The sequence below is a fragment of the Cheilinus undulatus genome, linkage group 9, assembly GCF_018320785.1.
Source record: "Cheilinus undulatus linkage group 9, ASM1832078v1, whole genome shotgun sequence".
Taxonomy (NCBI): domain Eukaryota; kingdom Metazoa; phylum Chordata; class Actinopteri; order Labriformes; family Labridae; genus Cheilinus; species Cheilinus undulatus.
Window position 1 is genome coordinate 21552487 of NC_054873.1, and position 72089 is coordinate 21624575.

General features: G+C 37.8%; 2 protein-coding genes across 4 annotated transcripts; one reads left to right on the top strand and one right to left on the bottom strand.

Moving 5' to 3' along the window:
* Nucleotides 1-12464: 12464 nt before the first annotated feature.
* saal1 (serum amyloid A-like 1) lies at nucleotides 12465-24811 on the bottom strand. Of its 3 annotated transcripts, XM_041796736.1 has the most exons (14): nucleotides 24753-24782; nucleotides 23297-23418; nucleotides 22589-22764; nucleotides 22304-22405; nucleotides 20680-20763; nucleotides 20197-20276; nucleotides 20046-20105; nucleotides 19852-19967; nucleotides 18937-19105; nucleotides 17630-17712; nucleotides 17342-17527; nucleotides 15359-15516; nucleotides 15148-15240; nucleotides 12465-12775 (listed from the first exon to the last, which is right to left on the bottom strand). In XM_041796736.1, the coding sequence occupies exons 2-14, from the start codon at nucleotides 23394-23396 to the stop codon at nucleotides 12698-12700; spliced, it is 1485 nt and encodes a 494-aa protein (XP_041652670.1). In that variant the 5' UTR covers nucleotides 23397-23418; nucleotides 24753-24782; the 3' UTR covers nucleotides 12465-12697. The 3 variants fall into 3 exon arrangements, with proteins under 3 accessions (XP_041652670.1, XP_041652672.1, XP_041652671.1); XM_041796738.1 differs by lacking the exon at nucleotides 23297-23418 and having other exon boundaries at nucleotides 24753-24811; XM_041796737.1 differs by lacking the exon at nucleotides 24753-24782 and having other exon boundaries at nucleotides 23200-23390.
* Nucleotides 24812-34928: 10117 nt separating this feature from the next.
* On the top strand, nucleotides 34929-66009 carry LOC121514491 (mucin-2-like). The gene is made up of 43 exons (XM_041794620.1): nucleotides 34929-35116; nucleotides 35210-35324; nucleotides 37269-37356; nucleotides 37452-37585; nucleotides 37680-37896; nucleotides 39112-39237; nucleotides 40474-40588; nucleotides 40691-40841; nucleotides 40930-41043; nucleotides 41136-41205; nucleotides 41304-41441; nucleotides 43511-43675; nucleotides 43809-43903; nucleotides 43988-44114; nucleotides 44233-44488; nucleotides 44623-44675; nucleotides 44792-44901; nucleotides 45100-45251; nucleotides 50210-50348; nucleotides 52750-52860; nucleotides 52950-53129; nucleotides 53528-53767; nucleotides 53848-54004; nucleotides 54472-54600; nucleotides 54825-57081; nucleotides 57631-59746; nucleotides 59840-60014; nucleotides 60107-60354; nucleotides 60532-60715; nucleotides 60808-61018; nucleotides 61121-61296; nucleotides 61421-61490; nucleotides 62146-62246; nucleotides 62328-62359; nucleotides 62450-62627; nucleotides 63125-63229; nucleotides 63321-63361; nucleotides 63482-63604; nucleotides 63717-63815; nucleotides 63934-64065; nucleotides 64146-64185; nucleotides 65402-65525; nucleotides 65650-66009. The coding sequence occupies exons 1-43, from the start codon at nucleotides 34929-34931 to the stop codon at nucleotides 65858-65860; spliced, it is 9993 nt and encodes a 3330-aa protein (XP_041650554.1). The 3' UTR covers nucleotides 65861-66009.
* Nucleotides 66010-72089: the final 6080 nt, after the last annotated feature.

Below are 72089 nucleotides of genomic sequence, written 5' to 3' on the forward strand. Positions count from 1 at the left end.
GTTTAGTGCAATTTTATTTTGAACATTTTAGCATGTATTTCCATTCTGAGATGTGGTGTCTCACAGTAACAGTCTGCAAGAGGCGGCATCTGAGAGCAAGAGTCTGCAACCAGACGCCCTCACTACATAAGGAAATATGAATTGCTACTGGAACGTGCCGTTCTGTCGCTGTATCTCATTCATGTTTTGTGCTGCTTGCTCTCTGCCACCGACTGCACTTTCTTTTGCTCAAGATCCTCCTGAAAGCTCCATTTCTAAATCCCCTGACCAATGCAATGATGTTGCCCCACTATACATTTCCAAGCTGCTTTTCAGAGACAAACAGCCGACCTCCACTTTTGTGTTATTTAGTGTAGTCTATAAGTGTGTATTTACTAAACAGTTAACCACTGTTTCTATTTCATGGATCAGTTTCACATAATGGAGGAGAAAAGCTGTTAAAAAAGTCTTCAATTCAAACAAAAATGCTCACAAGTGGTGAGCGAAGCAGAGCACCACATTTCTATATTTATATAATAAAAACAGCATAAAAACAGATACAATAGAGCATGTTTTGACAAATTTAGCAGTATGAATAATAATATTAAGGGCTAGTTTAAAAAAGAATGACACTCTAATGTCACTGGTAGAGCTTCAACCTGCTATAGTTTTACTTGTGTTTCCCAGGTTTAATGAGCTTAACATAAAAAAAATGACTTCAACTGTGATTGATAACAAAACATGGATCCTTACATTCTGCCTTGACTAATGTTAAATTCAGCTTGAACCCCACATTTACTGCTTGCAGTCACCATTTGATAAGTGTGCTGTGATCAGTTCTTTGCTGCTTCCAAACTGAAGCTTTGCATGACAACCCATCGTACTGTATATACAATTCACAGTTACTCTTTGTAATAAACTGAAAGAGGCTGATTTTATTATTATTATTTTCTAAAGATTTATTTTGGGCATTTTTGTGCCTTTATTTTCATAGAGGAGGACAGTGGATAGAGTTGGAAACAGGGATGAGGGCGGGGGAGAGACATGCGGTGAAGGGCCTCAGTCCGGATTTGAACCCGGGCCGTACGCATACATGGGGCGCACCTTAAACCACTAGGCCACCTGCGCCCCAGGCTGATTTTATTCAAGGGTTATTGATGATTATATTTATGGTTACATTGTGTGGTTGCTGTGCTGTTATGTAAACCTTTACTTAAAGCAGAATTGGAGATACTTCGAATACTGCTTTACATCTCGGAATAACCTCAGTGATAGTTCTTTCAGTCCAGAATACATCAATCAACGTCACACATAATGACTCACCACGTTGCAGCTGCCTGACAGGAATTGTAGACTCTATAGAGCTAATATAAATGTTAAACCTATGACTAATACTAGGAAAATACAAGGGGTGGCTTGTTCTTCCCTGAAATCCTACTTCAGCTGGCTTTTTCATTAAGAGTGAAGAACCAGAAAGAATAAAGTCTGCTGAAAACATGCTACTGTTCATGATTCAGTTACATGCTTTTCAATGAAGCAGCAAATGTTTATGTTGGCAATTTGTAAGCGGTACACAATTTAACTTCTAAATAAATTTCAACAGACACGCTTTTATGCTGCAGAAGCTTGGGCTGTTTCTTTGATCTTCTCACGTCCTGACAGCTCCTGGATCAGATCTCCTTTATGTAATCTCATGACTTGTCCCTGTTTCATGCCTTTCTTCTGTTACTAGATGTCTTATTTGGTAAATATTACTTCTCTTCATCTTCTAACAAGCCTTTATGAAATTAAGGTATGATTAAACAGTTTGTAATGACTGGCATGAATTACAGGATTTGGTGTGTGAAGTCTCTGCTCTGTCATTCAGTGAGTAACTGACACTGGTGCTTTGAGTTGCTTCACTCTGACAATGGTCACAGAGGGCAGCATAATTAAGATGGGCCATTGTGGTTTGCTTTATGACACATACACCTTCTGTGTAGAGCACATGATAATTATGTTCAAGGATGAGATTGAGGGGCAATAATTCAGCCAGTAATGAAGAGTTTCAAAGGTAACTATTGGGCCTAGTTTCATCTTCAGTAATCAGTCCAGCACTCTCATGTTCTCAGTATTAATTTCTCAAGACAGAGCTTCTCATCTGCTTCAGTTTCTTCACACATCTCAACCTTAACCTATTTTAAATGGGCGTGCCATGGAAAGACTGCGGAATGAGTGCCTGGTTATCTTGACAACCAATCCACCATTTTTAAAGTCTGCTGTGAATTTTATTTATTTTACCAAAAATTACATAAGCCCTTATTTCTGATCCCTCTGGAGGTTATTGAAGGGGAGGTGCTGTGTTGTCTGAGCTGCACCCTACCTGGCCAGTCTGTCCCAGTTCTGTTAACTTCAATCAGGGGGGATTTACTGGCAGTGTCTGAGCATCAAGCTGCAAGCCACCTCTCTGGCTTATCTCAACCCCTGGTACTGAGTAAATGCCCAACATGAGCATCAGACTGTATAAGAACATAAGCCATACGTCTCCTGGGGCATTTGGAAGACAAAGAAACCTGAAATACTACAATTATTATTATTTTCAATCTGCATATTTTGTTCTCCAAGAAAGTATTTCTTTTTTTGACCAGGTTCTATTTCAGGAATCCACAAACAAAGCAGGCAACATCTTTCCTACAGATTTAAAAACGATGTGAAACTCCCACCTCTTACAGTAATTCTGGAGTGTTTGATTTTTGTTTTGGGGGAAATTTTTAGGTACTTCAATGAGAATTTGGGAAATCTATTTGTAAAATATTGGGAATTTGACTGGAATTTCTGTGAATTTCATTTGAAATCATTTTTTTAATTTTCACAGGAATTTTAGCAAATTTGTTTGGATGTTTGGAGGAACATGGTTTTCCATTTACTTTTTTAGGGAGTTTACTTGTACATTTTGAAGAATTCAACTGGAAATAAAGTATTAGATTTGTTTTGTTATTTGGTGAAATTGACTTGTTTGTTTCCCCAGTATTTTCATCGATTTTGGGTTGTTTTTTTTTTGTTTTTTTTTAATCCGAATGTTTAGGCTTTTTCAAAAAGAGTCACTGAAATGTTTGGGAAATATATGAGCAAACTTGTGGTGAATATTGTGGCTGTATTAACCCATGAACATAATCCAACATCTCTTGGGGCATTTGAAATTCAAATAATCTTGAAATACTATAATAATTATTCTTAATCTGCATTTTTCCACCAAAGTTATTATTAAAGTTTTTGTAGTCCTTCATCAGAAAATGACACCATACGTCTCTTAATGACTGACATCATTTCTAACAGACTGAATGACCCCCTACCACCTGGGTGACACACACCCAAAACAGCCATCTTCAGCACTTTAAAGCATATTTTTTTGTGAAAATGACTTTCTACAAGTCAAAAATATGTTTTATATGTGTGTGTTGTACAGTAATAGAAGCTTATTGTCCTCATATGCAGGCATTATTTTTTGGTGACTACATCCTGATCAAAGACAAGACTTAGGTTTTATATTCTTCAGGTCCTACTAATACCAAATAAGTGGAAGGAATTAAAAGTGTACTACAAACAAGAGTGTGGGTCTCAGGAGATTAAAGAATTGAAAATAACATTACAGAAAGGGTTTATCTTGTGGCTGATAATCTTGCCTGCTTTTATTGATAATGTTGATCAATCAGAATAAATGCCTGTGCCTTTCATGGCCTGCTCAAAACTCCTTACAGGAGCCACATATATATATTTCACCTTCAAAGCTATTATCTGCTGGTACCAATAAAATGCAGATAATGTGCATATGCAGATAATAGCTTTAAAAGTGAAATATCGGTATTGGCAGATACAAAAATGCATGCCGATATTTATGACCGATATACCAGCTGTACATATAGGTTAAATAAATTAAATATCAGCCTTAAATTCTGCCTCCCCTTGATTTGGCCTCTCTTTTCACTGGAGATGCTATCCTTTTTTTGCAATAAAAAGGTGTGTATTTATCAGTATTGGTTTTGGCTTAAATGAGTCTGGAAATATCAGCATATCAGATAACAACAAGTCAGTAAAGGCAAAAAAAAAAAAAAAAAAAAAAAAAAAAAAAAAACACATATTTTTGGATAATATTCAGAGACAGCAGGTCAAACCATTTATTCTGTGCCCTTTAATTGGTCTTTTTGGTGTACTAGCAACTGACCTGACTCTGACAAAAGCACATGGACACAAAGACATTATCAGGACTGCTTTTTCAGCCCTTCCTGCAAGGCGTCCCATTTATTTTAATTGGAAGAGTGACTACCCACCCTCTTTTGACGGATGGATTTGTGAGGGCATGTATTTTTAAAATACCAAAGATAAGATAAACACTACAGGGTACCACTGTGGAGTTTGACACAGTCTGGTGATTTTTATTCCCCATATAAAAATCGAAATAGGCTATAATATAAATGGTATTGCTGTGCATGCAGTGAACTGGCTTTATTAATTCCCCTTCTCATTTTTTATGTTCCTTAGACATTTTCCTTGTCATTTAGTCTTATATTTGTACCCTGTTGATGATTGATACATTGCATAAAAAAGCCCCCCCCCAAAAGAGGTCCAATAAAAATAAACATCAGTATAATCGTATCTACTTAAGAGTAAATTTTGTCTTTTTTTCCACTCCTGACTATAACACTGATGTTATTTGAATTTCCAGAGAATTCAAGGTCTCCTAATAGCTCCTCATCAGTTGGATTCCAGCCTTTCACCTGATCCTGAGCCTTGTTTGAACAACTGACTAATCAGAGTAGTGAATGGCCTGTTTACGCACACTTCCTCCGGCAGGACTGTGCCTTTTTAATTAGCTCCAATTCTTCATTGCAGAACAAACAGCAGCATATGCCACTTGGTGACAGACGTCAGCGTATACAAGGACAGGAGGGGACAGAACTGCTCCTATAAACACCTGCTGCCTTTAAAATAGAAACACTCACCGTGAGGCAACATGAAAGATATCAATTAAACAAAGAGGTCAATGGGGGTACCATAAAATTAATCTTAGAATAAGTTTGATAGATCATTTAGAGTGCAAAAAAACAAGTCAACTTATTAATCAAGGATAAAAAAAAAACTGTTATTTTGCACGATTTTAAAAGACTGGCATTATATCAGTTCAATCAGAAAAGGCTTAATTTAAGTTCAGCAATTATTAATTCTACATTCATTCATTTATTGATGAAAGAGAAACGTGCAATGGCAGTTAGACTCCATTGTGATGACCCCCTGAGTCTTGAAGGGTTTGTGAGGTAGATGGGAGGAATAGGACATCCCCAGTGGAGTCTATACACTGGTGATTGTGGTGTTGATAAGGCATGCAGGATCTGATTAGGAGTAGACTTCTGAGAAACTGGACCAGGACACCAATGCGGTGGTTTGGAGGTGACTGAGTTATGCAGGATGAGATAAGCAAAGGACCTGTGAGGATCTGGACTAGGTGCTGATGAACTGAATAGAGGTGGCGAGGGTGGCTGTGGAGCAAAAAATAGCAGATTTTAAATATGACAGGTGCATAGTGATTGGTCAAATGAGGTTCTGGCAGAATCTGATTAGTTGAGTACTTAAGAGAGTGAAGGTCCATAATCAGCTGATCACCAGCGTGGGAAGAGAGAATGAAAGGAAGAAGGGAGTGATATGAACGAGTGGTGACTAATGAATGAGTAGAAACAGTCTTTCTGCTTGAACTTCTGCTGAGCTCCATTGGAAGTTGTATCATGGCGCCGATGGCCTATGTCACGCCCCCGGGTTCATGTCCAGCTGTTGCTCCTTTCCTTTCACATGTCGCACCCTCACTCTTTTATTCCTGTTTTCGGCTATACCCACTGTCCTCTGCTCTAAATAAAGGCACTAAAAGCCCAAGAACATAGTTTTTAGGAAAGTTTATTATCATAGAGCAGGTATGACAATTTTAGCAAATATTTAAAACCAACAGATCGCCTGTAAACTTCAGCCTATATCAGCTGTAATTAGATGCTGCATGTATGAATAAATTTGAGGTGTTTTAGGCAGGACAGCTGATCTATTTTCTGTTATGGTCATCCTTATTTTCTTAAAGTTTAAAGTGTGCTTTATGGACTGAGGTTTTAGGTCTGATCAAGATTTGTATATGTAGGCATCATGTCAATATTTGTATCACTGAAATGAATTTGGAAATATCAGTATATCAAATGTGGGCAAAAATCCAATATGGTGCACCCCTTATATACTTAAAAGAAGATGACATCACATCATTGGAGGTAAAACGAAGATAAGAAGATTTAAAAATCAATACGAGATTGAAGAACAAGTAAGAAAACACACAAAATGAAATGATGTAAATAACAGGGCGTCAGAGGGATGAGTCACAGATAAATAGAGTAAGAGCAGCAGAACAAGTAAAGGTAAGAGAGGTAAAAATAAACGAAATAGATAGATAAAGGTGACATCAAAGCAAGGCTGTAAAAGTGAATTACAGAAGTGATTTTAAAGATGATGCCTCATTTTCCCGGGCAGGCTGTTCCAAAGTTGAAGGGCCGTGATAGCAAATGCCTGATCTTTAGATTTGAGCCTTAATTTTGGGATGACCAGGAAGCCCCACACCTGACAATCTAAGGCTGTGTGTTGGCTCATAAGTGGCTAGTATTTCAGAAATGTAACCAAGGGAAGACCCATACAGGCTTAAAAGTGATAAATAAAATCTTAATGCCACGTGGAGGAGGACCCTGGAGGGAACCAGTGGAGGAAAGCGTGGATAAGAGTGATGTGATATCTGTTAAAACCAGTTAAAACCCTAAATTAATTGGCTCATTATCTGGATAAAATGGTTTCAAATAAATGTATGGATGCATATCTGCTTGAGGCTAGTTTAAAGAAAAACTTACATGTTATTAGGCAGACATTAACTCACGTGAGGAATGGCAAGATTATGTTGATTTTGGTGCACCCTCTGGACAAAGCCACAAGAGTTATCTCTCATGACATTATCCTCTACATATGCACATAAAGTTTCCTAAAAAAAAATCGCATTGTGTTTTTTGTTTGTTTTGTTTAATGTGTAACACCTTACGAACTATGAATCTTTGGCCTGGAAATGGGAAAAAAAAAACTCTTTCTGTAGCTCTGTCACCTAGCCCAAAAAGAGAAGAGGCTATAAAATAACTGCATAACAATGATCAGTCTTCTCTCTTGTGGTCTTGTTTGCTTTTTAGGTGATATAAAGGCATCAATATTATTTTTTTCTGTTTTGAGGATGTTAGTATTTCGATTGAAAAAGCCATGGCAGTACATGTAGTTATAGAATCTTGCAATTACTTGTTAACCTCTGCAAACATTTACCAGTGACAGTTTCAGAAAATATTGGTCTGTCTTTGTGAAGGCTGTGTACTGTTAAGCTTCTTCGTTGTCTGGTCAAACAACACAATATCCTATCAGGTAAGCTAGTCTTAAGAGAAGACCAGACAGTAAAGATGAATGCAAACACCACAGTCACTGCGTCACACATCAGAGTCTTTGATATTCAGGGATCTGGAGAGGGGGAAAGTTTCATTGTGATTCTGTTGACAAGAGATAGAAAGCCAAAGAACTCAGGAAATGAGGTGAAAAGGGGCTTTGATTTGCACCCAGTGACATTGTGTGTCTTTATTAACATGCCTTGAACAGGTGGCAGTGAATGGGCTGGGTCCTTGACACAAAGAAGAGGGAACGTGACACTGCACATGTGTTCTTCATCCCCTCATGATCCCTTCTATTTGCTCAGCAACAGTTACTATGCAAGAGCCATACTTGAAAGCTCTTGTTTCCATGAATTTGTTATTTTATATCATACCTGGAAAACAACAGTGGACTTTTGTCCTTCCTAAGAGGGAAGCTTAACTCATTCTCAACTCTTTCCCTGTTATTACACTTTACACTGAAATGACCATCTTGCCTGCATTTTCTTGTACCGGGAGAGTTACTTTCTCTCTGGAAATGTCTTTATCGACCTGAATATGTTCATAATCTAGCTGTTGAAATCCTTGAACATAATGATGGGTAAAGTAATGGTACAGCCAGTCCAAGTTACGTAAGGACATGTATATTTTCACACACAAATGTGAAACAAAAATAGAAAAAATTTAGCTGTGGGGGAAAATGTCAGGTCATTTAAAAGAACAGTGGCTTGTGTGGGCAGAAGTAAACAGAATAACAAGTATCTGACATCAAACATCAGCATCAGACAGGTCTGACATGCCTCAGCCCTGCTGACGTTTACAACGCATCAGACACATGAGGTGCTGCCTGCCGTGTTGTGAGCATGGAGTCAGATCATATCAAGCCGCTGTGAAAACTGGCAGACTTAAAATGAGGTTTGGCAGGGCAGCAGGAAACATGTGGGCTTCATCCTCATCTCTTTGACAGGCCGTGTCTGGGAGCAAGGCCTGAAGATGCACACCCTGCAAGTCAGCAGCCACAAGTAATCTTGAAAGGCCAAGCATGATTACGTCTACATCATTCCAACCATTTACAACACAAACAGGACATGACTCGCAAATCAAGGCACCGGCCACCTATGTTCATCACAAGTCTAGTCAGGGTTCACTCAGTGTGTCTGAAGACAGCAGGGTTAAAAGGGGAGTGTTTTTTCCCATAGGGTGATCTCTGCCTTGCATACACTCGGACCATCTCGGGATTTCCATTAGAAAGAGTGTTCTACATATCAATCCAAGCTTTAATTAAAAAGCTGCTATATTCACAGTGCCTTCGTAAGCTCGCTGGAAATGCGCAGGTTGTCCTGCTCTTGTCCATGAGTGGGCGAAATGGTGCATTTGGAAACCAAATGAGATCATTGTTGCCAGGCTTGAGCCTTTCATCTAATTTCATTGTCGTTACCGGGTGACTGTCACCCTCTGGTAAACACTTGATGTTGTCATCAGCATTTGTACCATTACTCATACGCTTGAAAGGTGACTCAATACACAATAAATCGACATAGAAAGTGAACTTTTATTCATTAAAAAATGTTTTTTATTATGATTAGTGAAATAAATGTAACCACCCACAAGATCTAACAAACCAAAATTTTTATTAAAAAAAAAAATTGGGCATTACTGTCAGCATTACTGCATTAATTGTGATGCGACTAGGCTCAATAATTAGTACATACGTTGCATGCCTTATTCTTCCTTTCAACACACTTTGGTAAAACCATTGCAATGTCCCTCCTGCACTCACAGTGATGTAAAATAAGTCCACCACTGCCCCTTAATGTCTCATTTTAGTTTATAAAACTCACAAACAGCTCATGGGTAAGCCCATGATTAATCAAACATTTCACTGTCTTACTGCTCCCTTATTTCCTTTTCAATCCATTACAAGTTCCTTTTTCTGTGGTTAAATTCATGTCATAATCTTCAATCTACCCAGAGTGCAAATTTTCTTCTAAAATAGAAGCAGGTCAATATACAAACAAGAAGTCAGTTACCCTTAGTTTAAGCCAAGTAAAACAATCCAAAATCAAACAAAACAGTTTTAGGGCAAAATAATGGAATTTCAAAATGTAATGAAAAAAACAGTTTATTGCAACTGTAGAAATTTAGGTTAAAAGTGATTTAAAAATGTTATATTTTTGACAGCCCTAATATGAAATAAGACATACTTTAAAGAATTTAATCAATCAGTCAGACAATCTCAACTAGTTGAGCATCTGTTAGGCAGTGGTTTAACTCACCTGGTAAAGCAGCCACCCATAAACAAAGGGTACAGTTCACAATGCACTGATGTTTGCTGCATGTTTTCCCCCGCTCTCACCCCCCAATACTTCTATTCTCTCTAAAGCTGCTCCATGTAAAACAATTCTGCTAGAGCCCATAAAATAATCTTTTGGAATAATTTTATTGCACCAGTTCATAATATTTTATCTTAAGACACTTTTTGAAGAGGGCAGGTCTATCCAGTACTCTTGGTCATTTATTGCTCCGCTCCTACGCAGCATCAGATCCTCTGGCACTCACAGGTGTTGGTGCTAGTAAGGCAACCTTAAGTTTCGTAGTTGTCTCTAGTTTGTTCTGAACTCATTCCTTTTTCTTTAACATGATCTTGAGTCATCTCTGCCTGTGTCACTGTTTTTTTTCCCACAAGGATCCCTTTGATTTATTTTTGGATTATTAAAACCTTTCAATTTTGGCACCCCCTTCATGAGGTACAATTTGTTGCTTTGCTGAGCAACAAGATGTACCTCAGATAACATACATTTTTTCTTTCTTTCTAAAAATGTAATCTTGCATTCTTTTAACTCCAATGTATCATTGGCCTAGGAAAATGTAAGCACAAGATGTTTGTGTATGGTACAGTTCAGCATCTCAGCTGACAACTAATGCCTGACACTGCAGCATTGTCAGGTGTTAAACTGAGTATAAATACATCTGTCATCACTCTGATGGTCTGGTTTGCTTAAGTAGCTCATAATGAGGCATCAGAATTGATTTCAGTTTCATAACCAGTTAAAAACTCCTCATGGGAACTTGAACTGTTAGCTTATACACCGCTTTCCACATTATTATGCAAATGACATTTTTCTCTTATTTTCCTAAATATTAATGCAAATGACAGAATATTTTTCAAGTCATCAGCCGTTAGAGCATAGTTCAAATGTTTTTGAACAAACTTCATAATGATAACCATTATTTTTTTAAAAATAAAAACCTCAAAATGCACCGTTCCACATTATTATGCAAAACAGAGTTTTAAAAGATTTTATAGGTTGTAAAGAACTGAAAATGGTCATTCAATGAATTTGCAGCGAAATCAAAAGCTATTTCAATCAGAAACATCTTAACAGGCCAACTTCCATGTTAACATAGGAGCCCTTCTTTGATATCACCTTCACTATTCTTGCATCCATTGAACTTGCGAGTTTTTGGAGAGTTTCTGCTTGAATTTCTTTGCGGATGCCAAAATAGCCTCCCAGAGCTGCAGTTTTGATGTGAACTGCCTCCCACCCTCATAGATCTTTAGCTTGAGGATGCGCCACAGGTTCTCAGTAGGGTTGAAGTCAGGGGAGGATGGGGGCCACACCATGAGTTTCTCTCCTTTTATGCCCATAGCAGCCAATGGCAGCATGAGATGGTGCGTTGTCATGCATGAAGAAAATTTTGCTATAGAAGGAACTGCTCTTCTTTTTGTACCATGGAAGAAAGTTGTCAGTCAGGAACTCTATATACTTTGCTGAGGTCATCTTCGTACCTTCAGGAACCCTAAGGGGCTTATCAGCTCTATCCTCATGAATCTGGCCCAGAACATGACTCCGCCTCCTCCTTGCTGACATCACAGCCTTGTTGGGACATGGTGGCCATCCACCATCCACTACTCCTCCATCTGGACCCCACAGGGTTGCATGGCACTCGTGAGTAAAAAAGACAGTTTGAAAATGGTTAGGGGTGGCTGAATAGTAGGTTTATACACGACTGCAAGCCTCTGGAGGATCCTGCACCTTGAGGTTGGTGGGACTCCAGAAGCACCAGCAACTTCAAATACTTGTTTGCTGCTTTGTAATGACATTTTAGCAGCTACTCTCTTAATCCAATGTATTTGTCCATCAGAAACCTTCCTCATTATGCCTTTATCTGCACAACGTGTCTGTGTACCCGATGACTTGAAAAATATTCTTACTGTCATTTGCATTAATATTTAGGAAAATAAGAGAAAAATGTAATTTGCAAAATAATGTGGAAAGCGGTGTAAACCTCTCATGGTTTGGCACCATTGTATTTGTATAAACTGCTTCATGTTCACACTCCAGCCAGAGCTCTGAGGTCTGCTAACCAGCTGCTCCTGGATGTGCCCAAAGAAAGGCTAAAGACAAGGGGGGGTCGGGCTTTTGCAGTAGCTGCCCTGAAACTAGAACAGCTTAAGCTTTCATACAAGATCTTCCCAAACTTCCAAACATTGTAGATCATTACTAAATACTTATTTCTTGTCTTTGGCTTTCAATTCAAGTTGAGATTGTTTTATCCAAACAGATTTTAGATTTTACTTTTACCATTATTTTATGTTCTATTTTGATAGATACTGTTTAATAGTGCTGTATTCTTGTTTCATGTTTTGCTTTTATACTTCTAAGCACTTTGGTCACCCCTGGTTGTTTTAAATGTGCTATATAAATAAAGTTGAATTGAATTGAATTTAAAGAACAGATCTCAAACACTGAATTCATAAAAAGAGCTTTTTCATTCATTATGAAGACTTTAGTAACAAGACAAAACCTTCTAGGATTTTTTTTGGGACTTCTTAATAATTTAAGGTGACAATGAAAATCATTTTATTCTAGTGTAAACTTAATACCTTGATTTCATTTATTCACTTATATTTTTATGGTAAACAAGAAGCTTCATCACTCATTTGCACTTACAAAAAACCTTTGTCACTGGGGATGTCTTTGTGATTGCTTTAAGCTCTGCATCAAGCCAGAATGGTCACTGTACTAATGATGACTTTTCAGAGAAAACACCCATTTAATAAAAGTCATATCATTTTATACAAAAACAGCATTCATATTAAAAATAACAGAATCATACAGTCTTTGTCATACTGTCCACAGCTTGTAATGATGTGACATCTTTGTTAAGTGGAAATCCAAACAGTACAACTTAAAGCAGGATCCTTGGAGAGGAAATAGCAGTGACTATAAAAAGCCGAGGCGAGACTCAGGATGAGTGGCTTCTCACACAGGAAACTGTTCCCTCACAAGGTCTGCCAGTCGGGGATCAGTCTCTGACAGCGTGGACTGCAGGTGCTGAAACTGGACGAGAGGAAGACAGACAGGATGGAAATATAGCGTTTATTTTCCACAGGAGACTGCGCAGCAGCCAATCACACATCTTCACATGCTCTAAAATTAGTCCTAAACACTTAGGAGACAGTAGTGCACACGAGCATGAAGCTTTCAGTGATGAAAAACGTAGACAATTTATCAGCGAGTCAATAAATGTGACACTGAAGTCGCTTTTTGTTCATAAAATACTGTCCAATTTTTAACACTCTGAAAAATGTGTAGAGCTATAATCATCCATTTTAGATCAATACTTTAAACTTTAATTAAATAATTATTTCAATTACCTAATATTTAAGAAAGAGTCATAATATTTAATAGGCCAGGGCAATAAATGGATTTTCTTATCTATTTTTTTTTATTAATAATAGGATGAAATACTGACAAAATTTGGGTCTTGCTAATATGTGAACCATAATTTTTCTCACAGATAATTGAGCTCAAAATGCTCAAATGATTTTACTTTTTCCAACAAAGTAAAAATGTATTTTACTCATATGAAACGTGTACTGTCCAGGGCTTTTACCAGACATAACATAAAATAAAAGGCTGGACAAGTTTCTTGTAGCCATATCCTCTCTTTTCCTTTCTTTTTAAGGACATTTAAGGTGAAAACTTTAAGTGCTATGTAGAACAGTAATACTCAACCCCTGGATCTTTTGTGACTGGTTATGGATTTTGTTCAGTCCAACTTGAAAAAATGAATAAGGGAAAGATTGTCAGCAGAAAGGATTCATTTTAAGTTACATACATTAATTTGTTTCCTGAGACATACACCATACTCAAGCAAGAGGAGACAGACAGATGTGTGGTATGATGGAATCAAAGACAACAATACAGCCTGATTATTGAATGTAAACTCCTGAGACCTGGCATGAACATATGAGGACATTATATTCTGGCTTTCCAACAACCCAGTAATAATTTCTGCCACTAGATTTTTTTAGATAATTGTCAAGAATGCCTGTTGAAGTTTAAGTAATTTCTGTGACATTTTGGGATAATTAACTGTTTGGGTATTTCTGATCATTTGTTTGGAAATTTTCAAGCATTTTCATTGAAAATTGAGGGATATATTTGTAAATTATGAAGAGCTTTGTTGAAAATTTGGGAAAGTTGTTTTCTATTTTTTGGTATTATCATGGGAATTTGGGAAATTTGAAAATTTTTCAGGCGTTTTCATGGAGATTTGGGAAAATTGTATTTTTTGCTAATTTGATTGGGAATTTTTCAAGTATTAGGCTAAATGTAAAATTTGGGTGATGTTTTTATTTTGTTTTGGAGACTTTCATAGGAAGTTTTTTGGGGAAATTTGCTTTGAGTTCAAAGAAATTTAAGGGAAATTCGAGGGCATTTTACGGATGCTTCTATTATTTTATTGGACTTTTGGGAATGTATTTGAAAGTTTTGGGGAATTTGCGAATAAATTTAAGGGAGAATTTGCTTTAAAATTCAGTGAATTTTTTTAAATGTTTTGAGGAATTTCTATGGAATTTAAGGGCGGGGGGTATTTTTATTGTTATGTAAAGGTTTTATGATAAAGTTTTACTGAAATATTTGAGGAACAGTTAAAGAGATTTTGTGGTTCCTTTTTGGGACACTTTAAAAATATGTTTAAAAATTTTCACAGACGTTTTAGGGGATTTCTTTGAACTTTTTGTGGACTTTGTGTGTATTTTGGACAGGAAAATTTCCAAGAAATTCCTGATCAAAGACAAGGTTGGTGTTTTAATTTATCGGGTCCTACTTAAACCATATCAGAGGGAGAAGCTAAAAATGCCTTCCAGATCTCAGAAGGTTAAAGCATGTTTTGCTTCACACCGTGTCACTGGCAAAGCCAAAGGAATTTTTATGAGGCAAACAGGTGAACATGTGAATGCTACTTGTTCTGTAAGCATACAAAATACAAAGTAGTAAATCACTGTCATTTAGAAATAAGACTGCATTAATGTTTGAATCAAGATCATGATTCTTTTGGTGAATTTTTGTGTCATTTGTCTGAGAGGAACTTGCTGCTTTTAAGAGGTTTGGAACTTAACAATCTGTCACCAATCCCACAGTAGCTACAGGCCTTAAAAATTAAAATAGAGAAATAGGCAACCTTAATGCTGATCATCTCCATTACTTTCATGTCTAATAAAGAGGTGTCCATATTAATATCAGTCTATTTTATGAATACAGTCAAAAGAGCTTTAATGCATTTAAGAGCATAAACTTCATTCTGTCTAATGAGGACTTTAAGCCACTCTCCTGATAATTATGGAAAAAATATCTTTAGTTAAATACTTTATAACTGAATTCAACACATATTACATTTAAACTGTTCTGGGGGAAGAACTTACAGAAGTCTTGTAGTTGTGAGCTAAACAGCCTGCTGCTGTTAGACAAGTCTTCTCTGTAAGATAACCTTTCTTCACCAAATCTGCCACAGTTTCCTAAAAAAAAAAAAATTCTTTTGTTAAAAAGACAAAGCTCCTGTCACCTTTTCTTTATGGAGAAAAAAAGCAGCATTTAAGAAACTCAGTAAACAAACCACAAACACACAGCACATACCTTGGGAATCTGAGCGCAGATGTCGGCTAGAAACTCAGCTGTGATCTCTGCTAGAGTTTGGAGCTGTTCGTCTGTTGTGTCTTCTTTACTGGTGTCACCATTTTTAGTATCACTATGGTACTGAAGAACCCGCAAAACTGTCCCAATAAGGGGAATGCCTAAAGGCAAAACATATAATAATTGTACTTTATTTGTATAACACTTTTTACCACAGTGGTAACAAAATGCTTCACAATAGAACAGAGCAAACAGAGAGTAGATGCAATCGTACAAAAGCAAACAACCAATAAAAAAAAAAAAGATAAAACATTAATTATAAAATGAGAGAGCAACAGCTTTCTCATTTAAGAATATCTTGAGTATGGAAATAAGATAAGGGACTAGCTCTGCAAGCTTGATCTCCTCCAAAGTCTGGGGGCTCTGACAGCAAAGCTCTTAGGTTTTAGCCTTGACCTTGAACCAGCCAGCAAAGCTCTACCAGAGGATATCTGGTTCAATGGGGGGTAAAAGCTCAGAAATTTAGGGAGTGCCTTAGAGGTAAGTTAAAGAATTTAAAAATCAGCCCTACAGCCAACCTACAGCCAGTGGAGAAAAGCTACAATTGGGGTAATATGGGCACATTTGTTGATCCTTGTTAAAAGCCAGGCTGTTTCATTTTGAAGTGTCTGGAGGCAGTCGATTGATTTTGGCTGAGACAGGTGTATTGTGAGTTGCTGTAACTGAAGCAGGAGGAAACAAAAGCATGGCAATCATAAGTTTCTAAAAATCCCCATCAAAGCATATACTATGCAGTTCTCTTTTACTTCTTCCTGAATGGAACTGCACTACAAACACTAGTCAATGATAAAATCCCAATGTAAACAGAGTGAAGTCAGAAATCTCCTTAAATGTTTTCTATCATATTTGTAAGATATTTTCCAGCATAAGAAAAAAATACCTTTATAGGCTTTTTTTATGTTGTTGTGTTTTTTTATACTTTAAATTATCCATACACTGTTCCATCTTTGAAGCTTTTTATACATTAACTGACATGACCACTGTTTTGTATTTACAGGTGAGTAGGCCAGCTTATCACTTAATGTGGGCACTGTTGATGAAACTCAGAGTCTGTTTCTCTTTTTAACAATCTCTGACTTTAAAGATAAAGTATTTTGAGTTGAATTTTTGGACTCAAATGTCTACATTAGCTTAAAAATAACAGCTCCTTTGTTAGCTAAGTATTTTAGTCGAGCACTTATGTTACCTCAGATACATTCAACTGCTTTCAAAGTTGGAAATTCTTAAGACAGTCGGGCTACAGGCCGTACATCTGAGATGCTTTCTATCTCAGAATGGCAATAGACACTAAAACTTTAGGAACAAAACTGGATTTAACTTCCATTTAGGGTTAGGGTGCGGGTTAAGGTTAGGATGCCACAAGTTAAAAACCTTTCCTGCAAAACCTTTAATGAAGCAGAGTCAACAGTCTGCTTATAAGAAAAACGTCATCCTCCATGAAAACACTCTACGATAGCAAATGTAGCTTACTTAACTCCTTCAGCTGTGCAAGCTATGTAGATAAATGAGCTATGTAGCAAATGTAGCAACAGCTAAGTTCACAAAGCAGCTACTTTATCTACATGGCTAAGCTAGCTTTAACTGTGTTTGCTAATTTAGGTTTATTGTTTAGTAAAAACACTGGATGGAATGCAATTCTTAATGACCAGAGTCCTCAATTCAAATCAAGAAATTGGCAGTGGATTTTGGTGAAGCTGAGCACCGCTTTGCTACTGGTCATCTTTTGTTATTGTTTTGATTTTAACTCCCTTTGGGGGCCAGAATCAAACTATTTTGACACCTGAGATGGCTAGAGAAATTATGCAGTAAACAACAGAGTAACATTCAGTTGCCTGTTTGGATTGAAAAGGAAAATCCAGGGAGACTGGGGGTAAACCTAGAGTAAATTGTGTAACTAAATAACAATAGAGCTGTTACAAAACATACTTGCATCACTTCTGTTATGCCACTGATCCCGGCATCTGTAAAGTGCCTGCAGGACAGCAAACGCCTGAATCAAAATGCTCTTCTGCTCTTGCAAGACAACTGAGAGATCATCTGACTGGCAGAGGTCCTGACATACAACGTCACACACAAAGTCCCACACCACTTCACCAGGTCCATCAGGGGCAGCTGGAAGATAGAATTACACAACATGTTTGTTGTGAGGTCAATCCAGTCTTGTGCTAAATTTTATGCCAAGAGCTGAACAGTATCTGAGTTTACTGCTCTTACCAAAAGTCTGAATGCCTTCCTCTGTGGTGGTCAGGAGTTGGAAGGCATGAAGATAAATCTCCAATCCATTCAGACTCTGTGATCTGTGAAAAGGTTTAACACATTTTATTTTTAACATCCTAAGTTTTAGTTTCTTAGTTTGAAATCTGCTGTTCAGCCACTCCAGTGAGGGCTATCACAATACCAAAATTTCAAACTTCAATTCAATTCTAGTAAATTACAAATGATATAAATACCTGTCTTGATACCACAACAACAAAACAAGAAGCACTGGACACCCATAATTGAGTAATTTCCTATTGTTAAACATCAAAAATCACAGACAAACTCCTGCACACAGTCTGAATATAACAAAAACATTGAACTTTGTCCACACTTTTGAGCATGTTTGACTGTGTGCAGAATTGTCTTGCGTTTTCCTCTCCTGTGCACCTGTCTTGTGAAAAAGATGCAGTTTTGATACTATAAGCCATTAAAATAACATGAATTATATTATTTTGGCAGTAAAACGTATTAAAAAAAATAGAAAAACCTAACCTATTAAAATTTAACTGGGTTCCCGTATGCTTTTAAAAAACCAAATGTAACACTTTTTAATACCTGAATTGAGAAAAAATAAAACCACTTTTTGCACACTTAAGGGTCAAAAATGAAAGGCATATAAGATTTCTCAGTACACTGGACCAGAGCTGAATTTAGGGTATGTGTTGTTTTTGAAATGTCAAATGGTAAAGAGCAGAACAATTTTATGGTCATAAATGCCCAAATCTGATGATTTCAGGTACATTTAATGCCGAATTATGCTTTTTTTTTGTTGGGGAAAAACTGTCAAAATTTGGGTGGGCTGCACAGATTTTTAAGTGGGCAACCTGGTCACCCAGACATTACAGAACTTAACTAGTGTTTTACAACAGTACAGAGTGTATTTAATCACAGTGAGCCCGATCAAATCAGAGAGGAATCTGGGGGTCCTCCACTAGGAAATTTAGAACATCCAACACTCAACTCCCTAAATTCTTCAGAATATTTATGCAACATCTGTGATGAAAGATGTTAAAAATTATTTAAGGTTTGCTAGAAAAGGAAGATTGGATAAGAGCATATCTTTGCCACAGTGCCTTTCTAAAATTTAAGATCTCTTACGGGTAAAAATCAGACTTTTTAAGGCCTCAAATTTCATGTTCAATTTAAGACTACTTAAGACTTTTCATGGATCTTTTTGAACCCTGGTGAAAACATGGATAATTACTTTAAGTGCCACAAACTCTAAAACATTTTCTAAAACTTCCCCTTTTTAAGATATCCACCTCAGCTGCTTGGCTGCCTCAAGAAGGGATGAAGCCAGATCCTGACGGCTGTCACCATTAGCTCCCTCCTCCTCCTCACTTGGCTTAGCCGTGATCCAACTCTTCATCAGCTCTTCATCAAGGTCAAAGAGTTTGTCAACCAGCTCTCCAACCTTCTCCAGCAGGTCAGCTGTAAAACACAGATTCAGAATTCACCACAGTAACCAATTTTTATGTTTTGATACTAAGGCAACAACAAAACTATGGCTTTTAGAAAACCAATACTGAATGAACATCATTTTAAATCTTCAGAAATTGCAAGCAAGTTTCTGCACACTGTCAAAATTGCACAAATACATGTGAGGGGGTTTGCTTTTAATTTTTGATCATTTTTTTCCTCCTAGATTTGGTACTTATAAAAGAGATTGTATCATTTTTAAATGCATGACATATAAAACTAAGGGAAAGTATTTTAGTAGCATAAATTTTGACAAACTTTATTATTGTAAACTATTAAGTTGTGCTAAAATGTATTGTTACTCATAATGCATAGCCTGTAACCTTGGGTTCACAACAAACTAAACTAAAATTCCTTCAAAAACAATCGTCAAAGCATGTTGTCTAAAGTAATTTACATTGTTCTACCATTGTATCTTAGCTTGCTGCACTACTTCCACTTCTGCCTTAGTAAAATACTGAAACACTGTTTTACAGGGGGGTGCAAATGTGTATGTGTAAATAGAATTATTGAAAACAGGGCACAAAAAGCAGCTCTTTAACTCTTTTAGATTTTAAAACTCCATTGAATAGCCTTCTTCTTGATATTTCAAGGTAATATAAGCCATCTAACTATAACTACAAGATGTTTATGTTTACTTATGACAGATATATATCATTATTATTTAATACTTGGTGGATGAAAGAAAAGCTCCATACTGTTGGTGGAACAGAACATGATAAAACAGAGGTTGAAGAGCACAGATGTCTCCTGTCGTATTCGCTGAAGCCACAGGGAACAGACATCTTTCTGAGACAAACAGGTCAGCAGCAATCTGCAAACACCATCAGAGAGGATTAACACAACCCTTTCAATCTCTGCCTCACATGTCCACTGATAATGCAAATTTTACCTGCTTGTTTCTAGAAGGGTGGGAGGATCTGGTTCACCGAGAAGAAGCAACAGCACAGCACTGTGGACACACAGGGCTACATAAGTCAGAATTACATGCAGCAGTGTAGAAAAGCAGGAAGGGAAGAACACATATGATGTCTTTAACCTACCCCAAGTCTTCATTTTGGCTAAGAGTCAGACAAGTTTCAGGAAAGCAGGCAATGTTCCCAAGTATTCCAACACAAATTTCCTAGAGAAGTAAAACAAAAAAAAAATCTCATAACATTCCCTTTAGACTTGATTTAAACCACAAGCCTTTGTGTTTAATTTTGATCTTCTGCTCTGATCCATTTGTTTGTTTGTCTGTTCACATTATTTTCTTAAATTGTGGCACATATCAAACTCCCCCATTCACTTCAGTGGTTCACATATGAAAGTGGCCCAAATCTGATTTAAACAGATCAGATTTCAATTTAATTTTTGCTGTTCAAACTGTTGTAAAAAATCAGATCTTATTAAAAAAAAAAAATAGATCAGGTCATTTTGGCCTGCAGTGTAAATGCAGGTTTAGATTTTCACAATCAAAAAATGGCATGCCGTGTATAGGATTATATTTAATCACAGAATTTAAATCTTTGAAGGATTTAACTCACTGTGAGACGTGGACAGCGTGATTTAGCTATCACACCTAGAAGGATGTCGGTGGCTTTGAATTCCTGCAGAAAACCTGCAACATCCTGCAAACAGTGGCAAATAAACAATTCTCAGTAATACAGTAATGCATTTTCATCAGCAGATTATCCAACTGCCAGGGAATGAGGAACATCTAAAACTGAGAACAGTCTTGTATATTCCACCTTCTAAATTAATCATTTGAAATGTGTTTTAAACACAGTGATATAAACCTAATAATCATTGCTATGTTTTGTTTGGTATCATTAAAAAAATAACAAATAGGAACATTATATCTTGTGATAATTATGGTGCGATTTATGCAGAACTTTTGTTGTGATCATTATATATTATATAACTTATATTTTATCATCATATACAGTTTGTAAAGACTAACCAATAAATAATGACTAAATAAGACAAAATCAAGTGCTGAACTTTTGGTTCATTTCAGTTGCTCCCCCTGGTTTTACAAAGGCTTCAGTATCTGCTCATACATCATAGTTTGTTGTATGAATGTGTTAGGTAGTCCTCTCTGACTTCATGTAGACTAAAACACTGGCCTATTCTCATCTATAAGGCTATTCTTGGTCTTATTTCTCCACATCTTCTGACCTACATCAGTCAGAGGAACTCGAACCTATCTTCTTTGTTCTGAGGATGTTTTCTTACCGTCTGTCCAGAGGGTCAGAACTGAACTTGGAAAAAAAGGCATTTAAATATTCTGCTTTGTTTGGCCGTTACTAATTACTAAAGGATCTCAAACTCAATGACTTGGTCTCATTGGATGGTAGATGACTTGGAAGAAGATACATCTGGTTGTGGATGTTCTACCTGATATTTGGGGTTTTTATGATTGTTGTTCAATTTGTCCAAAAAGATTTTATTTACTTATTACTTTATAGTTTTCTATTATGCTGGTTGGTATGGCTGCTTATTTTCTGTCAGTAACTTCACATGGACTGCTGCCTATCTTGGCCAGGACACTCTTGAAAAACAGATTTTTGATCTGAATCAGATTTTCCTGGTTAACAAAATAAACTTCAGAAAAGTAAATTTAGCCAATTCAAACATGCTAAAAACTCTTTATAGTTGCTTTTATAAAAAATATAATCTTTACAATTAATTATAATTTCTAATACATCATCAATTCTATCACCCTGCTCCAATCAAAAATATTTTTATTTTTGTTTGAAGTTGAAGATGCTTTTATGAATAGCATTAATCAAGAAGAACTTGTGTTGCTGATAGAAGCAATCTTATTTCCATATGACAACACAGTTCCTATGCTGCAAGTAGTTAATCTATTTACTGTAATTCAAATGCTGTAAGAAGTTTCTCTGTGGTAAAGTGCCTCACCTTATATGCACATTTGCACTAATCAACTATCTTAAAGGGGGCATTTTATGCAAAAATTACTATTCAGACTTCTCTAACAAAAATATGTGCCCCTGGCCAGCCACAATCCCCTCAAATACCAACCCCCCTCCTCCCTCCATTTCTGTGTTGCATAAGCATACTTAGCCAATAAAGCTGATTCTGATTGTTAAAAAGAGGGTACCACCAAACAAGCAAAGTAAACCCTGTAGGGTACGCATAATTTACCTTATCCATTGCCATATCCCAGACTCTACATAGATCCTCCTCATCATCAGCAGCAAGCTGCATCTGACCTTCAGAGTCCACCTCTGAATGTTCAGTGACCATCTAGAATACACAGTGGAACACACATTAATAATATAAGTGCTATATACACGTACAAACCACTTCAAATCATACCTCTGATGCTGTTTTCAGCCAAAATGAAACTAGAAATCTCACTGTCGTTTACTTGTTACTGGTGACGTTCTCATTTTACATATTTTGCATGAGCAATTACAGCCTTCTTACATTGACAAGACGAGTCAGAGTGCTGAAAAGCCAGTTTTTGCTGTAAATGGTGTCTCCAATGGCGTCAACATCTTCCTCTCTATCAGCCTTGTCTCGGGGTGGTGACGGGTTTCGGTCCGTTTCAGGAGACTGTTTTACAGATGGAGACGGGGATCTCTCGGTTTCCCCCACAGAGTCTAGTGAAAAAACATACGACAATGCTACGAGCATTAGACTTGATAGATGCAACAACGCCATGTTTTAAACTGACAATTTCTTATTTTGAAGCAACAAAAGACACTGTCTTTGAAAGGAACTGATATCAGGTGTATTGTGTGAACACGTATTGCATGGCAAACCTTGGTTTGATTTGTAACTTATCATGCTAGACAAAAAGACATTCCAGTCAGCCGTAATCCTTTATGTAACTCGAGGATTACGGCTGACTTTGAAACACCTTTCGATGACCAATTGTAACAGGGCAAAGGGCAAACCGCTAGCCATTGTGCGAAACGCGAATCTTATCAGTCAATTTAACGTGTTTAGCAGTTTAGCTAGTCAGCTTTATACAGTCGTTTCCTTAAAGACTTGTTTTGATATACATAAACAGAACTTAATGCATTCGAACTCACCCATAGTGGCCACTCCTTGTAAGATAACTATTTAGAAACTGGCATATAATGCCATTTTACAATCGTAAACAATATCACAGAAGACATTTCAAACAACCTCCATTTTCACAAAGAATCCCTATGCGCATGCGTGAACAGGTTACGTCGTGCGCAGTCTTCTTCTTGGTTGGCCACGATCTCAATGTGAATGCTGCCATCTTCCGTCAATGATACACCAGGCTGTACAGGTACAGGAATTTGTCAGTGGAGCAATACTCAACCTGTGTCACCTCCTTTTTACAGTTACATTAGAAAGCACACGAGCTGCTGAGCTGGCTGTCGTCATGTTCATCAGTTTAACTGATAGTAGTTAGAACATCCTAGAAAAGTAGCAAGTTAAACAGTAAGCTACTTCTACTTTAGTAAGTTTTAACCAGAGTAACTGAACTGTTACTTAAGTGCAATACTCTTGTACTTTTTTCATTTCTTTCTTTCTTTCTTTCTTTCTTTCTTTCTTTCTTTATTAGGATCCCCATTAGCACTAGGAAAAGCATTGGCTATTCTTCCTGGGGTCCACCCCACATGAGGTCATACACATCAACACACAAGACAACATAAACAAACAAACATAATCCAAAACAAACAAAACACACAGCTCCTATAAAAGTATAATAAAAACATATACATACAGAAGAGAAACAAAATGGCCATCCATTTAACAAACATGATGCAGAACACTAAGTAATAATCATATTTTAACTCATCAAACTTAATGTCTTTCTACCATCAGATATTACATGCATGCACATACATAGATTTACATGCCACATTGTAATAATCACATAGCAGGATGACCTATGGCCTATCACAGATACGGCCCAATTACCCCGTGATTACACACAATAATTCCAAGGGAAAAAAGGGGGGGGATACATTTCATACCATGCCAACATTCAGAAAGCACTTGTTTACTCAATGAAATTCATTACTGTTGATTAAATATTATGAGGTACTGTTTCAACAAAAAAGTAAACATCTTCTTGTTATTTTCTTGAATCTTATACACTGGCAATGAATTCCAGCCTACCAGGGCTCTGTACAGGACTGTTCTTTGTATTATACCTGTTCTCACTGTCATACTTTACAAGAATAAAACAATTACATAATATGAACATATAAATTGCAATTCATAAGTTTATCATAAAGTTAAATAATAGAATATTTAAAAAAAAATACAAGTAATACTATTACTAATACTACTACTAATAATAATATTAATAATAGGAGGGGAGAGAGTCTGAGTTTCTGATGGATGAGGGGAAGGAGTTTGTGGTGTAATGTGTTCCTCTGAGTAACTTACACTTTGACTTCTAAAGAAGTCTCTTATATCCAGTTTTCTGTTTTTCGACATCTTGCCACCTGGCTGCGCCTAATTACCAAACACACATACACACGCACGCACGCGCACACACAGACACACATTCAATGTTAATGTAAACGAAACCTCTGATATTAAAATCCGTCTAGCTGACGTGACCCAGGCAGAACAAATGCCCAACATGTAAACAACTTACAGTTGCAGATGAACGTGGATTCATGGCCAACTAGCTAAACACCGGTGTGTTCATGTGCTATAGTCCAGGCGCTGTTTACAACCAGATGGAGTGACAGCGGGGACGGCCAATCACACGTTAGCAAGAAACGGCGGAGCCAATAGATGGGCTTGTGGGCCAGTGGGCGGTCTAAAGGGAAACAGGCTTCAGCTTGAGCAGCCGTTTTCCGCTTGGTCCTAGTGCTCAATCTGTCTCCATTTAATATAGCGTAACATTGTTTTTGGATGGTAAAAACTGCAGGGGACCAAAACTGCCTTTTTAAAAAGTGCAGGGGACATGCCCCCCCGCCCCCCCATTACGTCCTAGGGACGAATGGTGTATTAGTATGCATTGCCCTGCAAAGAGGTTGACTCTGACTTCTCTTGCCTGACAAGACCCACCTTGTTACTGCAGCTAATACTGTAAAATATTTCACTCATGTAGTGTAGTTGATCACTGTAGGTGATTTTAAAGTTGTAAATGTAACTATGTGAGTTAAATTAACACTGTCAGTTTTGATGTATATTTTACTTTATTATAAAGATGAGACTTTACCTGGTTGAAGATCTATTCTCTTGTTGTTCCTGCCAATAGGGAAATATCATATTTTACAGCACAACTTCTCAGTAAATACTCAGCTCTTAAAGTAAACTTTAAATTAAATAGCCTACTTGCTTTTGCTTGAGTAGATTGATTGACCAGTAATTTTACTTTTACTTAAGTAGATTTCAACCAGAGTAACTGCGCCTTTATTTTAGCACAGCAGTCATGTAGTTTCCTCAAAAATGTCATTATTGAGCCCAATCTCTGGAATTCATACTGTTCTTACAAAACAAAACAAAACGATTCTAGATTCCAATATGCTATGGAAATTTGTAGGCATTGATGTGATGGTTGTTGTAAAGAAAATAACTAATATTTTAGAATAGCACTCATTATGAGTACTGTTGCTGAAACGAAAAGGCAGTTGGTTTGTTTTTAACCAAACCTTCCCACAAAGAAAACACACAAAGATGCACTGACTGTGAAAATTAGGGCGGGTACTGGTGTGTTTTTCTTGAGCTACTTCTTTTGGAGGAAGACTCCCACTATGCCAACATTTTCTCTCACGTTTGACCATGAAACAAGATCAGAATTGTTCATCATGTGACTTCTTCTGCCCTGAAAAAAAAACTCTTATGTGATTCAGAAGTTTAATGCAGCATTGGGTACCATCAGGAAACATTCATGCCATATTAAAAGCAGAGGGCAGATTTTTGTCAACAGCAGGTACTAATGCTAAACCAATGTGGTAGTGCTTCCCTAATTGTTTATTTTATTAACCTCTAACTAACACATGTGGTGTTGTCTTTGCTTACCTGCCTGCAAACAGTTTTGCCCTGTCTGTCTGGCAATAACGTAATAAGAGGCTGTCGTCATTCCCTGTATGACCATCAACCTTTTTTTCCTTTAAGAACTTTTTTAAAATCTTTTTTTTAAAATGCATGATAGTAGAGGGGAAAAACAGCAGTTAGTATTTTGTCTTTCTGTTTGTGAGAACCTAAATCAGATGCCCAAAATCCACTGGGTTTGTTTTTTAAAGTAGACAAAAAGCCTACATTTTAACACTGAATTGAAAGAGGAAACTTCATGAAAAATTTTATCCTTTGTTGGCAACACCTTTCTTTTTATACAGACCTTGGTAAGTGGTCAAATAATAACATTCAGTAACCTAAAATTAAATATAATTTTTAATGTGCCATACCATTTCTTGTGACAAAACTAACAGCTGTACATTAAACTGTATTTTACCTGTTTTAGCATAGATAGAAGTAACATGTACCTTTCTTGAATACGAAGTGAAATATTTAACAGTCTTAATATGAAATGACTGTAATATAAATTCTGAAGTAAATTCCAATATTTCACATAAAGTCACATAAAGTAAACATTTGATTTAACTCTGTATTGTTTTAAGTGACATGGCAGTATGTTTTAAAGGGAAATGATGACAAGGATATTAAATAGTATAAAGTCAACATGGATTACAAATTCTTGCTGGGTCACACCTCTAATGAAAACTGATGGAGGTAGTTTGGCAAGTTCATTGTCCTCCTTTTATCAACAGTCAAAGCTGTCAGACAGGAATAACAATACACCTTTCTCATCCTGCAGCTGTCCACCTGTGGGAGTAGTCCATAGCTTTGTTTGCGCTTGGAGGAGCAGCAGTGAGTTGCTGTTTGAAAATGTGCAGCATTAAGTTGTGTTTATTTCTAAGATACAGAAATACAGTGCCAAATTAACTTCCTTGTCCAGTCGGTGAAAAATTCAAAATACAGGCACTGCAAGTGTATACACTCATCAACCATTTAATTAGGTACAGCTGTTAAAGTGCTGACTTACTCAAATATCTAATCAACCAGTTACACAATAGCAAACAACATATTTTAGGCCTGTGTGGTCAAGATGATGAGCTGGAGTACAAACCAGACATCAGAATAGGGAAGAAAAGGGATTTAAGTGACTTTGAATGAAGTATTGTTGGTGATCTGGCAAATTTTTATGATGTTTCTTCCTAATTTTGGCCCCACCATTCAAATGTCACAGCAGAAATCAAGACTCGTTTAGACCAGACAACGTTCTACCAATCTTAAACTGTCCTTTTATGAGAGTGTTAAATCCAGCACCAGAAAAGTGTATATATCTGTCTACTCTTTTGAGAGTTAATTTTAACTTTTCTCACAGTGTTAATTTTTAAACAATGATCCAGAGTTATAAAAACACTGGACACAGCAAAATTGTCAGGGTAAATGCAACTGTCATAGTGTTAAATTTGACACTTTTAATGTTATCATTTACACAGTTGAAATAACTTTTTTACTTAATAAAGATTGCCACCTCCTACTGAATAACTAACTAAGGTGTCTTATGGCAACCATGGAGCAAAGAAACAGATGCAGAGCTAGAATGCACCCTGAGCTAAAAGTCAGCAATCCCCCTTTTTTATGGAATATCTCTTGCCACAAGCAGGAAGTGACCGGCTTAGTGGATAACTTCACTCATGGTGCAGAAGTGATTTACATCAATAACAGCTGTAATTCACTGAAACCATGACAGACATCTTAACACACTGAAACACATACAAACACTCTGCCCAAGGGCATGTTGGGAAAGTCTGAAATGGCAGAGGACGGAGCTTAGATCAATTGAATCTCTAACGAGTTGTATTAACACTGAGTAGTTTTACACTGTCAAATAACTCCAACACTGAAGGCCATTTTCCTCAGACATGGGTTAAAATGGCACTTTGGGAGTTAAATTCAACTTTGAAATGTTACCACTGAGAATTCAACACTCCAGTTTTTGTCGTGTATGGCCATGCTGTGCAAGTTGTAGACCCAGTTTTCTGTTCATAGTTGATCTGTCTATGTGAACCCAAGAGTTGGTTATATGTGAAAATCCAAGTTTGTGAAATACTCAGACCAGCCATACTGGCACTGAAAACCACGACAAAGTCATGTAAACACCTCAGCTTCAATTTCAGCAAATCACCATTACCATGTCTACATACCTAAATGCTACCATTTGATAGGCTGATTAGATACAGTATTTGCATTATTGAGCAGTTGAACAGGACAAAACTGAGGACAAAACACTTAAAAAAAATCTCCTTTTAAGCATTTTTTTTTTCTTAGGCAAGGCAGTAGCCACAATGGACGTATTTCAACTTGTGGTCTCCTGCAGTGTTGTGAACAATAAGTGGAAGAACACCTTAAATACAGGGAGCATGCTAAGCAGAGCAGGTACAACCTTCAAAAGAAAGCTGTTAAAGGCATATTTCAGTATTCTTGAAGTTGGGTCGTATGAGGTACAAGGCAATAGCATTGGGACTAGCCTCCAGAGATTTCAGTGAGCGTTGTCCCTTTAAGAAGGACTCGTTGGTTGAACCAGCTGGTAAGCCAGGCTATACAGCATAACAGATGGGTACAACTTCTCTGCAGTATTTAGAGAGTTTTGAGTAAAAATGGGTCAGGAACAATATTGGCTCATCCCCAAGCATCATAGCCGATCAGGAGATAACAATACACTGTGGTGGAAGAACACGAGGCTGAATGTAGCATTGCAAAATAGTGTCAAACACAGAAACTTTCTCTGTGAAAACTTTTGAGCATATGTTTGAGCCAACATTGTTTCTTGGCCTAATTTTTACTTTAAGCTCTCTAAATACCACAGAGAAACTGTACCCATCTGTTATGCTGTATAGAGCAGCTTCCCTGTCTGTATGACCTGCAAGTCCTTCTTACAGGGCCAATGCTCACTGAAATCACTGAAGGGTAGTGCCACTGCTATTGCTAAGGACCTCATATGACCCATCTTCAAAAGTGCCTGAACATCCTTTTAAGGCTTTCAAGAAAAGAAAAAACATCCCAGTAATAACTTCTATCAAGACCTACAGTTTACATCTGTATACAGTTAATATACACATACCTTACGATTCATACGCGTACATCAACACCACCTAAATTCTGTATGTCAAAGGACCCTGGGCATCATTCTCCAGAAAAAAAGTACCAAAAGGGATATTTTTTTTTAAAATGTGAACTACACATCAAAGATTAAGTTTATTGTTGGGTGTGCTCCTCTTTTTGCTTTCTTCAGTTGAACAGGTATACCTAATAAAGTGGTCAGTGTTTATATAAACACCTTCCACACATAACACAGTTCAAAATTCATTACATGGTTCAGATCAAAACAACTAGATTTAAAAAATACAGTCCCCTCCAACAGTATTGGAGCGGTGGGCCCAATTCCTTTATTTTTGCTGTAGACTAAAAACATTTGGGTTTGACATCAAAAGATGGATATGAGACAAGAGATCAACATTTCAGCTTTTATTTCCAGGTATTTACTTCTGGATCCGATGAACCACTTTGAAGATAGTACTCTTTGTTTGAAACCACCCATTTGTCATGTGAGTAAAAGTATTGGAACATGTGACTGACAGGTGTATTTTGTATGGGAATGTAAAATTGCCTGATCTGATTGGTTAACACTTCACATAGTGGTAGTTTTATGTCTGGAGTTGTATTCAAACATCATTATTAAGTAAATAAATGATCAGTGAAGAGTGGCCTGTTTTAATATGTTTTAAAAAAATTATGACGCTCACTGGGCCCCGACATCTATCCGTAAAAAACTAAAACTAACCCTAAAACTAATAAAAATTGAACTAAAATGAAGCATTTTTCCAATATATAAACTAAACTGACAAACTAGCAGTAAAAAACTAATAAAAACTAAACTGAAATCGAACACAGAAAGTGAAAACGAAATAAAAGTAAAAACTAATGGAAAATCCCAAACTATTATGACCTTGGTGCCAACCTCTGCTGGGCAGTTAAAATGTACAATAAAGGGGGCAAAGTTTCAGTTGCTTTCGGTGTTGTCCAGTGTCTGACAGTGGAAGCTGCACACACTTATGGTAATATGTGCATTCTCAGGACTTCATTCTGGTATACTGGTCACATTGATTTATAAGGGGCAGCGAGCTTTTAAGATTTGAAAACAGGTATTTCTCTCCCTTTTTCTCATGGTAGTTCTGGGTTAAAAAATCTGACTGAAGATCTGGGTTTAAAAAAAAAAAAGCTTCAGTATTCTTTATAATAATGATCATTAAAATAATCGTGATAATATTGCCTTAAAGCATGGCATTGAAAAGTGTCAAGTGTTTTGACAGCCTTTCTTCTCACATAAAATACTTTTAAGATTCAGTCCAAATATGAGCTTATGTTTTTCTTTTGTGTGTTCTGGTTTGTTTTTTCTTTTTTTTTTTTTTTTAATAATGACTGCTCAAGGATAAATTATCTGCTCAGTGCACCTGTCAATGTTATGATGTCTCATAGTCACTGAGGACATTCCTACTTTTCTTGAGATTGTAAAGATGTGAATCTTCCATTTGCATATTACTAGCATCAGACTCAAACCTTTTAATCCCCGATTGCATCTGTTAGTGGGTTTTAAAAAGTTGAATCAATGTGTTTATTTTCATATTAAAGGGTCAAAAAGATGATGACTATGACCACTGATTGTGTTCAGTCATTTGAAAAATACACTGTTTTATTCATTCCCTATAAAGCGGGGAATTTGGAGATAGGAGGTTAGGGTCCGACGGCAGTGATATGTTATAACCATTTGGCTGGTTGCTTGTGCTACATTTATACCTCATTTTTTATGTAAAACATACAGTAGAGAAGTTTTAATGACTGATGAGTGTGATGGGCATGAAAGGTACACCCACCAGCCAGTACATCCTCTGAATAAGTTAACCTGAAATTGATAGTTGCCTCTATTGTACCCATTGGACAACATCAGTTGAATTCCTTTGCCATTTAGCTGCTCTAGGACCATCTTAAGGGGTGTAAGAGTGTTACTGTCGTCACAATAACGCCAGTGTATGGACATTGTAAAGACATTGTCATTCCAGGTCTCAGGGTTTTATATGACAAGACTTTGTGTACTTAAGTGGTGCTGCAAGTAGACCATGACCGTGATCAAGGATGTAGTGCTGTCATTTCTGATTCACATCCTGTGCAGATGTAACAAAGACAATGCTATGTTATCACATCAAATATTAACTTTCTCAAGTGCATTTACTCTGTGTGCAATTATTTCTTTTTTGGTTGTGAAAGCCCTGTGAGGAACATCCATACATATGTTACCGATACAGCTGGCAATCAGATCATTCTGTCTACTATTAGAGATGCACCAATGCGTTGGTTTAACATCCGTGTTGGCTGATATCAGCCCTGCTGACAAACACTGGCCTTTGACAAATAATGTGGCATGAACAGGTATCAGCAGCAAATGTTTATTATTGTCGTCTTATCAATTTAATGCTTGCATCTATAACATATCTAACTGCTGATTCAAAGAAGTCACCTGATGAACACACTCAGATCTGCTTTTATGTTAAATTACGTGAGAAAATGTTGCCATTGTGGGAGTCTTAATACAAAAGAAATAATGAAGAAAAGGTGGGTATTGATAAATGATCAGTTTTAGGTTGGTTGTAGTCACATGATACAGATGTGTGAATATCACACGGGTGCAGGAAGTGAAGAAAACTAATGGGAATGGACAAGGAGGGAAAGTAACTAATTACGTTTATTCAAACTACTGTAAATGAGTAGCTTTTTGTTACTTATTAGGTTATTAGGATCTATTAAAAAGTTTTCATCAAAAGGGAAGTGGGCAATATCTTACAGGAAAACTTTAATTTCAAATCTATACGTTTTTGCATAACAAGAGAAGGATTTTGCTTTTCTATTTGTGGACTGAATCTACAGAACAACTGAATGTGGAGCTAAAGGAAAGACCAAACATAAATCAATTCAAAAAGAAGTACAAATACAGCTTTTTTATGAACTACAAACATAAAGATGGTGTTTGACTATTACCAAATGTTAACTGTTTATAAGGGCCCAAGCAAGAAGTGGTACGAGGACCTATTTGTGCTTAGATTGTCCGTTTTCAGTTTTCTCCATCACTGGATGGCCTGGATTGATTGTCATATTTGCGTCTCCTGTTCAGAATGCAAAGTGGGACCATGTCTCTGACTCCAACAGGAAATTTGCAATTTTGAATAAATGAGTCACGACTTGGTCCTTTGGTCCATTTCCAGGGGTTGTAACTAATCAAATTCCTCCTAAGGATTTCATTTTACTTATTTGTATGAATCAGACATTGAGCACAAACAGAACAAACAATACAAATACGTACAATAAGTATCACTCAAATAATGGAAGTGTATTCTTCAAAAAAGCACCAAGTTTAAAAATAATTTTTGTTTTCTCTGATTGCAACAGTAAAATGAATTTAAACATAGAAGGACGGTTTAGAAAATACGTTGGTATACCTTTCTCTAGAACGCATTATGACAACATTCTCACACCCAGACAAAAAATGGTACTCACTCAAGATTGTTTATCTATACTTTTGTTTTTCAGATAACAAATACTTTTTCCAGTCTGATCTTTTGTTTAAACTCTACATGAGCCTTTGTTTAGCTATTAGTTAAACTCAAATCTGATGCCAAGCTACAAGTCATACAACTGACTTGTACTTTGGCATCATGTTAGAAGGGACAATGAAGATGAGAAGTTAACAAAAACGTTTTCATTTCTCAAAAAGTGCTGCTGTGGAGGACCCTCAAATTTACATAATTTTGTAAAAACAGGAAGTTGTTTGTAACTCAGCTGTGCATTGTCCAGTGACTCAACTTTTCTGTGCTCATGACAGGTCCATACCTGCACGCATTCAGATTGTCAAATCATCATGCAGCGTAACGCCTCCTAGTGGTTAAAGGAAATTTTATTGCTTACGGTACACTCTGTGATAAAATGCTTCACCTCATGTGCATATTTGCACTAATCAAACTACTTACCATACCAAAAACTAGTTAAATATTGTTAACTATACTCAAATTCTGCAAGTAATAAATCTATTCAATGTAACTCAAAAGCTGTAAGAAAGCTCTCTGTGGTAAAATGCCTCACTATATATGCACATTTGCACTAATCAACTATCTTAAATTATCTTATCTACTTCTCGTAAATCTGCCCACATCCTTGCATCTGATCATGTCTAGTCACCATCCTTGAACCCTTTTCACATCTTGCAACCATGCTATCAATGCACATGGACCTGTATATACTAGAAATAATACCTACAAGAGCTTTAACAGAATTAAATGTTAATTTTCTACACTTTCTCCAGATTTTTTTTTTTTTTTTGGTTTTTAATGTTTATTTCCTGTACACTGAGAGCAAAGCTAACCGGAGTCAAATTCCTTGTTGGCCATTAAAGCTGATTCTGATGCGTGTCAGAGAGGCCTAAATAAGTTGAATCAGCTCGGTGAAAAAGTCGGTGACTTAACATTAGGTATGCAAACCAATCATTATGTGGTTTGCATTTTTAAAACAATTTTTAATGTGTGTCCCACTATTGTTTAAATGTTTAAAGTAAAACACTTCTTCTACAACATTCCTACAACAATTACCCCTAAAAAACAAGATTCATAGTTAAATTTGACAGATTCTTATGTTTGGCATTTACCTAAAATAGTAGGGAGTTCAGTCTTTGTTAATGATCTACCTGCCAATCAGCTGTGGAGCAGATGGTAAGTAGGATGACGCAGACTCTATGTAAAACAATTTTTGCACGCACTGTCATGGTCTGAGGTCATTAAAGGTTGGCGCCTAGTCATACTATAGATGTCTTCTTATTATTCAATTCTAACCAATACACAGCAACTTAATCTTATTGTCTGTTTTCCTCTCCCCATGCTGTGCTACTTTCAGTACCTTTTTCCCTATCTCATCTTTTAAAACATTCCTTTTCTCCTTTTAACACAACATATGCCCTCAATCCTTATACACGTCATACTCATTGTGTTTTCACTCTTTAGTACCCAGGTATCTCTAGTTGACCACTTGGCCATTTAAAATGAATAAATTCAAATATTTTATTGTTTGTATGTTGTTGTGGTTTTTGACTTCTTTGAAATTAATAGTCTGTCATATGTTAATGAAGTATGTAGTTGACACAGGCTTCTAAACATGGAGAACACTTCCAAAGAAGACACACAGAAGCAGACTATCAGCACATTGTTTTATTGTAGCCAGTGTCTCCAGTAAAAAAGATATGAAGTGATGTGCAAATATAATTAGTCTTATAAAGATAAAAATGATGACACTGGGCTTGTGCATGAAATAAATCAACACCCATTCAGCACATATTTGCCATATGTTTTCAAGGAACCTTTTGTTGTCATTTGAAGAAAGTGGGTGGGAGAATAAATGAAGGTACACTTTCAATATAAAGGCTGATCAAGTGCAGTTTGATCATTACCCACTTTGGTGACTGTAAACCCACAGTGGCAGCCATGAGGTTGATCTGCGTGGGGTTGTGTTTCCTTGCTTTATCTTTTCCTAGTGCCATCAATGTTCAAGCCAGACAGGGTAAGATGCAGGCTCTTTTGGATAAAGTGCAACATTTTTCAGAGCTGTTTCATAATTAAACCTGTTTTCTACTCTTCACATTTCTACAACAGTTCGCAACCATGTCAGCAGCATCTGCAGCACCTGGGGCAGAGAGCACTACAAGACCTTCGACGGCAACATGTTCCAGTTCCCTGGTATGTGTGAATACAACCTGGTCTCAGACTGTCGCTCCCTTTACCAGGAGTTCTCAGTGCACATGAAGAGGAAGGACATTGATGGAAACCCAACCGTGAGTTATGTGGTGGTCACCATCAGTGAGCTCTCCTTCCACATCAGTAAGAGCCTGGTCACTGTCAATGGGATTCCGTAAGTAAAAGATCTTAATGCATAGGAAACTCTGACTCTTCTTCTTTGTTATCCATAAAGACTGATGGTAACTATAAATGTTCTTTTTCACAGTTACCCCCTGCCGTACCACAGTGGAGGCATACACTTGGAGAAAAATGCTGTTTACTTCAAACTCCAATCCAAAGTTGGCATTGTTGTCATGTGGAACGGAGACGATGCAATCATGGTAAAAAATTCTCCTCAATGTTTTTGATAATCAATATTACCAAAAAGTACAAAAACCTATGAAAATATTTGTGTTTAGTAAGGCAGCTATATAGGAGTGAAATTTATACATCAGAAATTGGGGGCAAACTCTTGTAAACTCTAAATTCAGCAAAAACCGTTGCAGTATTTAGGTCCCAAAATGTTTCCAACACTCTTGATAACTTACAACATAGTGCAGGAAAAAGAGGTGGCAAAAATGGGCAGAAAAGGCAACAAACAACAGAAATTAGTTAAAAATGTCAGAAAGAAGTAGCAAAAATGGACAGTAAAAAAATGGTGGAGAGGGTTTAAAAGTAGCATGAGGGTTAAATAGTAGCATGAATAAATAATTCCAACAACAGAACCAGATAATTGTTTGAAACTTTACAGATCAAAAATGAGGTAACTGTTAGCCAGGACGCTAGCACCAATGCTACTGATACAACACACACACACAGATATCATCAATAATTCACAAATGGGGAGGGCCCATTCTCTGACTTTTTCAGGGGCCCAGCCAGTAAGCTGGTCTTGTCTTTTTTTGAGCTGATACTGATTATTACCCACGCCGATGAAATCAGCAGGGGGTGAGGTTAAGGTTCTGTATCTTTGTTTGTTTGTTTGTTTGTTTGTTTGTTTGTTTGGTTGGTTGGTTGGTTGGTTGGTTGGTTGTTGTAACTCGAGAACGGAAAGTTGGATCTTCACCAAACTTTCAAGGAATATTGGGATAGTGACAGGGAAGAATCGATTAGATTTTGGTGATGATCCGCGTGCCTGTTCGTTTTTTCTCGGACTTCGAAATTTTGAACACCATAGTAATCAATGGAAGCGTAAGTTCCTTGGTGGTGCTGCTTAGGCGTGGGTCTGCTGCCTCAGACGGCCATTCTAATTAGTTATAATTTCAATTTACGACATGATTGAACAACAAACCTGTCATTAACTAAAGCAAGGCTACTTTATTTCTAAAGATAAAAGTGTACAAACCTTAACAAAGGGGAGTTTATATCTCTTTAAACCACTCATTCCCAAAGTCTGAGTCGAGACCCACAGTTGTGTCATGGGAGTTTTTGGGTCACCAAATGAGAATTTCTTTCCTACGGAATTTACTGGAACATTTATGTCTGCAGTACAAATTAAAGCCACCTCAAGGGGCTCAACCCTATAACAGTCACCCTTTCAACCATAATAAAACACAACATAAGGCTCTACCAGCCGCTGGATAGCAAGAAAGCTCAAGTCGCAGTCATGGATACTTGACTAGTTTAAAAAGAAACACAGGCAAACTAGGATGCTTAGAAGAGACCAACTTTTACCAGCAAGTATACGTTTTGACACTGGAATAACTCAAGAAAAAACAGTTGAGTCAATTTATCTCAGAATGTATCGAAGCCTTCGAGTTTGTTAAGGCATCATCTCCAGCTAATGATTCACACCTGACATGCATTTACACAAATCACATGACTCCCATCCTCCTAATTCAGAGGTCTACTCAAGCTGCAAGATTTCCAGTCCTTCCTCTACTCTGCAGTTGCCAGCTCTGCCTTGGATCAGCACCGTGCTCTCACTTTGAACCCTCCTCCACCCCAGCATCCACCTGTAGGCTCAGACTGAGGGTTTAAGATGTAAACTCGTCACTCATCAATGTAAAATAAATCTGTGAGGAGTGATGAAGTCGGAGCCTGATGCCAAACAATGCTGTGCTGTCACAATAAATGCTTGAACAGATTACAAACCTGAGATAACTGACTGAACTATGATAATCAGATCAGATTCACTCAAGGTATTTTAGTAATGTTAAATGTTGGGTCAGTCTTGCCTGTTTTGTTGTTGTTGTTGTTCTTTCTTTGTTTGCTTGCTGCCTTGTTTGTTTTGTAAAGATTTTAAAAGAAGAAACTAGTGTTATAACTCCTGTATTTCACTCTAGGTGGAACTAGATGCTGATTATGCCAATCAGACTTGTGGACTCTGTGGAGACTTTAATGGCCATTCTGTCAACGAGTTCATTCATGATGGTAGTTATGATTTTGATGCTCTTGATAATATTGCATTTTATCAATGATGCACTGTATTTTTGATTTTTTAAATTCATTAATACGATTACATGTAGATCGTAGAATCAGCCCCATTGAGTTTGGTAACAACCAGAAAGTCCACCTTCCAAATGACGATTGTGAGGACCCCTATGAAGAAGATGATGAAGCACTGGAGACTGTGACTGTGCCAGAATCATGCCAGGAGTTTGTGAGTTTATCTTCCATAAAGAAATAAAAACACTGTATGTAGTGATCAATAGACAATTTACTTTACAGTAATTTTGTCTCTTTTTCCCATGTAGCAAACGTTCTGTGATACGATGCTGCGTTCAGACTCCTGGAAGTCCTGCACTGACCAGATTAACCCTGAACCTTACATCCAGGCCTGTACGCAGGACATGTGTGGTTGCACCAACAAATCAAATGACTTCTGTGCCTGCAGCACGCTGTCCGAGTTCTCTCGACAGTGTTCCCATGCTGGAGGGCAGCCTCCTACCTGGAGGGAGTCTGGGTTCTGTGGTAAGATTTTGTTTTCTCCTCTCTGTTTTGTTTGCATCTTTATATTCTATCATATAGGGGTGGAGAGGGAACTTAAGCACTGAAAACAGCTTGATTGGAAAACAGCTAAAGAACACATTTTTTTTCAGTAGAGTCCTGGTTTTAAGACTTCAACTTTCTACAGTGTGGAAAGATAAGAGGGGCTTATTATTAGGCTTAAGACACAGCCCAAACCTCTATATGGGGTCTGGCAGTTTCACCCCAGGATTTTTTTTTTTCATAAAAAGCTTAATTTTTGTCCTATTTTATGCACTTTGAACACTTTACTTACAATCAAATTGGCCTCAGAAAATCTGAAATGTGTTTTTCAAATTTAATTTACTGTTATCATTTAACATTTACTGTTTGAATTTGAAATTTCTGCGCATTTCTGTTTCTACAATTTCATTACAATATTTTGTATCTGTAGTATTATTATTATTACTATTGCTTCTTCTTCTACTACTTCTACTCTTATTGGTCACGTATAAACACTTATGATTTAGTTTCAGTTAATGTTGTGCAGCTTTATGTGTCTCATAACTTTATTTACTTTACACTGTGCTCTCATAGGTTTTTAGTCTCTTGTTCAAGTATATGTTGTATTAGTGAAAAAATCCCCAAATAATCACTTTCTTCTTAATTGCACAGTATTTCAGCACACAGAAAACCTAAATACCTAACTTAGTGGATTTTGAAGGAGAACTTTCTGAAATCATTCTCTATTTTGATACCATTACATACACTGTGAACCCCTTAATTACATCCAAATAATTATTAATTGATTATATATTTAATAAAAATAACATATCTTAAGTTAGATCATGTTGTCTTTTTCATACCCATGTAATTTATTTTTCCTGAAAAAAATTATATAAACACAAAAAATTTAAAACTTGCTCACATTAGGGTTAGTATTTCAGGTGTCCTGGCTGACTTCAATTTGTGACAGTTCAGCACATTATTATCCAGTATTTCTTGCACTTGCAGTATACAAATACTTTAGATTTTTTTTTTTTTTAAATGTTAATGTCATTTCAAATGTGGCAAGACAAGAGGCAGCCCTTAAACTACAATATTGCAACCAAAAATAAGCATGTCAAAGCTGTCTCATTTAATCACAGTGTTAAAGTTTTTCTTGTACTGATAAACAATTGAATTATTTATGTTTTCTTCATTTATGCAATATCCTCACAGCCAAAACTTGCCCATACAACATGGTTTATGAAGAAAGTGGCTCCCCTTGCATAGACACATGCACGCATCAAGACACGAGCTCACTTTGCGAGGATCACAAGATGGATGGCTGCTTCTGTCCTCCTGGTTAGTGATGCTAACATGCTACACTTACAGCATTGTAATGTACTTTTTAATCCTACAGATTGTCCAGTTGATGTTCATGTTAACATGAAAGGTAATGCTGTCCAGGAATTGTCCATGAATTATGGACTCGTGAGTTATTAATGATGTTTATGATGTCTTCACAGGCAAGTCAACACTTAATGAGATCTTACATCTGTTGTAGTCATAATTACAGTACTTCAGCATGAATTCATCATATTTGTGGATCCTCTAAATAAACAGAGCCATGATCTCTGACCTCCTTTACTTTTTCAATTTTGTCATGTTGCATCCTGACGCTACAGTTGAAAAAAAAATCATCTTTATTCTTCACTCAGTACCCCATGATGACAAAGTGAAGACAGAATTTTAGAAATGTATGCATATTTATGAAAAACTATTCAGTCCCTTTGCAGATCACTTGAAAATTAGCTCAGGTTCCTCCCATTTGTCTTGACTGTTGCTGAGATGTTTCTACACCTTGACTGGAGTCCACCTATGACCCCACAGCTGACCATGTATACCAAAGCAAAAACCAAGACATGAGGTCAAAGGAACTGCCTGCACCCACTTGGCTATCATTATAAGTTTCTTGCTTTCATGTGGGCTTTCATGTGTTTTGCACTGAGGAGAGGCTTTCATCTGGTGACTCTGCCATAAGGCTCAGATCAGTTGAGGGCTACAGTGATGGTTGTCCTCCTGGAACTTTGTCCCATCTCCTCAAAGGATCTCTGGAGCTCTGTCAGAGTGACCATTGGGTTCATGTCACCTCTGTTACTGAGGCCCTTCTCCCCAGATTGCCCATTTTGGCCAGATGACCAGCTCTTGGAAAGGTCCTGGTTGTGCTAAACTTTTCCATTTGAGAATAATGGAGGCCACTGTGCTCTTGGGAGCTATAAGTGCAACATAATTTTTTATTGCTTTCCCCAGATCTGTGCCTTGCAACAATCCTGTCTCCAATCTCTGCATGCAGTTTCTTTGACCTTATGGCTTGGTTTTGCTCTGATATGCATTTTAAGCTGTAAGGCTTCTATAGAGAGATGTGTGCCTTTTCCAAATCACGTCTAAAATGTATTTTATCACAGGTGGACTCAAGTTAAGGGGAGGCAACATCTCAGCAACGATCAAAAGAAATGGAAGGAATGATTTTTCATGATAATTCAGATACATTTTTGTCCCTTAACTAAAACATTTCCATATGAAACGTGTCACTTTCAGGAACTGTGTTTGATAATGTCTCCCAAAGAGGGTGTATTACTCAGGCCGAGTGTCAGTGCAAACGTGACAGAATCTATCAGACTGGTGAGGTTTATCGAGGGGACAGGGAAGAATGGTATGTCAAATGTTTCATTATGCCAACACAGTATTTCATTTGTTGATCTTAATTGTGTATTTTTACATTTTTGGATGACTAATATTATTTGGGATGTTTCAGTACATGTTCTGGGGGTAAATGGGATTGTAAGAGGCTTGAGGTGCCTTCTACATGTGCACTTGAGGAGGGTTCACATGTAACCACCTTTGACGGGAAAACCTACACCTTCCATGGAGGGTGTTACTACACCTTAGCCAAGGTGCAGAGCAAGGTGAGTGAGCCACACCTTTGCATACAAAATTTGTCATTTTAGAGAAGAATTTAATTTCTTAAGTTTACTCATAAATGACATGTTTCAGGTTAAGGATGGGCCAAAGTTTAACATCCGAGCTCTGCTGACCCCGTGTGCTAATCAGAAGTTTGACACTTGCCTCAAGGCCATTAAAATTTTCCTCAACAAGGATAGAAATGATGTGAGTTTTAAGTAGTTACTTGCAAGTTTTTTTTTTAATTAACTGATATTTCTTTCTGTGTAATTCAGATAAATAATTGTGTTTTTATTTAGTTTTTAGTGTTTGCTTCTGATGGCACAGTTCAGCAAAATAAGCAGACCATCATTCTACCATACAAGTCAGGTGGGTCAGAAAGTCAGAGATGCTCAGTAAAATATACCTTTTTCATCCTTAACATGGTAAAATTATGTGACTGATTTTTTTGTCCTTTGTATTCAAAGGTGATATCCACATATTCCGTCCTTCATCCTTCCACATCTTGCTCCAGACCAGTTTTGGGCTGCACATTCAAATTCAGCATGTGCCTCTAATGCAAGTCTACATCACCCTGGACCAGAGCTACAAAGGAAAGATGCAAGGCAAGTTTCACATTTTGTCTTTGCTTAAGCACTGCTTAAACATACAATGGAATAGCTTAAAACTTAAAAGATCATTCAGATTTAGGTGCCCAGTCCCTTCAACCAGCCTGATGTTGCCAAATGTTTTGACAATTAAAGTCAAGTCTCAGTTTGAGGAATTTATATCCGATTTGTGCATTTGTATACCAACTGGTAATCCTTAATGTTTTTTTGTGGATGTACCACTATGTGAACCGATAATGCTGATGTCCAGTTACTTAGACTGCATATTGAGGGGGTCTAGGGTATCTTCATCTGAACTGGACTGGTTTTGCAGTTATCACAAGTACTGGCATTTTTTAAGAAATCCTGATTAATAGTCTAAACTTAGTAATAACAGCTGGTCTTTTGGTTCACAAACAGCTCCTCATCTGTTACAATTTTACCTTATTTTATATCTTTTAAACAACTGAAAAAATAGAAACAAAAAGAAACTGTCTATCGAACAGGAACTGCAAAAGGAGCCAGGTCTTCAAACCAGCTCCACTACCTATAGCACATCCTCACTCCCCTGTAACTTGTCGTCTTGACTTAAGTTTTCACTTTAATTCCGTCTGGTACCCTATAAAAAGCCTTGCTAAATAGTATACACCCCATCCTTTAAAGACATGTTGAAGACAAAATGAGGGAGAAAATCTGTTGAAGAGGCACTGCTAGCCTCATAACTTGTGGCTAATTCTACCCATTCCTTTTTATTGCTAGTGGCCTCACTGCACACAGCAAGGAGAGATAACACATAAGCGATAAGGGAGAGACCTGGTGTTGGCCAGATCTCGTTAGGAAAATGTAGAGCTTTTTTTTCTTTAGCTTCTTTTTGGGGCTTTTTACCTTCATTTGATGTGATAACTGAAGAGAGACAGGAAATGTGTGGAGAGAAAATAGGGGAAGTCTCAGCAACAATCAAGACAAATGGGAGGAACCTAAGCCTTACAATATGATGGCAGTACAGGATTTTAATTTGCAGGGTTTCTGTGGCTTCTGGGAGTTTCTCCCTTTGATCAGCATGTGCTTTTTGGGCTTTAACCCTTTAAAACCTAGGGGATTGCCAGCGCTCCCATTTACATATCTATTTTTAACCGCAGGTAGAATTGTAACCAAATGAGCAATAATTATTTTTGCATATAAAACCAGAGGAGTAACACTAACATATCACACATTCAGTGTGTTCCAGAGTACTGTTTCCTATCTAGAAATATCCTTCCTTCTTTTGCAGAAATATAGTATAAAGCACTCACATCAAAACCAATATAATACAATATAATCCAGGCTATAATTGTGTTGTTTTCTTGCAGGTCAGGAGTCGCACTTGTTATTGTTTCAACATAGTCTTCTGCAGACACATGTATGCTCAAAAGTATCTGGTACACTTAAGAGATTTGATTGCACTACTGTAAATAGTTTATTTTTTATAAAGATGTTGTCTTTTTGACAATTGAGCACAATTTCATCTTATTTTCATTTTTGACACAGTTTACAAAGATGGGTGTATTTCAAAAATGAAGTTATGACCACACTCAAAATATTTTTTGTGGCTTTAAATAACCTTTTGCAACTTATTTACAATCATAATTTTGAGGGATAAAGCTATGGCATCTCTGTATTTGGGAAAATGTGTTAAAAAAAGGCTTTCCATTTTTCTGGTGTTTTTTGCATTTTGTGCAATTTAATTTGTTAATATAGACTTATCACATACACACCATTTAAATTTGGGTTTTAAGAATTGTATTAATGTATATCCAATTCAAATACTCCAAAACTGGCACTACAGCAGGTAAAAATGTAAAGATGTGTTCTGGTGGACTTGCACTATGGTAGGTCATAAAGGGAGTCAGGGAGTCAAAAAATAATGTTACAATTTGCAGCTAATTATTGACATCTTCATAAAAGTGTCATTTTACCACATTTCTGGTATTCTAAATTCATTTGAAATTTCATGTTCTGAAATGACACTTCTAGTTTTGTGGTTTATTTATTCAAACTTCATTGTAGTATGTCTTCAGAAGGGCTGAGAACATTTTTTGTTCCATCAGGTTTATGTGGGAACTACAACACGATCCTGAATGATGAGATGATGACTCCTCAGGGGATTGTTGAGGGGACTGCTGCCACTTTTACTAACTCTTGGAAGAGTAACAGCAATTGCCAAGATAGGGAAGAACGATTGGATGACCCCTGTTCCCTGAGTGTGGAGAATGGTAAAAAGCACTTTTTTTTAAATCATTCTACTGTTTTTATTTAAAGTCAGCATGTTTATTACTGTAAAGGCAAGGAGATAGTTTAACAGATCTGGAGATGTGAATGAAAAGATTTTTATTTCTTAACTCTTAGAGAATTATGCCAAACACTGGTGTGCTTTACTCGTGAGCCCAAGTAGCACTTTTGCACGGTGCCATTCGGTGGTGGATCCTGACATGTACTTTGAGGTGAGACAAATCTTCCTTTGTTACTCTTTTAGGTTTACTGTTTTGCTGATAGAACTCTCTTAAGATTTTTCTTGTCTTCTGTAGAGGTGTACTTATGCCAGCTGCAACTGTGAGAAGAGTGAGGACTGCCTGTGTGCTGTTTTCTCCTCCTATGCTCGAGCCTGTGCATCAAAGGGAGTGTTTTTGACAGGCTGGAGGGAGAATGTGTGCGGTGAGAATTTTCAGTCATGAATTATGGTGAAGTTGAACAATGGATTTGAAATTTGATAAACAAATTTTCATTTTAATTTGGTCATTATTCTCCCTCTTCCATCATCGTGCAAAAACAGATAAGTATACAAAGAACTGCCCAGCAACACAGACCTTCTCCTACCAGCATCAGAGATGTCAGCTGACTTGCAGATCTCTGGGCTCAATGCAGCAGAGTTGCACTTCTGACTTCTTGCCTGTGGATGGCTGTTCCTGCTCTGAGGGTTTCTACCTCAATGATGATGGCCTTTGCGTCCCTGTGGAAAAGTGTCCCTGCTACCATGATCAAGTGACCATTAAGCCAGGAAAGTCCATCAGCATCAAAGATGAGCACTGGTGAATAAATAGCTTGTAATTAAATGACAATAGGCCCCTCAGAAATTATGATCCCAATGCTTAATTCAAAGAGAACTGTAAGTTGAGTAGTTTTTAAAAATCTTGTGTATTGTATCTTTTGTGTCTTGATGAAGTGTGTGTACCAATGGAGTGCTGCATTGCCATTCTTGGAGAACACGCATGTCAGGTATTTTTACTTATCTTGTTTTTTTTGTTTTGTTTTGTTTTGTTTTTTGGTTTGTTTCTTTTTCATGGCAGAGTCATCGGGGTGATAGAAAATAAATTAATTCAGTTTTCCTCAAGTTACAGCATGCCGTCCTCCAAAAGTGTTCTTCAACTGCTCTGCTGCTGGCCCAGGAGAGCGTGGACTGCAGTGTGCTCAGACTTGTTTGAATCTCAACAGTGATGATTGTGTGAGTTTTTTTTTCTGCTCTTCCCAAAATAATAACCAGATCTGGTATTTTTTCAAACAAATATTATTGCAGTATGATAGTATGTTTGATGTAGGGCTGTGTTGCCTCACAAGTTCTAAAAGCAGTATAAACTTTTGGTTTCACAGCATCAGTAATGTTTTCTAGTTTGTCATTACTGTGACTCTCTGATCTTTAAAGGATGACACTGAGTGTGAATCTGGCTGTCGGTGTCCAGCTGGCCTTCTTGACGATGGCAAAGGTTCCTGTGTGAAAGAAAAACAATGTCCGTGTAAGCATGGCGGGCATTTTTATGCCCCTGGAGCAACAATCCCTGACAAGTGCAACACGTGGTACGTTGGTTTTATCAGACATACAGCGTAGTATTGTAAACTGATTCCTTGTCTTATGCCTCATTGGTCTTTACTAGAGTACTATGGACTGTTGTTTATTAATCTCTCAAATCCAGACGTCAAACATTTTGACGTATTTATATGCTTTTTCTTTCAGTAGTCTTTCCATTGTTTTAGCTCCTTTTCTTACATCCCAGCAGCAACTTTAACCATAAAAGAGTAAATTCACCCTGGTTTAGAAGCAGCAGTCTGGTTTGGGAAAAAGGTTTAAACTGTCCCCCTGTGAAGTGATTTCCATTCTGTTCAGCAAAGTTCAAAACATGAAGTTTCTGTGACAGACTCACAGCCCTCTTCCAGGACTTGCTTTCCTTCTGAAGACTGTTTTCACTCACACCAGCATTCAATGAGGTTTCTAGTGAGCAACAGGAAAACAGCAACAGTGGTGGGCAGCTAGTCTGTGGCTTTTATTACCTGTGGACCCCCTGCAGGGTCTCCTCAGGTCTCCTCCTATCAGAGAGGAGAGTGACATGCTGCAAAGCATACTGGGAGCAGGAGTTTCTCAGGCTTCCATGTTCCTCATTTGAATCTTTTCCTTCTAACTACAAAACCAGCACTCTCAGTGTTTGCTAGTTTGAGTTTTGTTGTCTACATGATTGATTCTCAAAAATGAAATACATAAAAGCTTAAAGCAAATGAAATCATAAAGCACACGTAAATTAAAAAAAAAAAAATGAAAGTATTAAAAGAAATAAAAGACGCAGCGGATATCACACACTCTCATGCTGAGTTAAAAGCCAAGAAATGAAAAAATGTTCTAGGATGCAATTTAAAAGTAGGTTAAGTGGGGGACATTATGATTTCTAGAGCAATTTAGGACTCACCACAGAAAAATCTCAATCATTTTCAGGTTTTTAATCTGGTCTTTGAAAACAACAAAACAGAGTTGATCAGCAGATCTCAAAGATCTAGATAGAGTGTAAACTTCTAAAAGGTCAGAATTGTACTGGGGAGCTAATCCATTAAACAATTTAACCCTAAAAGCCTATTGTATCATATTTGATACCCACTTTTATAGGACCTCTATCTGATCAACATGATCAATAAATTACTTAAAAACCTTTTGAATACAATCTGATAAATGATAAAAATGCTCTCAGGGGGATTATCAGTTGCAGAGAATGCCAAATGTATCAAATGTGATACAAATAAAATATGTGAACATTTACAGCAATTTTTCTTTTTGGAGATTTTGGTTAATAAACATTTCATTTCCCCAGAAATGAGAGTTTTCCAGCTATTATTGGAGTTATCAGGTTTTAAGGGGTTAACCCTTTACCTACTGAGGGAGCACCAGTGATCTGTTCTATATGTCTGGAGTTTTATTACCATAACTCTGTCAAAGTTTGTCTGATTTGAAAAATTCCAATGGTGTTGGAAAGCTGAGAATTGTGGGCATGCATGCATATATGGTTCATTACGGTACTCGCAACCATAGATATCTATAGAACACTAGATACGCCAGCGCGCTGTAGCAGCCCGCTAAGCGACATGCCTATGTGGCGGCCATCTTGGCGGGGACGACATTCTCATTAAAGGCAATACATGTACATTGAAAATAAATCATAACTTGCTCATTTCTCGACCGATTTTCATCAGGTTTGCTTTATTGTCAACATCAAAACATGTGCTATTAATACAGAACACTTGATTTTAAAAGAAAAAACGGAAAAGGGCTTTCTACTAATGTAGCCTACAATTTTAGTTATTTTACTCTTTAAGTCCAGAGGTCTGGGAATCGTTTATGTTCAGCCATTAAATATTTATAAATGTATATACATAGACATAAAGTTGTATGTATAAAAATAGAAAGATAAAGATATACATATATAGAAAATATGTTTTTAGATCAAAAGATTTAATTGTAAAGGTAATCAAATAATCATCAATATTAATTTATTTGTCTCTCTCTCCCTCCTTATCTCTCTCTCACTCTCTCTCTATATATATGTTTATAGAAACAAACACACTGTGGAGATAGAAAAGAATAGTTTTTTGCCATTCGTACAAGTTAGAAACAGGTACATTGAAATTGTTGTGCGTGTCACTAAATAAATAGTAACACTTCACCTTGGACTTAAATAACGTATATAACTATACATATAACTATAACGTATATAGCTACTACTAGTACTAGTAGTGGTAGTACACCAACGACTACTGCTGATACTGGCACTACTACTACAACTGGTAATACTATTACAAATGCTGATACTACTTCTAGGACTCTAAAGGCTATTTATACTACTACTGCTGCTTGTACAACTATACTACAGCTACTATTAATCGTCTGGTATTTAGCTATCAAGCTGCTAGCTCGCGTTAGTGTTTTGCTAGTAGCCAGGTATTTACTGAAGCTCTGAACAAGATTTAATAATGAAAAAAGAGCCCAAAACTATTTTTACCTATGAAAGGTTATTTCCAGTTTCCTTGTTTCAACCGTACGGTGTAGTGTGCAACTGTATGCAGCACAGTGTGCAGGCATCATTGTTATTTTAGTTTTCGTGCCATCTACAACCATGGAATGCCACACTTTTGCCCCCACAAGCTTAGCCTCGCCGTAGGCACGCAGCTCAAAGGGGCGTGTCGTATCTACTCTTCTATATATATCTATACTCGTAACCATATAACGTGGGCATTCATAACAATACACCATAAGTTAGGAGAGACAGCTACACAGATTCTCAGCACCATAACTCCTCGAAAGTTTGCTCAATTTAAAAAATTCCAAGGCTTACAGAGAGCTGAGAATCGGTGCTTTCCGGCAATATATCATGTGTGGTATATATATTACAGTAATGTCGAACAGCACCGCGAAAAGGTCAGCTTTGCAGAAGACCAGTGAGAAAGGAGAGTGAAGGAAGAGAGTAAAAGGAGAGCGAGCGAGAGAGGTGTTTTGTTTTCTAAAAATAGCATTAGATAGTGGCATTTATGCATGTCTGTGTTTTATTACACACATTTATAATGTCGGGGAGCCCATCAAGAACGGTAAAACAGCCACTACAGTTCATAGAGGAGGACAGTGATTTGAAGGATGCATCTTCTGAACTGAGGTTTAGTATAGTTCTCTTTTGCACACCCAGAGTCCTAGACTCAAAAAATGACTGGTGATTGTTCTAAACATGTATAGCTTCACATTTCAAATGTCCAATCAAAACTTCATGAGCAATAACAACATTTCTTCTCATAAAAGCCATGAAAAACACATCTGTTTTTTGTGTTCTTCTTCTTTTAAACTGCTGACAATTCCATATAATGTGCAATAATCATTAACCAGATGTTGAAAAGTCAAGTTCAAGTACTCCTGGGAAAAGGGACCAAAGCTCACAGACTTAGGGCATTTCCTGACTATTTTACTGCCAGAATAACAAAATATATCCAAATCACCATTTTTAGCCTCAGGAGGTAAAGAGTTAAAAACAGTACAATTTCTAAATAAATTCTACATTCAATGGGGAGCCAATGGAGGGAGGCAAGAATGAGGGTGATGTGTTCATGTTTTCGAGTACCAGTATAGAGCAGCTGCATTTTGGACTGACTGTAAATGTGCAACGGATGTCTTGTTCAATCCCAAATAAAGTGCAGTGCAACAGTCCAATAGTGCAGAAATGAAAGCATGTATAACTCTTGAAGTCATTTAAAGATAATACTGATTTAAGCTCAGATAAAAGCCTCAGATGATAAAAACTGGATTAAACAAAATAATTAATCTTTTGATCTCATTTAAAATCACTGTTGATCTTTCTACCAAGATTCAACGCTGTGAACTTAATACAGGGTAGCAGGGGTCCAGGTCCATAATTGGAAATTGGTTATAAAGTGGCACCAGTCTGGTCTTTGTCGTTGTTTGTATGTATTCCACATGTATTCTGGGCAGTAAAGAAGCTGCTTGTAGAGAAAGGTTAATGGATTGGTGCTACAATTGTGTGATCTCATGTGGTGTGTGACAGTGGCAGTTGCACACAGTTGTGTTTATGGCCTCTTGTGTCTCTTAGCATTTAATACTGGCATATTTTCACCTCAGTATATAAGCTGCAGCCAACTTTTTGATGAAGAAATTGGTATTAAAAGTACGACATACTAGAATTTAAGGTATTCCTTTTGAAGTGTGTCTAGCACACACATAAAGGCCTCTTCACTATAACAGTACTGAAATAACTAACCTAAAACGATGAGTCTAGCTCACGCTAATTATTAAGTATAAGAGTGGAGGTTGGCCTTGATCGTATTTGATAAGGTATCAGTTCTGTCCTTACATCAGTGCAGTAGCAGAGGCATTACATGTATCTGTTTATTTAAAAATGTTGGCTTCTGAGGCCATAAGGCAAATGTAATTTCTTTTATGTCATACAATTCCCATTACGTCTGTGATAAGAAATTATATGATGGGGTTTCAGTGTTAACCCTTTAAAGCCTTAATACACAAATTTTAGCCAGAAAATTTTCATTTATTGGAACTTAAATGTTTATTTCACTTTCTACTGAAATCCCAAAAAATCTAAATTTCCATAAAACTTAACATACATATTTTTTGTTTCTCATTTGATACATTAAGTGCTTCTGGTAACTGATAAGCCACTTGAGGGCAAATTTATCATTTATCAGATTGTATTCAGAAGTTTTTTTAATTTATTAATTTATTGATCATATTGATTAGATAAACAGGCTTTAAGGGGTTAACCATCTGTGTATGATATATAATGGCTGTCACTAATAGAATTGTGTAGTAGATATGCATAATCTCTGTTAACAACCCTTTCTGGGAGCACACCACAACAGGAGAACTATCTCACATTGAAAAACGTCTTTGAGAGCATCAAATATATCCTTCCTGTATGACTGCCTCTGTGCTGTGCATGTTTTAAAGACTTGTTATTCCTTATCATGTCTTAAACATCTAGTACCTGCAAGAGTGGAACCTGGGATTGCACAGAAAAAAAATGTCCAGGAACTTGCGTTATTTATGGAAGTGGCCACTACAACACGTTTGATCAGCAAACATACGGGTTTCAAGGAAATTGTGCCTATGTTGCTGTTAAGGTAAACAGAACACACCATCATCATAATGACAGACTGCATACAAATCACCATCTTTTCTCATTCACTTTAGCCTAAAGGCACTGAATAATAATCAGAGAAATGACAAATTTAATTTAATTTAAGTCATTTTAAAGCATGAATATTTGACTCCAAATTGTGGATTCTAATTTTACACCATGTTATTTGTGAGTGCCAAGTAGAATTGACATTCCCAATTTTCACTAGACCCAAGATGAGGTTTTTACACCCATTGTTCACATTGTTTAAAAACGTTGCCACTCTGTTGTGTATGTTCTGTATAATACATATAGAAACAGATGCTAAAGCAAACAAGCCCATGTTGGTATGCAGTGGAGAGTTCAATTTTTGACTAATCTTAATCAATTCTGCCACTAGCAATTGGAGTTGACACTCGGCAGACTGTTGTGGCCACACAATCAAATTATGCATGACAATTAGGCCCCCATCCACACGGAGACGAATTCAGAAGTATACACAAAAGGTTTTTGTCGTATCAGAGTTTCATCCACACAGAAACGCTGTTTTAGGAGGCCATAAACACTATTTTTGTAATATGGTCCCAGAGTGAACAAATCTGTAAATGCTTAATGTTTCATCTCTGTGTGGACAGCCAGCCGCATCTTTCTTGACTCTATTACGTCACACATAGCGTAGCCCACTTACCCCGCAAAATAACAATGGCAGATTACTGGGGTGTGTTCATGCTGCAGAAGCTATTAAGCTTATTATGACTTTTACAGCAAAATCTGATGCTCCTTTACCACCACTGCAAACAGCAGTCGTTTTCTGTGGTTCCGTGCTTATGCCAACATTTCCTGAAACGAACGGAACACTTTAAAAAAAAAAAATGAAACAGAAATAAAACGTTTTCTTGTACGTGTGGACAAGGCCTTAGGCACTCATTAGAATGAATTCCAAGACTTCAGCATAGAAAATGATTAAAAATGTTTTCAGTCCACCTTAATTAAATATTGAGGTAACATAAGATTATTTCACATCCATCCCATTGCGCTTTTATTCTCATAGGGAAGTTTTCACATCTTTTTGATAATTTCTGATGTTGTGGGACTGCTTCAGTAAAATATCACTTAAATTCTCCATCAGCATACTTCATACAATGTCCTGTGTGAGTTCTATAATCAGACTTTAAGGTTTAAGGAGCTGGCTGAAGTTTAGTCTATTAAAAAGTGAAAATTAACCCCCACCCCAGGACACAGCTGGCAGGCACAACTACTACAGTTAATGCACAGATTTACTTGATTCACATCACTCCCAAAATACACTCATGTGCAATCAATGTCTTGTGCTCTGTGTCAAGACATTCTGGCTGCAGAAAGATGATCTCGTACAGCTACCCTCAAGGACCGTTCATCAAAGACGCTATATATATAAGACTCAGAACAGAAATATATGCTAAATTAAAAAAAAAAAAATCTAAATAAATTTGCAGTTTAGGGTTAAGGCAAGGGTAAGGATACTAAAAATTTAAAGTTAAAAGCATGACCTGCAAAAACAAATTACAAGATGTTAAATATCTAGTAATGTAGATACATTAATCTACGTAGTTATGTTAGCTTTAGCTCAAGCTAAAGCTCACTTTGCTAAAGCTAACTTAGCTATATTGGCTTAAGAAGTAAAGTTACTTAAATAGCTAGTGTAGCTGTGGTACTCATGGTTCGTGGCACTACTTCTAAAACAGGCCAACATATAATTTAATCCCATATTACACCTCTGATCTTATTCTCTATTGTATTTAGGAAATATTCCAAGGTCCCAGGCTTTGTTTATGAATAAAACTGAAATATGAAAAATGATGTAAAACTGGAAATATATTGTACTAGCAAATTACGGCTCTTCCTTTTAGAGATATACAGCATCTGAGGTGAACTGTCTTTGAGAGTGACTGTCAGAGATGTACAGTCTGCTGCCAGACCTCTCTTCTTTTTGCTTTGGTTTGAGCCTAGATTTTGCATCATCACATTAAAAAATTTGTTTAGACAGACCCACTCCAAATCGCTGTGTGCCACATGTTTTAGACAGCAAATCAAAATAGGGCTATATCTGAGAAAACTGGACAAATGGAATCTATGAAATTCAGAATAAGTAACTGACTTTTCATCATATTATGATTAAAAAATATTAAGATTTGACTCAGCTGTAGAGTCAACCTCATTTACTTTTTTCCATAATAAGTTCTCTAAATACATTTTTAAAATTCACATTTTGTGGCCTTGCTCTCCCAGGGCTAACACGTGCTTTCAGTTAATGTACAAGTGTTACGGGTTAACAGGTACCAAATTTGATTAGACTACTGGTCTCTGTTTTCTATGAGGTAAACAAGCAAATTGTGAAGTGATTCTCTCTTTTCTCTCTCTTTCAGAACAAATGTGGGAATAAAACCATCCATGACACCTTTGGAGTTATCACTGAAAATGTCCCATGTGGTTCAACAGGCACCACATGCTCCAAAACTGTCCGAATCCAACTTGGGGTAAGACATCTGATCTGTGCTTTGAATATCATTTAAAAAGGGGAATTAGTAAATGAACCCAATTAACAGAAATCTCCTCAACATTGCAGCACATGGAGATCAAACTAGCGAAGGGTAAATATGAAGTGGAGGACCTGGGACATGGCTCTGAGATTCAGTACAAAATAAGGCCAGTTGGATTGTATTTGGTCATAGAATCTGCCATTGGACTAACATTAATATGGGATCGCAAAACATCTGTTCGCATCCTCCTTGATCCAAAGCACAGCGTGAGTCACATAAATATTCTCAGTAGAAGTGAATGATATGTGTTACATTAAGAGTTTAGTGTTAGGAGTTTTGATATGGTGTAGCATTGTTTTTCATCATAATTTTGTTTCTCCAGTTTGAGTCATGGGGTTGCCAGTGGTAGTCCACATATTATGTATGCTGGGGCTATACAAATAAAAATTGATTAAGATTGGTGCATTATTGCATTAATAGTAAATAGTGTAAATGCTGTAGATAGTGTATTTTGATGTTAGTGAGACATCATAAACAATAAAGTATTTTTCTTGATGGACACATTGGTGTTGACATTTTTTCCCTCCTAATACCAGCGAGCACAGATGTGGAATTTGGTCATCATGTAAAATAATTAATTGTCTCTTTTTCTGTGGTTGTACAGGGGGAGGTATGTGGCCTGTGTGGAGATTTTGATGGCGATGGACTGAATGACTTTACCACCCAGGGTCAGCTCACAGTGAGCAATGTGTTAGAATTTGCCAACAGCTGGAAACTGGACAGCAACTGCCCTGACGCAGATGCAAATGTTGATTCTTGTGGAGCACGACCAAATCGACACCACTGGGCAAAATTGATGTGCAGCATCATAACTGGAGAAACATTCAAAAACTGCCACAACACGGTAATGACAGACCTGATCCTACACTATTACTACTCCAAGATCTATGTCGATAACAAAAATGTCTTGTATGAACTGAACAGGTATCTCCCCGTCCATTTTATGAAAACTGTGTGAAAGACTCATGTGCTTGCGACACCGGAGGTGACTGTGAGTGCTTTTGCACAGCAGTGGCAGCTTATGCTCAGGCTTGCAATGAAGCTGGTGTTTGTGTTGCTTGGAGAACTCCTGAAATCTGCCGTGAGTAAACAAAAGTTTTTATTCTGATATTAAACCAAGGGCCTAAAGACATAGATATTTAAAATCATGCAGAGATGTTAAAATGTGTTTGATGTGTGTATAAATTCTCATGAGAGAATGGTTTTCTATGGCTATGCCATGTTTAAATAGTAGTCACTATTCTGTCGAAATGTAATTCAAGTTGATGCATTAGTATTACAGACAGTCAAAGGTCAGCTTGTTCCTCTTAGACTGCAGTTTTTCTTCCAGACTTCAGATATACATGTACTGCAGAAAATTACCCTTCTGAGGTGTTTACTTTAATTCTCATTTTTAATTGTCTTTTGTACTTTTTGTACATTTTAGTGTGTGCATAATCCTTGGGCCTATTAAAATATAAATCAGGCAGAATTCAAGTTTAAGCTTTTCCTGTCACATTAAAGTTAACTTCAGTTAAAACTAAACATTCCATCAACTTGTCTTCCTAGCTGTCTTTTGTGAATACTACAACAGTCCTGGTGATTGCACATGGCATTACAGCCCTTGTCATACACATTGCTACAAGACCTGTTTAAATCCGGAAGGGCACTGTAGCAACCTCATACCCAACCTGGAAGGTAAGACCTGATATTGTCCCCATTTATTTTTGTATGAAAACACTGGTAAAATCTTAATTGCTAAACAGATTTGATTTGCCTTGAGGTTTTCTGTGGGAAAAAATATAATAAGTCAAAACCATACTTCTCTCACCAGTGTCTGGAAGTAAAAAACAAACACCTTAATTGAAATGGTATGACTGACGAATAAAAAGAATTTCCATTTTATTGTGTGATTATTCCAGGGTGTTATCCTGTGTGCCCTGAAGACAAGCCCATATTTGATGAGGAGAAACAGGAGTGTGTAGAGATTTGTCCATCAACTACAACTACAACCACAACCACAACACCAACTACAACCACAACCACAACCACAACGCCACCCACAGAATCCACAACAACACCGCCAACCACAACACCAACCACAACCACAGAATCTACAACTACACCATTGACTACAACCACAACGCCAACCACAACTACCACAGGAACAACCACCACTGAGGGAACAACGCCTTCATGTGTAAAAACTTGTGTTGAGTGGTCAGAATGGTATAATGTACATGACCCAATCGTAGACAAGAGTGATTGGGAAACGTATGAAAACATCACAAATAGTGGCATAGAAATTTGTAAAAAACCTCAAAACCTTGATCATTACCTTGAATGTAGGGCAGCAAATTCTCCTAACATAGACTTTGATGACTTTGTTAGTCAAACAGGACAGGTGGTTTCTTGTAATGAATCATATGGATTAATATGTAGGAAAGAGGACCAAGTAACACGTCCATATAAGTGCATGGACTATGAAATCAGAGTATGTTGTAAGGGAAGTCCATGTAGACCTACAACAACCACTGAAGCTACCACTCTGTCTACTTCAACAACAACGCCAACCACCACCACTGAATCTACAACCACACCATCGACTACAACCACAACACCAACCACCACCACAGAATCCCCAACCACTCCATCAACGACAACCACAACGCCAACCACCACCACAGAATCCACAACCACACCTTCAACAACAACCACAAGGCCAACCACCACCACAGAATCCACAACCACTCCATCAACGACAACCACAACGCCAACTACAACCACAGAATCTACAACCACAACACCAACTACAACTACAACCACAACGCCACCCACAGAATCCACAACACTTACAACCACAACACCAACCACCACCACAGAATCCACAACCACTCCATCAACGACAACCACAACGCCAACTACAACCACAGAATCTACAACCACACCATCAACTACAACCACAACGCCAACCACAACCACCACAGAATCTACAACCACTCCATCGACCACAACCACCACGCCACCCACCACCACTGAATCTACAACCACACCATCAACTACAACTACAACACCAACCACCACCACAGAATCCACAACCACAACACCAACTACAACCACAACCACAACGCCACCCACAGAATCCACAACAACACCGCCAACCACAACACCAACCACAACCACAGAATCTACAACTACACCATCGACTACAACCACAACGCCAACCACAACTACCACAGGAACAACCACCACTGAGGGAACAACGCCTTCATGTGTAAGAACTTGTGTTGAGTGGTCAGATTGGTATAATATACATGACCCAACTGTAGACAAGAGTGATTGGGAAACGTATGAAAACATCACAAATAGTGGCATAGAAATTTGTAAAAAACCTCAAAACCTTGATCATTACCTTGAATGTAGGGCAGCAAATTATCCTAACATAGACCTTGATGACATTGTTAGTCAAACGGGACAGGTGGTTTCTTGTAATGAATCATATGGTTTAATATGTAGGAAAGAGGACCAAGTAACACGTCCATATAAGTGCATGGACTATAAAATCAGAGTATGTTGTAAGGGAGGTCCATGTAGACCTACAACAACCACTGAAGCTACCACTCTGTCTACTTCAACAACAACGCCAGCTACAACCACAGAATCTACAACCATTCCATCGACCACAACCACAACACCAACCACAACCACCACAGAATCTACAACCACTCCATCGACCACAACCACAACGCCAACCACCACCACTGAATCTACAACCACACCATCAACTACACCATCAACTACAACCACAACCACAGAATCCACAACCACAACACCAACTACAACAACAAAGCCACCCACAGAATCAACAACAACACCGCCAACCACAACACCAACCACAACCACAGAATCTACAACTACACCATCGACTACAACCACAACGCCAACCACAACCACAACACCAACTACAACCACAACCACAACGCCACCCCCAGAATCCACAACAACACCAACCACCACCACAGAATCTACAACCACACCATCAACTACACCATCAACTACAACCACAACCACAGAATCCACAACCACAACACCAACTACAACCACAACGCCACCCACAGAATCAACAACAACACCGCCAACCACAACACCAACCACAACCACAGAATCAACAACTACACCATCGACTACAACCACAACCACAGAATCCACAACCACAACACCAACTACAACCACAACCACAACGCCACCCACAGAATCCACAACAACACCAACCACCACGACAGAATCTACAACCACACCATCGACTACAACCAAAACACCAACCACCACATCAGAATCTACAACTACTCCATCCACTACAACCACAACCAGAACACCAACCACAACCACAACCACGGAATCTACCACCACACCATTAACGACACCATCAACTACAACCACAACTCAAACCACAACCACAGAATCTACATCCACATCATCAACTACTACCACAGCACCAACCACAACCACAGAATCTACAACCACTCCATCCACTACAACCACAACGCCAACCACCACCACAGAATCTACAACTACAACGCCAACCACCACATCAGAATCTACAACTACTCCATCCACTACAACCACAACCACAGAATCCACAACCACAACCACAACTACAACCACAACCACAACGCCACCCACAGAATCCACAACAACACCAACCACCACAACTGAATCTCCATCAACCACAACCACAACGCCAACTACAACCACAGAAACTACAACCACACCTTCAACCACAACACCAACCACAACCACAGAATCTACAACCACACCATTAACGACAACTACAACAACAACCACCACCACAGAATCTACAACCACTCCATCGACCACAACCACAACACCAACTACAACCACAACCACAACGCCACCCACAGAATCCACAACAACACCAACCACCACAACTGAATCTCCATCAACCACAACCACAACGCTAACTACAACCACAGAAACTACAACCACACCTTCAACCACAACCACAACACCAACCACAACCACAGAATCTACAACCACACCATCAACGACAACTACAACACCAACCACCACCACAGAATCCACAACGACACCATCAACTACAACCACAACACCAACCACCACCACAGAATCTACAACTACTCCATCCACTACAACCACAACGCCAACCACAACCACCACAGAATCTACAACTACACCATCAACGACAACTACAACCACAACGCCAACTACTACCACAGAATCTACAACCACACCATCAACTACAACCACAATGCCAACCACCACCACTGAATCTACAACCACAACACCAACTACAACCACAACCACAACGCCACCCACAGAATCCACAACAACACCGACAACCACAACACCAACCACAACCACAGAATCTACAACTACACCATCGACTACAACCACAACCACAGAATCCACAACCACAACACCAACTACAACCACAACCACAACGCCACCCACAGAATCCACAACAACACCAACCACCACAACTGAATCTCCATCAACCACAACCACAACGCCAACTACAACCACAGAAACTACAACCACACCTTCAACCACAACACCAACCACAACCACAGAATCTACAACCACACCATTAACGACAACTACAACAACAACCACCACCACAGAATCTACAACCACTCCATCGACCACAACCACAACACCAACTACAACCACAACCACAACGCCACCCACAGAATCCACAACAACACCAACCACCACAACTGAATCTCCATCCACAACAACCACAACGCCAACCACTACCACAGAATCTACAACTACTCCATCAACTACAACCACAACGCCAACCACAACCACAGAATCTACAACCTCACCGTCGACTACTACCACAACCCCAACCACAACCACAGAATCTACAACAACACCATCGACTACAACCACAACACGAACCACAACCACAGAATCTACAACTACTCCATCCACAACAACCATAACGCCAACTACAACCACAGAATCTACAACCACTCCATCGACTGCGACCACAACGCCAACTACCACCACAGAATCTACAACCTCATCGTCGACAACAACCACAACGCCAACCACTACCACAGAATCTACAACTACTCCATCAACAACAACAACAACACCGACCACTACCACAGAATCTACAACTACTCCATCAACTACAACCACAACACCAACCACAACCACAACCAAAGAATCCACAACCACTCCATCAACTACAACCACAACGCCAACCACCACTACAGAATCTACAACCACAACACCAACTACAACCACAACCACAACCACCACCACTGAATCTACAACCACAACACCATCAACTACAACTACAACACCAACTACCACCACAGAATCCACAACCACACCATCAACTACAACCACAACACCAACTACCACCACAGAATCTACAACTACTCCATCAACTACAACCACAACACCAACCACAACCACAGAATCTACAACCACACTGTCGACTACAACCACAACACCAACCACAACCACAGAATCTACAACCACTCCATCAACTACAACCACAACACCAACCACAACCACAGAATCTACAACCATTTCATGGACTCCAACGCCAACCACAACCACAGAATCTACAACCACACCATCAACTACAACCACTACACCAACCACAACTACTCCATCTACCACAACGCCAACCACCACCACAGAATCTACAACCACACCATTAACTACAACCACAGAATCTACAACCACACCATCAACTACAACCACAACACCAACCACCACAGAATCTACAGCTACTCCAACAACACCTCCTCGCCCAACCTGCCCAGAGTGGGATGTTGTGGTAAGAATCATAATGGATTCTGCACAATGTACACAAGATTTTGACGTTCATATCTTCAAACAAATTACCTCTGTTTTTAACCTTTTTTTCCAGCAAAATGAGACATTTGTATTGTGTAACTGCACCATGGCCAGATGCATTGAGAATAACACAATTGAAATTATTCCATATGAATGTCCACCTATTGAGAATATTACCTGTGCTAATGGGAAGAAACCAGTTCTTGTATATGATGAGTATGGCTGCTGCCAACATTATGTCTGCGACTGTAAGTCATTGTTTTCTTTTCCTAAGAATGAATGATTTTCTTTTTTATTATTTGGCATAGCTTCTTAAAACATTTTTTTTATTGTTTCTCAGGTGTTTGTGAAGGTTGGGGAGATCCTCATTACATCACATTTGATGGCCTCTACTACAGTTATCAAGGAAACTGTACTTATGTTTTGATGGAAGAGATCTTACAAAGGCGTCATTTAAGGATTTATATTGACAATGTCTTTTGCGATCCAACTGAAGATGTTTCCTGCCCAAGATCAATAATTGTGTCATATGGAAGCGAAGTGATCACACTTATAAATCATAACCTCTTGGGAGCGGCACAGTTAGAGGTATTCATGGGCTTAACAAGGTTTGGTTGAGCATTCTTTAAAAGTTCGACTGGTTAGTCTAGTTACTTTTAATTTTTGTGGGGTACATTTTAACTGTTAACAATGAAATATAAATATAAGACAAACTTTAACAATATGTTTGTTTTTTACATGAATTTTTTCTTGTTTTCCTTGTAGGCACTAAAGGACAGAGTAATATTAAAACTACCGTATTCACAACAAGGTGTTAAGATCTTGAATTCTGGCATCAATTTGATTCTGGAGATCCCTCGTCTTGACGTCATCATTACATTTGGCATAACTGGATTTAGTGTCACCCTTCCATTTAAATACTTCGGTGGAAACACCCAGGGTCACTGTGGTAAGGATATCTTTAGCTCGTCTTGCAAAGAGGGTAACCCAGTTTTTAAGTTTCATTTGTAAGATAAACCTTTGATATGACTCTTCTTTCAGGAACATGCACTAACAACCAGGCAGATGACTGCATGTTGCCTGGAGGCAGGCTGATTGAGAATTGTGCAGTGATGGCTGACTTTTGGCCTGCAAAACACATTGACCAACCCAACTGCGAAATTCCCTCTGTAATGCCCACCAATGTACCTGAACCCACACCAACCCGAACTCCATGCAAGCCAGACTCTATCTGTGGCCTGATCACGAGCAGGTACACAATATTTGATCCACTGTACTTGTCTCATATTTATCCTTGGCACTGATTGTGCAACAAAACAACTGTCATGAGTGTGCTTGTGATTTCCTTTCACAGTCTCTTTGCAGAGTGCCACCCCTTTGTCTCTCCTGACAATTTTTACCAAGGTTGTGTGTTTGATAGCTGCCATGTTTCCAATCCAGTAGTAGAATGCACTAGTTTGCAGACTTACGCTGCTGCTTGTGCTCAGGCTGGAATTTGCCTTCACTGGAGGAACCACACCAGACTGTGTGGTGAGTAATTCTTCATTTGTATCCCAAAGGTTTGGATCAGTGAAATCAGCAATGACAACAGCCTATTTAAAGGTAATAAGAAAAATTTATAATGAATTTGTTGGCATCTTTTCTTCACTAACAGCCAGTGACTGCCCATCGGACAAAGTTTACAAGCCATGTGGTCCTGCAGAACAGCCAACCTGTGAAGACAAGTAAGGGTCATCAAAAACAAAGTGCAATCGCTGAGCAATTATTTCCCTAAGCAAGGATCATTTATTTTAATTTAAGGCTGTCAAGATTATTCATTATTACGGCCCACAATTAGAGCACTCTTCTTTTTTAGCTAAAATGTTCACATGATATATTGATTTAAAACACTTTGGTTAAGCCACTGCAGCACACTGAGATGTTAAGCAAGTCAGACAGCTTAGTGGACAAGTAAAAAGTCATTGCACCTTGTGCTTTCAAATATCTACCTTATTACTGTTTCCTTATTTCCTTTTCAATACACGACAAGTTCCTTTTTCTGTGGTTCATTCTGCCTATCTGTTTCCAAACAGGAAGTCAATTATCTTTTTCTATGAGACAGATGAAAAAGCCAAAGTGATAAAAACAATTTTGAATGCAAAATTGTAGAATTTAAAAAACAATTAAAAAGGATGGGATTTATTATGATTAACTATAGAAATTCTAAGATTAATCAAGCTTACAATTTCAAATCTTTTGAGAGCCCTAGTTAAATATTTACCTTTTAAATTAGTGGCACTGAGTTTGATAAGGAAGAGTTTTATATTTGTGATATGTCAGAAAAGAAAAAGAAAGAAAGAAAAACATAAACCAACTATTATTGATGATTTAATATTACAGACCTAATGAATCAATCATGAACTACACTACTGAGGGCTGCTTTTGTCCAGATGGCATGAAACTCTTCAACAAAGAGTCTGGCATATGTGTTGACAAGTGTGGTAAGTATGATCCTTAACTTCAAGTCTTAGCTTCAAATATATCAGTCATTTAATCCTAAATGAGTTCTTATTTTCCAACAGGATGTCTTGATCCTGAGGGTATTCCTCGTGAGGTGAGAGAAGTCTTATAATTACATTAAATTAAAACAGTACTATTTATATGAAGCAGATTATCAAACCATTAATGGGGTTTGTTCTTTCAGTTTAATGAGAAGTTTGAGTACAACTGCCAAAACTGCATCTGTGAGGAGTCCACAAAAACTGTAACATGCAAGCCAAAGGAGTGCCCAGCACCACCTGTTGCGAACTGTACTGTCCCTGGGTTTGTCCTTGTTAACAAAACCAGTCCCTCTGACCACTGCTGCTCAGTCTTTGCTTGTGGTAAGACATTTTGCATCAGTTCTTATTTTTGTCTTTTTGATTTCATAATAATTGGTTGAAAACTAGCCAAGCTGATGGATTTTTTTTTTTTTATCATTTAAGGAAAAAGAAGCAGTAACTACAGGCATGGATTAGTTGTACTGCAAGCCTGTAAACAATGGCAGAAAGTTAAGAAATTTGCCTGGGTGCAGCTATAGCATCAGTTTAATCAGGGGTGAACAACATTTCTCCAAGCAAAGAAGAGCAAAGAAAGATACTGAATATTTTTCTTGGTAGACAAATGTTTTTGCTCTTCTGTGACCAGTTTCGGAATGAATTTGATTCACTAACTAGGTCAATTAATAGGGAAGAATTGTGTATTGACATCACGACTCATCCCATATATCTAAATACATACATTGCCATTGATATGTGGAACAGTCAACCTGGCATGTCAGGTTAGTTAAAAACATCAGTAAGTAGAGTGGCTGTACTTTCAACCATCATTTTCTCAACAGAATGTCGCATGAACACTTGCCCGCCCCTCAGTGGTACCTGTCCAGTAGGTTATATGCCTGTTTTCAATGTTCCTGAGGGAAAATGTTGCCCAGAGCAATCATGTGGTAAGCTTATATATATTCATTCTTTTGATGTACTGTATTTAAACTTATCAATAGTTCAGATTTGTGTTACTCACAAGCTTCTGTTTTATAGAGCCAAAAAGAGTTTGTGTCCACAGAGAAGTAGAATATCAGGTAAATCAGAAACAGCAATATAAAAATATTTTAGCCCTAATTTCTGAGCATATTATTGATGTCATATAGTGTTCTTATTGTTCTTTGAGAAATGAATTAATTTTCTCTTTACTTTACCAGCCTGGTTCTTCAGTGCCGGCGCCTTTATGTCAGGAATGTACCTGTACAAATGAGGTTGACCCCAAAACTGATCTGTTCAAGATATCCTGCAGCTTCCAGCAGTGTCAAGAAAAGTGTGACACGGTGAGAGGGATTGCAGATTTCTTTAAATCAAAGTTGCTTTGCTATTAATGTGGTAGCTTCTTCTGGTGAAGCAGAGAAATGTATTATTAAAATGTTGCCTCTTTTCTATCAGGGATATGTATATGTGGAACCTGGTTCAGATGAATGCTGTGGGAAATGTGTCCAGACACACTGTGTCCTTAAAGTTGATGATGCAAAGTATCTCTTGACAGTAAGTTTAACCAACTCCTTATGGCTGAACAAATTGAAGTGTATCATTATTCTGACATCTGTATGTGTGTGTATGTCAATGTTTTTATATTTACATACTTTTTCTCACTGCCCTAAAGCAAGGACAAACCTGGTCACCAACTGAGAATAAGTGTGAAAAATACAATTGCATCAGGAATGATGATGGCACTTTAACGACAACCAGCTCACACATTGTCTGTCCACCATTCCAGGAGAGCAACTGTCAACCTGTAAGTAAAAATTAAAGTCTGGTTGATTGTATTTGTTGAAAATTTAAGATAGTGTAAAGAGTTTGTGTTTCTCTTCTTAGGACACAATTCAGACAGCAGCAAACGGCTGTTGTAAGATATGTGAGTATGACTATTTTGAAATTTTACTGAATTATAATAAATAATAATAATAATAAACTTTACTTGTATAGCACTTGTAAAAACAGAGGTTTACCAAGTGCTTTGACAATAAACAGAATCACAGTTACAAAGCATCAAACACAAACAGCATAACATCACAATAAAGACAAAACCCCAACAACAACAGAAGAACCCATGAAAAACTCAGCCAGCAATGTAACTTCAACATCATAAAAAACTAGCAGAATATTCTAAACACGAAAAAGATGTCACTTTAGAAAGACATCATAAAAACCCAGAAATGTAAGATTCTGTAGTAAAAATGAAGACCAAGAGTAAAATAAAATAAAATAAAAATCCAGAATAAAATAAAAACCCAGAATAGCCTAGACCAATCCAGGCAACACAGGAACCAACTATATAAAAGAGACCTAAGGACCAGAAATTTAAAAGCATTTAAAATATTAGGAAGAGACAGAAAGGAATATAAATCAAAATGGCAAGGAGGAGAATAAAAACTGTTCAAATGTGCAGCGATTTATCAAGTTATCATACGAAAATTAAAATTCACAGTAAAAGGTATTAATCACAATCATAATAATGATAATAGTCTGGTAAAACCGATATAGCAGCAAAAAGAGGGAGACACAATAAAAGCAATAAAAGAAAGGGGGGCTCTAAAACCAAGAACCAGTAAGCATAAAATACAACGCAGAGAAGAGCAGATATAGGGGCTTTAACGTCAGATTTGACAGAGAAGTAGATCTAAGAGAGAAAAATTATGAGACGGGAGACAGTAAAAGACAGAAGACGACATCACATAAAAACAAGTCTATAAAAATGAGTTTTAAGAAGTGATTTAGAAGATGTCATTGAGTCTGTATGCCTTATCTCCTTGGGCAGGTCATTCCAAAGTCGAGGCGCCCTGACAGAGAAGGCCCTGTCCCCTTAGTCTTAAGCCTTGACCTTGGAACGACCAGGAGGCCCCTGCCCAAGGATCTAAGGCTACGGCCTGGCTCGGAGGGGGTTAAAAGTTCTGTTAGGTAGTTTGGAGCCAGGCCCTTCGGTGATTTAAAAGTGATAAGTAAAATTTGAAAATCAGTTCTAAAACTTACAGGGAGCCAGTGTAGGGATGCTAAAATGGGGGTAATGTGATGCCGTCTATTACTGAATTACTGAAATAGCAGCAAACTAATTGTGAGTGTCTTTTGAAAAGGTGTGGAAAAGGAAAAAGCCTGCAAGATAGGATCCATGAAAACACATGTAATGCACAAGGGCTGCCAGTCTTACCAGGAAGTGGAAATGCCATATTGTGAAGGATCTTGCAACACGTTCACCAAGTAAGGATAAAACTGTTGATATTTTATTTCTGTGTAACATCACAAAGTCATCCTTTTTTGAAAATGTAATCAAAGTTAAAAGTTAAAAGCACAATGTTAGAAATTCTGTCTCTGCTTTCCTCAGATACTCTGAAGCAGCAGCTGTTATGCAGCATTCCTGCTCCTGCTGTAAGGAGACACGCTACAGCAATCGCACTGTGGACTTGCGCTGTCTGAACGGAGATGTGTTATCCTACACATACATGCATGTGGAGGAATGTGGCTGTAGTCACACTGACTGCACCAAAGTTGCTGTGCTACGTGGACGTAGGAGGCGAAGCGTCACACTGGTTTAACAAAAGGTTAAACCAGTGTTGAACCATGCCATTCACACGGGATGACAAAGTTCATACCTATGTTGTCTGACAATCATAATGTCTCTTACAAAGTAATCACTATTGTAGAGACAGTATTTAACCACTCATCCAATAAAAATGCAACTCTGCTCATGTCTCATCTCTTTTTTTACTTTTCACCTCACCAGTCCATTTTTATTGTGTGAATACTGTTTAAATTCCAAATAATGATTAGTAATGTAAAAGTATTTAAATGCATCTATAATTACATTTGCTCAGTGAAGTGATCTGATTTGCGCTCAACAAACAAAGGTGGGTATACCCTGGTTTTGTATAAAATAAGACATATCTTAAAAACATGATCTGACATAAAATGTGCATGCGCTGAATCATTTTGGTAGATAGACTGATAGGTAAATAATAACAGGCCAGATGCGAGAATTAAACATTTAGCCACACTGACTTCCTAGCAGCACAGAGGAGCTGTCCATTGTCATGAAATAGAAATAGATGCAGTACACTTTTGCATTGAAAATACCACTCTGACAACACTTCAAGACATTTATTTAGAGGCATTCTAACATCTGAGCATTTGACAGCTATCTCCAAGTAATTGTGCTATTGGTTATCTTAATTATAATGAACACTTAGAAGCTCTTGTGTGATTTATGCCTGATCAACAAAACAACCCTGTAACTATCAGAATACAATTAAAAGGCAAAATGGTGGATGCAGCAAGTACAGACGACTTTTTTGGATAAGTTCAAAGTAAAAAAAAAAAGAAAAACAATTATCATGTCACTAAAGATTTTGCACACCCCCCCACACACACATACCCACACACACACACACACACACATCCCCATCTCCCTCACATGAAAAACAGTCAACCTCTATGGAAACCTCACAGAGTTGATTGAATACATTAGCATCTGAATGTAGTTCAAACAAAATCTCAAATAGGCTCCTTAACATAACAGGAGTAAAGTAGGACCCCTGGCCCTAAAGGCAAGGTTCAGATTAGTCCAAATGCTCTAGAATGTCTTTATATAAAAATTATTTGGTTAAACTTAGCACAAAAATAAGGAAATTTGTGTTTGGTAGATTATTTCTTTGTTGTAAAATGCTTCTTGGCAATAAAACTTTCACCATTGGAAAGCCTGTTTATTACCCTTTTAAATGGTGCCACATTTGTAAGGATCATGCATTTGTGGGTAGAGCAGCAGAGCTGAGTATGTGGGTTGCGCCCATGAAAAATGTGCCAAATCTGCCCTGCTGATGCCAAACAGCTTATTCTGCCATTGACTCTTGTTTGGTGTTTGGTGGATTGGATGGTTGAAGTTTGATTAACAAGACATATTGACAATTTAACAATTTATTCATTTAACAAACAGGAGCCTCAGTAGCGTGTGGAAAAATCATACACAGCCATAACAGCCTGGCTCCTCCTCCTCATGCTGGTCACCAGCCTTGTCACACACTGCTGTGGGATGGCATCCCATTCTTCAACCAGCATTTGTCGCAAGTCAGCCAACCTAGTTGTGCTGGTCACTCTGGCACCAAGTTGATCCACAAGTGTTCAATGGGGATGAGGTCAGGACTGCTGGCAGGCCATTCCATCCTCTCCACTCCTAAATTCTGGAGGTAGTCTCTGATAAACCCCGCTCTGTGGGGGTGAGCATTGTCATCTTGGAGGACAGAGTTCAGTCCCGGAATGTGGAGGTATGGGATTGCCACTGGTTGCAGAATCTCATCTCGATATTGCTTTGCATTGAGGTTAAGGTTTTTCTAGGGAGGAAGATGCCAAACAATGGGCTCACTCCAAACAATGCTGCAGCTTGGTTTTGCTGAACACCAGCTTGAAGTTGCCCTATCACATGGGCCCTATCCGGATCAGTCAAATGTGGCATGCTGATTCTTGGAGCAGAATGCAAGCTGCCAATCAGGCACCTGATTGGCAGCACCTGGGGGTACCAGAAGCTCAAAACAAGAGTCAATAGCAACAGCAAAATAAGCCGTTTAGCATTGGCAGGGCAGATTTGGCACAGTTTTAATGAGCGCAATCCACATACTCAGCTCTGCTGTTCATCCCACAAATGCATGATCCTTACATATGTGGCATAATTTAAAAGGAAAATAAACAGGCTTTCCAACAGTATAAAATGTATGGCCAAGAAGCATTTTACAACAAAGAAATAATCTACCAAACACAAATTTCCTTATTTTTGTGCTAAGTTTACTTTAACTGTATGGTAAAATGTCATGTAATAACATGCATCCACAACTGAGTCAGGCTATTATTATTGTGATAACTGGGAACTCTTTTTACCACAGACAGCTGTTTGTCAGCTGAAATTGACTGATGTTCAATAACAATTACTCACTTTCTCTTCTTTAAAAGCCATCTGTCTGTGTTTGGAGACTAACCATGTTGACCATCTGATTTTTTACATAATGATCAGTGTACTCTCATTAATCATGCTCTCAGCCAAATAGTGAAGGGGCCTAAATCAGAATTTAACTGGAGCCTCCGATTACTTAAACCGCCCCTGCTAAACTTCCACTAGTCTTATTCGAAAGGTGAAATATCTTCAATCCTCCAAATAAGGACACTTAAATTTTATCGCAGTACCATATCTCTGAGCTCATGGTATGTGTTTTTTGTCAGTGCACTTTTTGACACCATAGAAAGTGCCTTTGCAGGTGAAATAGCATCTTCGAAGATCATCTAAAACTTAAAAAAATATATAATGAACACCAGTAAACCATACAAAAGGGTTGTGTTTGAGAGTTAAGTGACCTGCACTGTCAAAGAATGTGTCACACATTCATCTGGCCTATAAGCTTTTTAAACATTTATTATCACTACTATAATAATAATAGTTATTATTATTAATGTTATTATTGTTGTTGTTGATGATGGTTCTCAAAAACAAGGTGGGCATAAAAATACACTGTAGCCATTCTAACTTAAATTAAAACAAAAAACCTGACCTTAAAAAATCAGTTTTAAACAGGGCTAATGTCTCCCTACTGTAGAGCAATATAACTTGAGGTTCTGTGCCTAGAATATTTATTACCTGAAGAAAGTTTTTTCTCTCCATGAGCACTCAACTGACTTCCATCGTAGCGTGACAGTATGTTTATCAACAAATGCAGTTGGTACTCTGAGACTGATTGACACATGCACCGACAAATCAGGAGTGAGCATTGACATGCAGTAAGTTAGTTGTATTTTTCTATTAAACAGCAGCTGTATTGACAATGACAACTATTAACATATACAGTCCACTCCAAAAGTATTGGAATGGTGGGCCCAATTCCTTTATTTTCACTGTAGACTAAAAACATTTTGGTTTGACATCAATGAATAAATATGAGACAATAGATCAACATTTTAGTTTTTATATCCAGGTGTTTATGTCTTAATCTGATACACCACTTTGAAGATATCATTATTTGTTTGAAACCACCCATTTTTCATGTGAGCAAAAGTATTGGAAGATGTGACTGAGAGGTGTGTTTTGTTGCCCAGGTGTGTGTAGTGACATTGATTATTCACACAATAAATAGTGCTGAATGTCTACGCTGAGTTTCAGATTTGGGTTTTGCCTGTGCAGACTGCATTTATAGTTAGAGGTGTAAACAACATGAAAACCAGAGAGCTGTCTATGGGTTTTGAAAAAAAAAGCAATTGTGAAGCTGAAATAAGATGGTAAATCCATCAGAGCCATTGCACAAACATTGACCATAGCCAGTACAACCATTAGGAATGTCATGAAGAAGAAAGAAACCACTGGTGTACTCAGTAACAGACGTCCAACGGTTACACCAAGGAAAACAGCAGCAGCTGATGGTAGAAACATTGTGAGAGCTGTAAAGAAAGACCCTTAGACAACTGTTAGTGACATCAGCAACAACCTCCAGAGGACAGGAGTGAAGGTATCACCATCTACTGTTCACAGAAGACTTCATGAACAAAAGAACAGAGGCTACACCAGCAGATACAAATCACTCATTATCAAGAAGAATGGGAGGACCAGGCTGGAATTTGCCAAAAAGTACAGAGACCACCCTCAAACATTCTGCAACAAAGTTTTATGGACTGATGAGACAAAAATGAACCTTTACCAAAGTGATGGAAAGACTAAGGTTTGGAGAAAGAAAGGATCTGCTCTTATCCCAAACACACAAGCTCATCTGTGAAACACAGTGGTACTGTCATGAGGTACTGTCATGGCTTGGGCTCGCATGGCTTCTTCTGGGAGGGGCTCATTAATCTTCATTGATGATGTTACACATGATGGTAGCAGAAATGAACTCAGAAATCTGCAGAAACATTTTGTCTGCCAATTTCAAGAAAGATGCAACCAAACTGATTGGGAGATCCTTCATCTTGCAGCAAGATAATGACCCAAACACACTGCCAAAACAACAAAGGAGTCCATCGAGGGCAAGAAGTGGAAGGTTTCAGACTGGCCAAGTCAATCTCCACATTTAAAGACTGTACTGACTACTCTTTGTTGTGGCCTATTATGATAGACCAGTGTTAATCATTCTATAATAAAAAAGACTATACCTTATTATAAGAAGACCAGTGTTCATTTATTATAGAAGTGAAGTTGTCTTGCTCTTTGATTCAATTAAACTGTTTTAGTAACGATTACAGATACAGTACTGTGCAGAAGTTTTAGGCATGTTTGGGCCAAAATCTGAGGCTGCAGTAAGGCGTGCAATGGCGAGTACGCCCACCTGCGGGCCCCATCAGGCAGGAAGGAGGATTGACACAACCCAGGTCATGCTCTGGATGTCTTTGTACATTACCAAGGGCGTGGGAAAATAATCTGATGAAAAAAAAACAAAAACACAGCTTTAGGGTGGAGTTATGGGTAGATGTGGTGCTTAAACATAGCCTATGGTAATGTTAGGGTGGGTAGGAGGGTTGCCACCACCCCCTGGTTGTTGTGTGTATGTTCTAAGCACCTGAAAACTGTTGGTGGTGTTTGGGTGTATTACCAGGGGTGCAAAGGCCTGGACAAAGGAAATGCTGTTAAGCTCGACCTTGGCTGCTGAGCGACAAACGTACATGTCAAATGTGTCGACACTGACTCTAGCCGCCCTCCCTCCTCTCTTCAGCCCGGGGTTGTGGAGCATCAGGACCTGTGCCTAAAACTTCTGTACAGTACTGTAGGTATGATGTCAAAAGATGAAGCAATCATCACTGTAATACTAGCTTTAGCAAAAATAATAGTGGTAAAGAGAAAGATGTGTAACATATGAAATGTTGAAGACAAAGTTTGGGAACAGACAGCAAAAATAAGTTTTGTGACCTGAGTCGCACAGCTAAGTGTAGCTTCCAGTAGTTTTCACATGAATATCACACATGAGGGAAGTAGGTTTAGTGTTGCCTTACAAATAAGGAAATACCAGTGACTTTATCTGCAAGTGGCCTATGAAAGCCAACTCAATTTATAGAGTGCAATGAAGTTTTAAGGACTAAAAATTTGTTATAAACCTCAGAGCCCAATGGTGAACAGTATCTAATAAATTAAGCCATTGAGAAGATGCATGTTTATGTATATTATAAATATTCTTTACAAGTTGCTCAATATGAAGCTTAAAAGACAGCAGCTCATCATTTAAGAAAACTTAAGATGATACAGACTCAGTCACATCAACCTGAGACGTAATTTGGGGGCTTTTCTCTTTGAATTTGAAAATATCATGAGTTTTTCTTTACTCAGCATTCACAATCAGTTTCAACTCAAACACAGTGTCCTGCACAGCATCAAAGACTTCTTGTTAACAGCAGAGACCATGATGCTGTGTAGGAGTGCCGTAAAAAAAAGACATTGTCATTGGCACATACATGAGAATTTGAGCTGGGCACATTATGAGTGATACTGTAGGAATGAATTGTAAATAATTTTGGTCTCAAGACTGAGACGTTTTGACAGCCTTTCTTCTCACATAAAATACTTTTAAGATTCAGTTTAAATGGGAGATTATTTTATCTTTTGTGTGTTCTGTTTGTTTTTTGTTTTTATTAAATAATGACTGCTTAAGGATAAATTATCTGCTCAGTGCACCTGTCAGTGTTATGATGACTCATAGTCACTGAGGACAGTCCTACTTTTGCTTGAGACTGTAAAGATGTGAATCTTCCATTTGCACATTACCAGCAACAGACTCAAACCTTTTGGTCCCCCATTGCATCTGTTAGTGGGTT

Bases quoted from the DNA above. Each gene is read 5' to 3' on its own strand.
- saal1 (XM_041796736.1), bottom strand. From the start codon at position 23,396: ATGGCAGCATTCACATTGAGATCGTGGCCAACCAAGAAGAAGACTGCG. The intron at 22,406-22,588 runs GTAAGAAGGCTG...TGTGTATTCTAG, and splicing joins CTCTGACTCGTCTTGTCAAT to ATGGTCACTGAACATTCAGA. The intron at 19,106-19,851 runs GTATGGAGCTTT...TGTGTTTTACAG, and splicing joins CATGTTCTGTTCCACCAACA to CTGACCTGCTGGAGAAGGTT.
- LOC121514491 (XM_041794620.1), top strand. From the start codon at position 34,929: ATGTTCCAGTTCCCTGGTATGTGTGAATACAACCTGGTCTCAGACTGT. The intron at 50,349-52,749 runs GTAAACAGAACA...TCTCTCTTTCAG, and splicing joins GTGCCTATGTTGCTGTTAAG to AACAAATGTGGGAATAAAAC. The intron at 61,491-62,145 runs GTAAGGGTCATC...TTAATATTACAG, and splicing joins CAGCCAACCTGTGAAGACAA to ACCTAATGAATCAATCATGA.